Genomic DNA, 60,948 nt, shown 5'->3' with positions numbered 1-60,948 from the left:
AGTTGACCGTGAGTTAACATTTTTGTGCCCCCTGTTGAGTAAACTAAAGTTGTAACAGTGCTGCTTTGTCTAACCATGTTTGTTTTATGTTTTCAGTAATAAGTTGTATGCTGCAACCGGGTTATGAAAATAGGAATGAATGTATTTGACTGTAAAGAATAGGTCCAGACTGATCTGGTTATCACAATCACCACCTTTTGTCACTGTAAACAATAGGTAAAGACAGACCCTTCCTCACCCCTCTCTTCCTGTCTTTGGATGCATAGATTAGGTTAAAAGCAACTATTATCATATAAAGAGAAACCTTTTGCCACACAGCAGGAAATAATCGTCTGCCTGTATCAGTCTCCAACCCCTGGTACTTTAGTCTGGGTTAGGACAATAGAATGTTAATTCCTGTAAACTTGTAAAGACTTTACATCTGCATGATAGAGCCTATTGATCTGTGGGTGCAAATGACCCCTAGGGGGCAGAATTTAGAGCATGTTCTTCCTAATTGGACAGCGAAGAAACCAACGAGATGCGTCTAACCTGTCACCATGCCAACAAAGAGCCTATGAGGAAGGCTCTTACTCACGAAGGAGAAAAGTAACCGCCCCTGGGATTGGAGGAATAAAGCAGGGGGGCAACCGTGATTCGGGGCGAAATAGATGCGGGAACTTTAGGGTTAAGCAACTATTTTCCAGGCCCGCTGCAGCGTAATTCTCTGTATTTTGACTTATCATTTTTATTAATAAATCTTTGTGTTAACCTTTCAATTGGACCAAGCCTCTCCTTCTTCAGAGATTCAGAAACACGTAAAAACTCAACACCCCTTAAGTAAAGAAAGTAGCAGCTAATGAGGTTTTATTGAGGAATTCTAAATGAAGGAAACAGAGGCAGCAGGAGATATATACAGTACTGTGCAAAAGTTTTAGGCAGGTATGAAAAAATGCTGTAAACTAAGAATGCGTTCAAAAATGGAAGTGTTAATAGTTTTATTTTCATTAATTAACAAAATGCAGTGAATGAACAGAAGAGGAATCTAAATCAAATCAATATTTGGTGTGACCACCCTTTGCCTTCAAGACAGCATCAGTTTTTCGAAGGTACACTTGCACACAGTGTTTGAAGGAACTGGGCTGGTAGGTTGTTCCAAACATCTTGGAGAACTAACCACAGATCTTCTGTGGATGTAGGCTTCCTCAAGTAACGTAGTTATAGGAAAAGTCCACTTCTAAGCAGTTCTACTAACTACTCTCCCCCGAAACCGTTTTTTCAATTTGCATTCGCACTGGCCAGGTGGCCATAGGGACTATAGGAGGGGTAAGGGAGTAATGCAAGCACGGCAACGGTAGCCTATTTATAGCGTTAAAAACAGAAAACAAATACACCAAAAAAAGTATGAACTACATACTAAATCTAATGTATATGGCATATTTGTCATAATGTAAACAAGTCTCCCGAAGAGAAACGGGTATCTCTCTCCCCCGCCTCTGCCGGCTGCGTTGTGGACGTGTGTGTGTGTTTGTGTTTGTGTTTGTGACTCCGCTGCTTTGCTCCAGTTGGATATCTACAAGGATATTAAATCAAGGCTGAGTCATAAAGTCTGTGTCTTGCGCATTGTAACTAGAACGTGCGCCAGCCAATTAACTATTGAAGCCGAGATGTCAGTGGGCATGTGCTCTGTCGTCTCCTCCTTTAAGCCTCCTTGGAGACGGCCGTGTTTGGCACATGTCCATTTCCTGGTTTGCCCTGCTGGGAGCGGCCGCTGCCCTCCCGACGGATCTTCCTGCTGGACTACAGAGAAGGTTATTACCCTTCTCAAGTTGTTCTCTTATTTGAGTTTAGTTCGAGTTGGTTTTTAGGGTGTTAGTTTGCTAGTTTTTCAGTAGTTTTAGTTTGTTTGTGAGAGCCAGGTAAGTTAGGCCTCTAATGTCTACATGAACATATTAATAACATGATGTGTAATGTTCGGTCGTTAATGCGACCCCTCCTCCTTCTTCACTAGTGAAACATTGTAGCTAACTGAAGACATTCACGGTGATTTGATTTGCATTAGTTTGAACCATGCAGCAGCAGTAGCAGTAGTAGTTTGAGTTTAGTTTGACTTTAATGGATTTATTTGACACAGCTCCTAGCAGTACCAGAGTTAGCTATCAGATCCCCTTCTTCCCTAGTCCGTGGGCAGGACACCGAGGAGAAGAAGAAGATCTCTGTCCCAACAGTAAAGGACAACAGTCAGAGTTCACAGCATCAACACTGAAAACAGAATAATCCAGAAAAACAATTGTTTAGCTCATTACGTTTTGCAAGTAAACTCTTATTTTCTGAATGAAAAAAATAAAGTTTAAATAGGACAAGTATTGAGGCAAATTTCACAGTTGTATGTATTTTTTAACTGTTGATTTATGTAACTTTTGTATGTAACTAAGTTCAGTAATTACAACATCTTTCCAGAAGTCAACGAGTAATCGTGTTAAATTATTGTGATTTCAATATTGACTGAAATAATCGTGATTATATTTTTTTCCATAATCGAGCAGCCCTACCCACTACCTCTACCACTACAACATGAAGACAACACTACAGCAACTAGTTCACAACATTAAAACACAAACACAACAGTACCAACAATACAATCCCAACATTAAGATTAGCTGTTTGGTTTCATCTCCTTCCAGGGGGTGTAATCGGCCTGGGCGTCCCTGTGGCGATGAGGAGGGCGTGTCTCTGGACGCTGGTGAAATGTCTCAGCGTTTCTGGCCTGCTCGTCCTGTCTGCTCACATCTTCACCGTGAGGAGGAAAGATCCTGCGACGCCGAGCCCCCTCCCAGCCGCCGAGTACCGGCTCCTGTCCCCTGACACCTACGGGTACACCCTGACCCCGGCCGCTGTGTTCAGGGACACCCCCCCCTTCCTGCTCCTTCTGGTACCTGTGTCCCCTGGGGAGGCTGCAGCCAGGGACGCCATCAGGCAGACATGGGGGGCTCCAGGGCGGGACAGCCGAGCTCTGTTCTTCGTGGGGCTCCCTGAGGGGGGGCGGGGCTCCAGCGTCCAGGCTCAGCTGGAGGAGGAGAGCAGGACACACGCAGACATCGTCCAGATGGACTTCCAGGACAGCTACCACAACCTGACCATCAAGACCCTGATGATGATGAACTGGCTGGCCAGCCACTGCCCCCATGCCTCCTACGCCATGAAAGTGGACGCGGACATCTTCGTCAACGTCTTCCTCCTGCTCCGCAGGCTGAGGAGCTCGCCGCGGCGGGGCTTCATCAGCGGCTCGGTGATCAGTGACGGCCGGCCCCGCAGGGACAGCAACAGCAAATGGCGTGTGTCGGAGGAGCTGTACCCCGCCGACAGCTTCCCCCCATACCTGTCCGGGGCCGGCTACGTCTTCTCGGCAGACATGGCGGCCAGGATCTCCTGGGCGTCCCGGTTCGTCCGGATGCTCCCCCTGGAGGACGTGTACGTGGGCCTGTGTCTGCGCGTGCTGGCCGTGCAGCCGGTGTACTCCCGCAGCCTGCTGCCCCCCAGGAACCTGTTTGAGATCCGACACCTGGACTACGACAGGTGCACCTTCGCCAAACTGATCATTGTCAACGGGTTCACGCCGTCCCAGCTGCTGCACATGTGGCAGGACTTCTCCTCAGGCCACAGCAGCTGCTGACTGCCATTCTCGAGTTAACCCTAACCCTCTTAGCATTTAAGGTCCCATGACATGGTGCTCTTTGGATGCTTTTACATAGACCTTAGTGGTCCCCTAATACTGTATCTGAAGTCTCTTTTATATAGGCCTTAGTGGTCCCCTAATACTGTATCTGAAGTCTCTTTTATATAGACCTTAGTGGTCCCCTAATACTGTATCTGAAGTCTCTTTTATATAGACCTTAGTGGTCCCCTAATACTGTATCTGAAGTCTCTTTTATATAGGCCTTAGTGGTCCCCTAATACTGTATCTGAAGTCTCTTTTATATAGACCTTAGTGGTCCCCTAATACTGTATCTGAAGTCTCTTTAATATAGACCTTAGTGGTCCCCTAATACTGTATCTGAAGTCTCTTTATATATAGACCTTAGTGGTCCCCTAATACTGTATCTGAAGTCTCTTTTATATAGACCTTAGTGGTCCCCTAATACTGTATCTGAAGTCTCTTTTATATAGGCCTTAGTGGTCCCCTAATACTGTACTGAAGCTCTTTTATATAGGCCTTAGTGGTCCCCTAATACTGTATCTGAAGTCTCTTTTATATAGGCCTTAGTGGTCCCCTAATACTGTATCTGAAGTCTCTTTTATATAGACCTTAGTGGTCCCCTAATACTGTATCTGAAGTCTCTTTTATATAGGCCTTAGTGGTCCCCTAATACTGTATCTGAAGTCTCTTTTATATAGGCCTTAGTGGTCCCCTAATACTGTATCTGAAGTCTCTTTTATATAGGCCTTAGTGGTCCCCTAATACTGTATCTGAAGTCTCTTTCCCGAAATTCAGCCTTGGTGCAGAATTACAGCCACTAGAGCCAGTCCCACAATGAGCTTTCCTTAGGATGTGCCATTTCTGTATTTGTAGCTTTTGAGGAGGAGAGACGGGGGGGGGCAAGGTGGAGGGTGGGGGTGTGACCTTGACCAACTGCCACTTTGCTCGTTTGAAAGCCATGATGTCTTTTTCTCATGGGTTGGCCAAATTCTCTGGGCGGGCAAAGCAGAGAAAGCGGAGGTAACCTTGTTCCTTATGACCTCATAGGAGATTCCTGATTGGTCCATCTGAGCTTTCATTTTCTCAAAGGCAGAGCAGGATACCCAGGGCTCAGTTTATACCTATCACCATTTCTAGCCACTGGGGGACCATAGGCAGGTTGGGGGAACGCATATTAATGTTAAAAACCTCAAAGTGAAATATTCATGCTATGGGACCTTTTAAGGAAACAAGGAAAGGAAGCCATCAGACACAGCCATGGGGGGCGGGGTTGTATTATTACTGTTCATTATCAGGGAATTTAACTAATGGGCACTTTACTGAGAGGAGAGGAATGTAGTTCTGAAATGAGTTTGTCAATGAACTAATTAGTCAGTCAGCTGAAAATTATGGGAAACTGCTGATTATTTCATTCATTACATAACATATACAAGTTGACATCCTCAAATGTGTTGTTGTTTTGACCAACACGTTCAGTTTATTGTCCCGTAAGTCAAGAAAAGATCTTTAATCAACAGTGGTCAGTTTTTAGGTAATTTAAAGAGAAAATGTGCTATCACTTTTTTTGATTTATTTCTGTCCTGGAGCCACCCTACCACCCAGCAGAAATGTGTGTGTGTGTGTGTGTGTTCCTTGAAGTTCCTGTTTTCAATGACTTTGAAATGTACCGTTGCTGCCTCATCACTGAAGCTGTATTTCTTACTACAAATGAATATGTATGTATGTATATAATATATCACTGCTGTTGCCTTGGTATCACTCGTGCTGTTTCCATCCAAACCAAATAAAAGCCTTGATTGTTACATTGAAGATGGATTCCTCATCACATACACCATCACACGCAGTCAGAGGGCTTTGGAGGCATTAGGGACAAACTCTTAAGTAGTTGAAATGAAATAAGTTGTGATGGAAGAAGAATTCTGAACTTTTACTGAAGTAAAAAAACTGTCACACAGTTCTACTTCAGTATTGGCAAAATGTACTAAAGTATGAAAAGTGAAAGCTCTCATAATGATGCTTTCCAGAGTTTTTATTTTTGTATTTTTAAAATCTTGTTTGCACTAAATGAATACCTTTTGGGCTCTGTATGAAATGAAAAATATGAAATTAGCGTATTATTGTTACTCACTGATACATCTGAAGCTATAGCTGCTGGCTTGAAGAGTTGATGGTTCAGTCACTCCTCTGAAGGGTGGGTGGGGGTGACAGGGATGGCCAGTATAAAGGACTCTGACTATAGAAATACATTACAAGTAGAACAGAATACAACTAAAACCACTCACATGGTTTAGAGATGAAAGCTTTTGGTACAGGCAAACAAACACCGTCAATCTCTGACTATGAAAGCCAATTTCATAAGTTCACCATATGTTCTGCATGTAAATAAAGTAATTCAGATAATTGAAAGGAAGTAAAAAAAGGACAATACTGTGTGCAAGTATAAACTGGAAACAAAAGGAAATACTAAAAGTACAAGTACCTCAAGATAAAGGCTGGATATCATTTAAAACGTGACAATGCCGGTCCCCATAAGGTGATGCTGATGGAGTACTTCATATTTCCCTCCACCAGCTGCTGTGGTCGCGGGCCAATCACACGTCGCATTAAATCAAAGAAAAAGTGAAACAGTATACCACTGCAAATATGAGAATGCAGATGTAAACGAGAATATAGACATGTTCTAAATGACAAAATGATGATGGAGTGATGTAAGCTGCACTGTGCTGACTGATCATATGAAATCATCTGATTGGATGATGCTAGGAGCTTTAGGTGCTGTGTAATGACTGGCCTGCTGGCTCATGACCATACACAGAATAAAACGCTCATGACTCAGCAGCAGATGGCAGCCTCAGCTAACCCGCTACGCCTACAGCCGCCTCCCAACTCCACACCACTCTGACAGACCAGGGCATAGGAGCACTGCACGCTCATATCCCTCCACTCAAAAACTACAAGGGGACTTTGTAACCTTAATGACAGCATAATGCACACTTCCGCAAAAACACTGCATCCATTTTCCTCTTAGAAATCCTTCCAATGATGCAATCTGTCTCATATTCCGGCCATAACCCCCCACCTCAGCACCAGCATCCAGAAGAGACTGCACTGATCCGGCTCAATGCTGTTATTATAGACTGTCTGTACAGTGTCTATAGATACATAATAATAATAATAATAATAATAATAATAATAATAATAATAATAATAACAGCATGAAACAACCAAAAACTAAACACACACACACACACACACACACACACACACACACAGCCAGGACTGTTGCTCAGCTGTGTGGGCGGAGTCTCAAATTGGTTACCCAGACAACCCATAAAGCGCGCAGTAGACTCCGCGGCTGTTCAGAACACAGAGCTGGGTGCACGGAGCAGGATCAGCGGCTGCACGAGACGCGGGAGCTGTGAGGACACACCGACACACACGGAGACACACGGAGACAACGAACACGGAGACACACGAAGACACACGGAGACACACGGAGACACACGAGACACACGGAGACACACGGAGACACACTGAGACACACGGAGACACACGGAGACACACTGAGACACACGGAGACACACGAAGACACACTGAGACACACGGAGACACACGGAGACACCATGCACAGGACTTCCTAAAGATCTGCGTAAGTATGTCTGTCTCCTCTGAAGTTCCAGCTGCTCTGTGATTCTACTCAAGGTAAAGATGGAACAGGTCAGGAGCAGAGGGACTCCAGTTAATTAGAGAGTAATGTACTGGACCCTGCAGTGGTTCCCAACCTGAGGAGTGCGACCCCTATACAGGTCCCAAAATAAATGTGAAGGGTCACCCTCCTGGAGCCCAGAAGGTTGTGAATTATGAATTAGTATTGTGGTGTAGAGGGCTCCTGTGTCCAAATGTAGTTTTAAAACCTTTAAAGGGGTGATAGAATGATTATATAGGGTATTTCACACAGTTCCTTAAGGTCTCCTAATGGGGTATGTAACATTGGTTGGGCTGAAAATGGCCCAGCTGCTGTTCTATGCTCCCTAATGCAACCCTGTGAAATAGGCCTGGATTGAAACGAGAGGTGTTCTGCCTTATATGGTATGCTCATGAATATTTAGATGAGCTGTGCACTGATTGGTTGGTTGAAGCACACGCACACACACACACACACACACACACACACAGCCCCTCCCCTCCGTGCAGCTCCCTGCACGTCACACACACACTGCACAGAAATTGTATACATTGTTTGCCTGCTATTTCATTACTAAATTCACTTCTGCGACTTTTTTATGCGAGAAATCAACTATGTAGAGTTGAAATAAGTGCCGTTTTACGAAAATGTATGGCTAATTGCAAATTTGGTCAGACTGTGTCGGAGTTCAGGAGCTCCTACAGTTTGTCGTGACAGCGCCGGGTGCCTGCCTGTCCCCGCTGTGAGCTGGCTGGAGCTCCGTCACGGCCGGCAGCCTGCGGCCCTCCATACCCAGCGCAAAGTCACCGTTTCTGGGTTACTGGACTACCAAATGTCTCTGTCCTGACGGAGATCCAGGACCCGCAGCTCGCTGTTCTCCCTCCCCTCTTTCTGCTAAATGACCCGTGTGTGTGAGTGAGAGTAAGCGAGCTTGTTACGCCCGCAATCTCTTGTGGAGCATTATAACTTCGAAAAACCATATGTTCCAGTTAATCTTATAATCAATTTGTGTATTGAGTTATTTAAACAAACGATCTTGTCCGCGAGTCTCCTGAGAGAGCTCCAGTTCACAGCGGGGTCTGTGAAGGAGGACAGGCCGGGCTGCAAGCCAGCGACCCCGTCGGGCAGCAGCCGCTGTCACGTTAGACTGTGGAGCTCCTGAACTCCAACACAGTCTGACCAAATTTGCAATTAGCCATCAATTTTTGTAAAACGGCACATATTTGAGCTCTACATAGTTGATTGATTTCTCGCATAAAAAGTCTCAGAAGTGAATTTAGTAATTAAATAGCAGATGAACATTTCTGAGATCTGCGCGACCTAGATTCAGAAGACTACCTGATCTCAGATCAGTGGTTTATATGTAAATGTTGGGGCGTGACAAAGATAGAGACTAGAGCCAAATAAGGAGAAGCCACCGAGTTGACGTCAGCTATGAGCTTTGTTGAGATTTGCCCGTTTTCAGCAGCAGTTTCAAATTGTGAGATTTGCAGAGGAAAGAGGTGTCAATGGGACTCTGAGGTTCTATGTATGTCCTAGTTACCCTCCAAACTGTCGTTATTCAACTATGACAGGGTAAAATCGGTTTTGCATTCTATCACCCCTTTAATATTTCAGTTGATATTACTCTTACATGATGCATCTCCTTAAAGCTGCAGTAATCAGTATTTTAATACCAATAGTGGTTGAAATGACAAAGAGTTAGAGAGCGATCCATCTGATCTAATTTTTTATGGTATCACAATGCTTTTTTTGTTTTTCACGTGTCATTTTACATCATAAATATTACACACTCAGAGAAACTGCTCTGGAAGTGAGTTAGTTTCCACTAACTTCCCGGTAGAAAGCTCCTGCGTCTTGTACAGACAGTTTAACGTCTCTGAGGAACCGGATTTAGTCTCATCTCCTTCATCTGAAATACATGTTTGATGATTTTACTTTGACTAACGTTAACAGACTAAAGAAACTGACAGCACAGAGACGCTAGCAAAGCAACACGGGACAAAAAAAAAAAGACAGCAGAGATATCCACTATTGAATTTGTCTGCTTATAATAGGTTTTTTGGGGGGTTGCACTGGCCAGTTTAGATTTTTTTTTTTTTGGGGGGGGGGGGTTATACGCTTTCCCATGAGATGACGTTGGACAGACACAGAGAGCAGCTGTGTCCACACAGTGGAGCATTCAGCAGCTCCAGAGGCAGAGGTTTCTTATAATGGATTAATCCGTCCCTGTCTTTGGCTTTGTTTTTGACTTTGCTCTCAAGACAGTCTGAGGAGGGAAAGCTTCTTTAGTTGGGAGCCACTGTCATCAGGCCAACAATCTGAGAGTTGTTTGTGTTTTAAACAGGAAGATTCATTTATGCATTTGCATTGTGTTTTTAAAGACATTCATTAGATTGTAGAACGCTTAGAATAGAATAAACGTGGTGTTTCCAGCAGGTGACAGCTGTCTTGTCCAAAGCATTGCTCCTGTCATCTGTGACTCTTTACTTCTGCTCAGCCTTGCTGTTGATGTAACCGTTGCTTGTGTTGTTTCTGTGGCCGGTCCTGTCTGTGCTGTTGCTCATCTGCTGTTGCATGTGTGTGGTTCCTCCTCAGTGTCTACACAGAGACTTCTGCGTTTGTTCCTCCATCCACAAGATGCATATGAATAGCTTATTAAATCAATGGAGTAAGTATTGACAGATTCAAAAACTTCTTTCATGTTGTTTCCATTTCATGGATTGTGTATTAACCACCAGGAAGTGATTTTGAGGAGGTCATAGGTAGGCCCTGTGTGGCCTGTGCAGCGCTGCCTGAGGACTTCTGGGTTAAATCTTTGTGTCTCTGACGAAGTCAGCGTGCTGTACAGTCGCTGTGTTTAGCTCGGCATCGTTCTGAAATAGAAAGACTGCGCTCAGCATCCTGCCTCTCTGTTACCTGCCCTCTGGGTCCAACACACCCTGGAGCTTTCTTTCTTTCTGTCTCAGAATCTAGTTTATAACCAGTATTAGATGCATATGGAGCCCCAGAGTGCTCAATATTAAATCAAAAGAGACATGACTAAATTGTGTAAAATATATAACTGATCAAAACTCCTTTCATTATTATGAATGCAATTCCATCATTCATTTTCATAATGACACTTTTATTGGATGATATGTTTTAAATTATTGTAGATTTTTTATTTCAAAAGGCTCTTTTACAAAAGTCTGTTTTATCTGATATCGTCATTACTCCATTTAAAATAATTCCCCAAGCTAATTAGCTAGCATCAAAGTAAAGCGCTAGTGTTAGCATTGTTAGCTAGCTTGTGTTGGCTGGATGATGGATGGATGGATGGGATGATAGAGATGCACTCATTACAATTTTCTAGGCCGATTCCGATTTGACCAGCCGATTTTAGCCGATTCCATCTTTTCTATCCACTTTACAGCACACATAAATATATATTTTTGTGTGTATATTGTGTGTATATATTATTAATATTTTTTTTTATTTATTTACTTTTCTTTAACAAAACATTTTACATTTTGCATCGAACATAGACAATTTTTTGAACAGATAATCGATCACTATAAAATAGAACTATATAAATTACTCCTGGTGTGGGAAATTCACACACACCTAAAATCTAAAGTGCAATGTTATGGAAGAACCATTTCCTTCTTTTACATCCAATATCCAACTAAAGAAATGTGATATATTTAGCAAACTAAACTTCTGTATGAAAACCGGGAAAACGGGTAATGCATTTGTACAAAAGGCCGTCTATAAGTATTGTTAGAGTGCATGTCGGAGAATAGCGAGCTTCACACCGCGGGTGGGCACGCGCAACACCCGGTGGAAAAGTGAGAGAAAGAAAAAAGAGACTCGCTGTCCGAGGGATAACTAGCCAGTGGAGATGGCGTGTGTGCGTCCTTGAGAACTGTAAGTCATCTAACTTCTGTTGTCAGTTCGGTGTTAGCTGGTGATTTCGTTGTTTGTGTTCTTCACCTGCTAGTGCACGTTGCTGTTGATTCCATATAATGGCGACTGTTGAACGCCCTTGCTCACGTTTGTATTTTAGTTGCATTATTTACATGCTACAGTAGTTACACTGCATTAAGATTATGTAACTAATAGTGGGTTTATTGTTATTATTTAATAATTATACAAAAAAATGTGTCTTTGCGGGTCCAGTCAACAGTATGTTGACAAAACTTACAAAGCAGTCGTTGTCCAGACTCATAGTAGTCGTTGGGGTATTGTTCAGCCCGGTATTTTGCAGTTTATTCAGAGTTTCTTAATTTTTTTGCCACCGTTGTCTTACCGGGCTTCGAAATTTTTTTCCCTCACAACAAACTCAACGGGAACGTGATGACGTATGGTTACTAGGCAACAGGCTGTGCCATTTGGCCACGGTTTAGGTAGAGACCGGTCTCTGCTTGTTGTTGAGACCTTTCTCCGCTTGTTGTTTTAAACTGAAAAATGAGAAGGAAGTAAAAAAAATCGTTTATTAAATATGTCAACAAAATATATGCAAATTCTGTGTGATTCCACGTGTATAACAGAATTCCATTTTCATGTGTAGATTCCGCGATTCCGTCCGTGTTTTCCGCATCGCGGAAATCATAGGGCCCTAATGGTGGATGGATGGATGATAGATAATCCTATTGAATCCTCTTGTCCCCCACTGTGGTGTGGTGGTGCCCTGCATTTAACAAAGCACACTCATCGAAAGCACCTGATGACACTGTAGCTTTAAGGGAACATTTCAGCATGTTTGGAAATACCGGTTACGCTTTCTATGTGTGAGAGTGAGATGAGAGAATGAATAGGAACTCGTGTTGCAGTATAGTTGATTTACTCTGGTCTGAATCAGTGACACACAGAGAAGAAATCATCAAACCAAAATGTATCCGTAAAAGAGCACGCTGACTCAGCTCATTGGTTAGATGTGTGTGGGAGGTGAGAGAGTAAACTGTGTTCATCTCACCTTCATGTTCTCTAGCCGCAGTGTTGGTGAACTGTAGTGGGCAGGAGGCCAGGAACACCTGGCCTCAGCTGACCCTGGATGTTGACTCGGCTTCAAACGCTGCGTTCAGGAATGCTGGTTGTGTTTTGGTGCAAGTCCACCTTTTTCCTACATAGCACCTGACTGAGGCTGGCTGGAAGACTGGATGAGTTCAGTGTGGTGGGGTGGGGGGGTAAATAGACAGAGATACATTGTGCTGTCTCACATTTTGCATCAGCTCCACACTGTTTCCAGCCCACTCGCCCATCTCTACAAGTGACATGTTGTTCTTCACAGAAAACATAAAGAGCGAAGCATCTCACTCTGCCAGATTTACACAGGCAGTCAGGGTGTCAAAAAAAACAACCCCATGTGGTCTCACATGAGCCAGTGAAGGGTGTTAAATAGCTGGAGACAGACCTGAACTAATGCTTTTTAAATTATTCAATAATTGAAGAGGGAAGGACCAAGTATGTTGGCTTATGTCTGGGTTATGTATTATCTGTTTGGCTTGACACTTGTATAACGTAGTATAAGAGACATGAAGTAGAAGAGCCAGAGTGAGTGAGCTGGTGTGGCTAACTGAACAGTGTAACCTGATTTTAAGCACAGTAAATGGAGATGGTGAACGAGGGCACTGTAACACAAAGACCCAGCAGGAGGAATGTATAATGGATCCTTTCCTGAGTGGCCAGAGATTGTTTTTAGGAAAGACCTCCAGCCAGCAGGCCTTATAAAGCTTTTATCAACCACTTTAATCACTGTCAACATTTGTTCATATGATGATTTCATAAACTGCTTGGTAGAAAAGATTTCCATTATTTATGCTAAGCTAAGCTAACAGGCTGCTGGCTGTCGCTTAATGTAAATCATACAGACACAATACCTCATCTGACCCGGACTTCGCCTAACCATGAGATGAGGACCATTTGTTGAGTTGTTTCTGTCAAATGAATATCATTAGTCAGCCCGTTTTTCTATAATAATTTACCAATTCCATAGCCGAGCTGCATAAATCTGCCAGCAAACCTTGCTCCAATCCCATATAAATGAACACCATTATGGCCTCCTTATGGTTTTAGGATGACATCGGCATGAAGATATAGGACACCAAATGGCTTCACCTACGTAACGTTGTGTGTCATTTATATGTAGCTGTTGATGCTGTTGCGCCACCTCCAGCTCATGTCGTCACGGCTCACAAGGACAGACGGATGTATGGACAGAAAACGCAGCCCGCATCAGAGCATTGCTGCTGTACTGAAAGTTGGAGGTGTGTGACACTGTGTGTTACATTAGTTGATGATGTGTTAGACATTATATCACACGTGTCAGCTGGATGTGGAAACAGGCAACCGCTCCCAAGTAGCACATTTTGCTGCTTAAAATAAATATACTTTTATTATTGTGTCTTATTACCATTGTCTATGCAATTATGTTAGTACCTGTTTTATTGCATGAAGCTCTAGTGTATTATTTTTCATGCTGTTTATGTATGATCATCATTGTCATGTGTAGAGTGCGCTGTTTGCGCTCATGCCGTGCTGCAGATGCCTGATAACAGCTTAGTTGAACCATTTTAATAAAGCGTCGAGGATGAATAGCTAAATCTTTAGTTAGTTGTTGAATCAGGTGTAACTTACAGAGTATTTGAGAACCTGCACCGTGTCCTTTGTGCCCTGATGAACTCCTCACTGCAGTGTGTTAGGGTTAGCTGTGTGCGCTCCCTCTGGCCGTCTGCCATCTCTGCCTTCAAAAAGCTGCAGATCAAGGCAGGCCTGGGGCCTCTGAGATGAGCGTCACTTGGCTCTGGAAAATCCATGAAGCAACGAAAGCTCCTGTGGCTTGGCTCAGTCCAGTTAAAGTGCTCAGCTTTAATGCATGAGACTGCAGCCCAAAATGTCCTGGCTGGAGGGCTCAGCAATATATACTTTAGGCCTGCAGTCCCTGAGGCTCAGAGGATGCTTTCATCCACACCCTGACTCTGAATAAAATCTCATTTCTCTTAGTAGGTATTCATTTCCTGTTTTTGCTATGTTGTGCACCTGGACATGACCAAGGGGGTCTCAGGCAGCGTGTTTCTCCTAGATGGTAATTTGTCATCAAGTACATTAAAGGTGACATATTGTGCAAATATGCAAAATGTCCTTTTTCATGCCTTTTCAACATAAATATGTCCCAGTGTGTCTAGAGACCCCCGAAGTGTGACAAAAGACATCTCTCTCCTGTTTCATCTGTCAGAAAATGGGGGGGGGGGAAAGTAGTGCACGTAGTAGAGTGCGTAGTAGAGTACGTAGTAGTTTGCGTAGTAGTGTGCGTACTAGTGTGTGTAGTAGTGTACAGAGTAGTTTGCGTAGTAGTGTGCGTAGCAGTGTGCGTAGTAGTGTAAATAGTAGTGTGTGTAGTAGTGTGCGTAGTAGTGTGATAAGTAGTGTACATAGTAGTTTGCGTAGTAGTGTCCGTAGTAGTGTACATAGTAGTGTGTGTAGTAATGTGTGTATTAGTGTGCTGCGTAGTTTGTGGGCTGCCATTTTTTTATAGGCGGGTAGAGTGAATAAATAAAAAATTGACGGCAGCTTTGCGAATTAAAAATGGCAGTTTTGTGCAGGGTGTCCTGTGTCGTGTTAGTGACGATTCTCTCTGACCAATCAGTGCTCTGCAGTGTTTTACTTCCACCTTCTAGTATCGGCTCAGCTCGCTTGGTACTAAAAAACAGACCAGGTACCATCCACAACTTTGAATCATGGAAAACTGCAGCAAAAATGTAAAATGCAGCACACATACACACAGACAGACACAGACACACACACACACACAGAGAGAGAGACATCCTTGTGTTGAGAGAAGGAGCCCTGGGGAAAAGTCTTGCTTGGGTGCGAGCTGGTTTTCACTGTGAGACTTTGATGAGCGACATTCCTTATCAGCTGTGAGAACGTCACCGTGGTGATGGCCAGCCCTGATATTCCTGTTGATGGTGTGTGTGGTCAGACGCAGGTCAAACTCACAGCGGGTTGATAACGGCCGTCAGCGCAGACAGACGTATTTGGCTGCTTGTGTAACCTTCCCTCCGTTGTTGAAGCTTTTGAAGAATCCTGTGTATATCGGAGTCAGAGCTGACAGCACTGCAGCCAAATGAGTCACTGCTGAGTCTCCATACTGTTTGAAGTCCTTACAGTCACGTAGAGCCGTTGATATGTGTGAATAGATTCTTATTATGCTGTCTAAATGAGGATCATGAAAAGTGGCAACCCAAACTGCAGGCTAAAATGTTGCAAATGTTCCGATCGACATAGCAGATGTTTTGTGGTTATTATGGTCTGTGTAAGCTGGTTTGGATGGAGCTAACTGGATGGGAAACTGAGAGGGGAAGAGAAAAGCTGACAAAGTGGGAAAGGGAATGTGGAATAGAGAAGTGGACTGTGTACATTCTGTCAACATGGTGACGCGTGTTAAGTATTAGTGGTGTTAAAAGGAATGTGCGTTAACTCGCTACTATCGCCTTCATTTTGACAGTACCTAATTTATAATATCTACTTTGTAATGGGATAACGTGTTACAAAATAAATCCATGAATGCAGTTCTAAATCTTGGTAAAGCTTAAACTTCAAGACATCCGATGAAAAGGCCGAGCAACAATCGCTCCTCCGTTTCTCAATACTTTCCCGTGCTGCTTTGTTCTTTAAATATGGCTCACAAAGATATATAGTTTCATGTTTTAAAAAAGGCCAAGTCATTTCCTAAAAATGCTGAACACTGTGCTGTGGGACCCCGTGGAGCTTTTGACCACTAGTAGCTCCAAAGAGCCATGTTCTCAACAAGTGGCTCACTGTTTTGTAGACACACATGCAAAGATCTGATTCTTTGGGGGGGGTTATCAATGATAGGTAACAGTTTGTTCAGTGACCTCCTCTCCACCACAGCTTCAAATGTCTCCTGTTTGCAGCCAGTAACGGATCAACAGGACAAGAGAGCCACATTTATTGAGACAGCATCACAACATGGGGTTAGGGTTAGGGTTAGGGTTCACAACATGAAAAGTACCAGAGAGACAAAAACAGGCGATGGGCATCAAGAGAACACACCAGTCCAATCCAAAAAATGAGGACGCCTGTCCTGCTGCCAGCTCAACTGACAGTATAGGAGACACATTTGTTACAGCTTTCCCCGTTACTGTTACCAGCTGATGAGGGAATGCATTTGACACATTTGGGGGCGTGACAAAACTCAGTTTGGAAAGCAGAACTTTAAAATATGTAACGGCCTATTGAGAAAGAGAGATGAAGGATTGAGAGAGAGACAGCTCGATGACCGGGCTGCACTGTAAGCGTTTCTTCTCAAAGCGGACTGATTGTTAATGAACAAAGGCAGCATGAATAGGCGGGGTTGATTGACCAAACGCTGCCAGTTGTGTTAGCGTGTCAGAGTGTGCTTTCCACCGGCGTCACCGTGAAGGCCAGCCGGGCTGTTGTCTGACCTTCAGTGTTGTCCCAGCAGGCCTCTGTGGCTGATAGCAGGTCAGGACCACCCCCGGCATGAGGAAGAGAGAGCAATGCACTGTGGGAAGTCAAGTTCATGAGATGCTGCAGTGTCTCGGGGACACTCTTTGCAATGTTCCCAACATCCAGAATTCTTTTTTTTTTTATCTGGAATGATTTAGTGCATCGCTTTCCTAATTGATGAACTTTTTATGAAGCCACACACTCAGTTATTCAACTACTTTGCATATATATGGATGCAAATAGGTATACAAAGTAGGACAGTAGCTCCAGCTGCCAGGCCTCTGGTGGAGGAACTGAGCTGCAAGGAAGGTAAAGACTGCCCAGAAAACAACATTTAGAGAACAAAGGCTGGTGATTTTCCATGTATTTGTTATTGTCAGTAATTGCATTAGTCCACCTTCTCTGTACTGTCTAACTTTTTTTTTTTTTTTTTTGTTTTCCTTTTTTTGTTTTTTTTTTTTTTTTTTTTTTTTTTTACAAAGAGTTTTTTTTTTTTTTTAGTTTTTCTTTTTTTTCCTACTCCTTTTTTGGTGTTTTTTTTTTTTGGGGTGGGAGGGTAAAGTTTTTTATTATTAATATTTTATAATTTTTTTTTTTGTTTTTTTTTTTTTTTTTTTTTTTACTCCAACCCTTTTTTTTTTTTTTTTTTTTTTTTTTTTTTTTTTTTTTTTTTTTAAAATATTTTTTTTTTTTTTTTTCTTTTTTTTTTTTGTGTTGGGGTGTTGTGCTGTTTCTGCTTTGCTTTTTTTTTTTTTTTTTTTTTTTTTTCTGTTTGGTGGGTGGTCTCTTCTTGTTTAATCTCAATGAGTTGTTGATTATTGTCTTTAATCTGACTCAGACTACAGCTCAGGGTGGTATCTACTGCTCCATAACCCTCGTTAGGCCCGCACGTCGTTAGTCTTAGAGTTAGTGGGGGCCATTCGTCCTCATTTCTTGTCCCTGTCGCGTTCTGAATTGTTCCTACTTAACTTTTTGCCTGATGTTAACATGCTGCGCAGCATTCCAAAATCTTCAGACGATGTTGCGTTGCAGAATAACAATATATATTTATTATTATTTTGGTTTACCGTGCAGCATGAACATATCCCTTCTTTTAGTTTTCAGCTGTAAATCCAAAAACAATAAGATAGCATTTGAACAAAGGTTTGGAGCCAATGCGCTATAGTGTCACAGTGTACAGCGTACAGCGGTTAAAAACCCTTTGCCCTTGTGGGCCAAACACCTGCCGTCAACAGTTTGGAGCTTACCTTTCTAACCTCGCCCCAGGTAATACCAGGTAATAGGGGTGGTGATGGCGCAGTGGATATGACACGTGCCTTTGGTGGGGAGATCCGTGTTTGATTCCCACTGTGATACATCAACCAATGTGTCCCTGAGCAAGACACTTAACCTCTAGTTGCTCCGGAGGCGTGCAACCTCTGACATATATAACAATTGTAAGTCGCTTTGGATAAAAGCGTCAATTAAATGACATGTAATGTAATACTGCAGTGACACCCAAAGTCTCAACACTCAAAACAACACATGTGGATCCTACAGACTGGGACCTGACTTTTTTAGTGTGTTTGAAATCAACTGCATAGTGAGTTATCACTTACCCTGACCCAGACCCCATCAGCTGCACTGCACTTAGTTTTAATACAGAATTTTTAACTTCCTGTAGAGTGCTGTAGTTTCCTGCAAAGCTGGGTTTACACACACGCACACACACACACACACACACACACACACACACACACACACACACACACACACACACACACACACACACACACACACACACACACACACTCATATACATGAATATTAGAAATATCTTATTAAAAGACACATGTACTTGAATATAGATTGAGTGGTTGTGTTTGGTGTGAGCCCTTGTTGTCCGTCAGGCCGGCCTCTATTTTAAGCCTCACATTATCCACCGTCTTTGTTTCACTCTGGAAAGTGGAAGCACTTTCCCCCATCATGCACCTAACAAGTGGGACGGTGAAATGAGACCTTTTGTGAGCCTCTCTTTCATCATACTGTTAAGCGCATAAATTGTCCTTTTAGTTGTCACAGTCTTTTGTGTTGAGGTGATCAGGTTAGCAGCAGCGTGCAATGACATTAGTTTTAATATTGTTTGGCTGATATATTCCATTATATTGCTATAAATGTAGATCTCACATTTAATCTGCATATGGTGCAAGCTATTTTGCTTTTCCATCTTGAAGAGCCTGGCATTTGTTGTAGGATTGTGAGTTGTAGTTGTGTCTCATGTCTTCGTTGTTGTTGTTTGTGTGTTATAAACTGTTGAAAGTCAAGATCCTCAAAAACTCTAGTTCGATTGTTTTCAGAACAACTGGTCCAAACGAGCCGTGAACCCAAACCGTTTCTGGACCAGCTGTAACCGTGTAGGATCAGGGACTGACTCCCCTGCAGCTTTTGGATTTGTGTTGTCTTGATTGTTCAGCCCCGCAGGTCAAAGCTTGGAATGACTAACTGAATAATCGCAGCTCTAAAAATGTAACATTTTTTCAGCTTCAGCATAAGCTGTTTCTGTGTGTCTCTACTCTGCCAGCGGACATCTCCAGGATGTGTGATGTGGACGTGTCCCCGGAGCCCAGCAGTCCCACCCTGTACGGCGAGTCTTCAGACAAATACTACCATGTCGACCGCTGGCAGAAGCTCCGCACCGCCGTCCGCAAACTGGAGTTCTGGGAAAACTTTAGCGCTGAGCTGATCGGGAGTGGCTTCTTTTCCAAAGTCTATAAGGTATGTCCTCTGTCCTCTCCCATGGTGCCTTGCTGCCCGCCTGCGTGTGAGCTGCTGTCAAAGCTTGCTTTGTTCCAGCCACTAATTGAGACATTCTTGCCATTCCGTGATTGGCCCACCAGCTTTGGAGAGCATGGGGGCGCAGCTGAGATATTACGTAAGTCCTGTTTGACAGCAGACTAACGGACGCCTCTGTCTGTCTGTCTGTCTCTGTCTCTGTCCTCTGTTCCTCTGTCCTCTGTCTCTGTCTCTGTCCCTGTCCTCTGTCTCTGCTAACGGATGGCCCTGTCCTCTGTGTCTGTCCTCTAGGTAATGCACAGCACCAGTAGGAAGGTGATGGTGGTGAAGATCTACAAAAACGACGTGGACCAAGACAGCATCGTACGAGAGATTAGCCTGCTGCAGAAACTCTCGCACCCCAACATTGTCAGGTAGCAGTCCCCCATGTCCCCCCATGTCCCTGTTCTTCCTGAAGCCTTGGCGTGGTCCACTGGCTTCCATTCTACTAAAGCAAGAGAAACTGCTCGATGGTTCAGTCTCTCTTCTGTCTCTTCTCCCTCCCACACATCTCATCACATCACACTCTTTCCCCTCCACAATCTGTCGTTTTGCAGCAGTATTTATGGTTACCATAGTAACAGAGTATAATGGCAACACCTTTTAAACCTCTTTATACCATACTGGATAAATACTTTATGATAATGATAATGAGTGAAAACAACACATCACAACCCTCTTTATGTTATCTGCTTTATGGCAATTTATAAAATCTATGAACAGACTAACCTTTGTGTAATCCACCCCAGTGAACATTAAGATGGCTGATTGGTACTCTACAACGAGTATAACTGACAAACTCATTGTGATGGATTGTATGTATGGGTTTTCATCGTCAAAGTCATATCCCCAAATATACAGTGAACAGCAAAAACATAAAGTACACATGATTTTGAAGTTAAGGAGTTAAGGAATTGCAAAACATTGCTATGTTTTTTTAGTTTTTTTTGAATAAATCATTTTTTAAACAGCATTTATTGAGTACTTGCCTACGTAGGGCAAATACATTATCATCACCTTATAGAGTTGAAATAACAACCATGTTTTTTAAAACTTTCATTTCAATACCTTTTATTGGGATTTTATTAGTGCACCTGTTGTGAATATTGAGATGAATGCCCCCCCTGTCTGGTAGATAGTTTACAGTCCCAGAACACAGGCTGTGAAACAGGTTGTTGTAAAAAAAATGAATCTTTGATTTGCTAAACCTCTATGATGGCTAAGGAACTTTTTTGCTGACTTTTTAGGGCTTTATCTCGACCAAACTGTTAGTGAGAAAGCTATATGAGACACAAATAATACAGTCAAAGGTGTTATTCAACTTTTCGGTTGAAAAAAAGCATGTCAAACATGTCTGGCCCTTAATGTGATTCTCATTTTCCAGTGTGGCCCTCAGTGAACTTGAGTTTGACACCCCTGCCATAGAGCTTCAGAGTCTGCAGAGAGAATTCTCTGTGACTCCTTCACTACCATTCACCATTTTTAACATGTTTGGATGAAAATATTGATTAGAGCAGCTTAAAAACAAATCATTAAAATAAGTGCAAAGGGATTCCAAAACCGTTGAGGTTTGAAAGACCTTGCTGTGGCTGGCAGTGGACACACATGAGTAATGAGACCTGTTGAACAGTCATGGGCGTGAAGCAGCACACTGCGTGTTTGCTCAAGCAATCTGATTTCTGCCATCTAGCAAGGTGACACGCTGAGCTTATCAGCCTCCAGGCTCACAGCGTATGCACATTGTTCCCAGGACCCGACGCAATACTGATGATAAGCCACGTAAAAAAAATAACATAAATGGATTATGATATCTACAGTACACAAGGGCTACGTCACCCAATATATTAACATTGTGTTTTTAAACGTAAAATTTAAGCTTCATGTTTCATAGTTACCTGGTAAAAGCTCACTCACACATTTGAATGCACATTATGAATTATATCGCTACACTGTTGTGTATATGCTGAACATGTTTTTGAAGACTTAAGAGCCGTTTTAATAAAAACTAAATCCTGAGCCAGCAGATTCTACAAACATCACATACACAATGGTGAAAGTTGTTCTGATCAAATCAAATACATCTGGTGATATTCTATATTTTATGTTTTTTTATTGTTAAAATTCCATAAAAAAGCATTGTGTGTGTACCACAGCCTGACACATCATAACAACACAGACTGTATCTAAGATGGCCGCGTGTCCCCGCTTCCTCCCACGGTGGAGCCGCTGTATCCTAGCCCCGTCCTACTACTAATCACTAATAAAAACATCAGTGTGATCAGAACTACCCAAACTGACAGAAACCATCTTTGGGAAACGTGTTTGAGATGTAGTTCGCAGCCAGCCACCAGGGGGGCCATCCAGATGTTTTGGCTTCACTGATCTGAGATCTGTGACCAACAGCTGGCTACACTGTTCACTTCATCAACTGGCTAATGGCAGTTCCTGAGTGACCTGTAATAAGTAAAAGGTCTGAGAGCCTCGCGGCTCATGATCACTATTGAACATGACTTCAGGGCTAACAGTCTACTGCCATGCTAGCTACGCTGCACATAGCCGTGCTAAATGCTAACATATGCTCACATTGACAGTGCTATTGCATGCTACTATCATAGTTAATCGTGTTAGCATGCTAACATACTCGTCAGGTAATGAACGTGTCCTCTCGTTCCAGATATCTGGGAATCTGTGTAAAGGAAGACAAACTCTATCCAATCCTCGAGGTGAGTGCGACACCTTTGACCGTGCACGTTACCCACAGGCTGGCTTTGTTCTGAGTGTGGACAAACACTGATAATGAAAGGGTGGGTCGGGCCTTTCTTTGTCAGCAGACCTGAGTTGATTGCTTCACAGTGATGTCAGACTGTATATAGAGGAAAGTATATATATATTTTTTTTATTATTATTTTTTGGGGGGATTTTCCCTTTATTTGAAAGTGGATAGACAGGAAAGGGGGAGAGAGATGGGGGATGACACGCAGCAAAGGGCAGCAGGTCAGATTCAACCCTGCACCGCTGCAGGACTCAGCCAACATGGGGCGCACGCTCTTACTGGGTGAGCTAGAGGCCGCCCCTGAGAGGAAGGTATTTTGGACTGTCCACCTGTGTGATACTCATGTTAGTGTATGATGTCGTGGTGCGGTGTGTCAGCGGGTGTGTGTCGCTCTTTCAGTATGTGAGTGGCGGCTGTCTGGAGGAGCTGCTGGCCATGAAGGATGTTCCTCTGTGCTGGAGAGAGAAAGTGGAGCTGGCCTGTGACATCAGCAGAGGAATGATCTACCTACACTACAAGAACATTTACCACCGAGACCTCAACTCCAAGGTAAGACGCTCAGCCTCAGCCTCAGCCTCAGCCTCTGCCTCTGCCCAATGTCCCCACACGGATGGTAAGCTTTCCTCTAGTCTCTCTAACCTTCCTCTACAGCGCTGTGGAAAATCACTGAATCTCCTGAGAATCAATATTTGAGTGCTTTTAAGAAAGACACATGACTCATAACTTGCCACCAAATAATTCACATTTTTATTGAAGTACAGATGAAAATGGTTATGTATGGAAGCCTTTATTATATGCATATGCATGGGACAGTTTGATGCATCAAATCCTGACATGGGCTCACTTTAGTCCCCAGGAATACTGCATTACTAGCCTCGTGAGACCGTCCTCATCTCGCGAGCTCCAGTTTTCTACTCGCAGATCAGTCTGGCATCTTGAGGTAGAGAAAATTTGGAGCCGTTCGCCAAACGACCAACCAATCAGCGTTGGTTTTGAGGCGGGTTTAGGTGTGACGCAACGAGAAGCGTCTATCACCAACATAGGTGGTGATAGACAGATGGTTTATCCAATCAGCTAACCAGGATTTTAAGACAGCGGTAGCCCTAATTCTGTTAGCCACTCACTAATGCTTTTTTCTCTTGGATCCTTCTTTTGGAATATGGACCGGGAACCTGAAATGGCGCCTTTTTTATTCGTAAATTCTCGTTACACAAACGGCAAATCTCCTTTACCGACATGTTGCTTGCTTGCTGAGCTAACGAGCTATGCTTTGCCTGCAGCAGCAGGGGTAGCCTGGCTTGTATTTTCATACGCTTCATTGATCTGATTGGTTGATTTGGCCCGTCTATCACCAACATAGGTGGTGATAGACAGATGGTTTATCCAATCAGCTAACCAGTTTTTTAGCCCCTTCCCAAAATTTCTCAAAAGGAAAGTTCCCAGATATGCCGAAGCAATCCATCTGGCGGAGTCAGGTTACTGCATTACACCCACATTTAACACATTAAAGTGTGTTTAACCTAGGGGTGCTAATTTAGATTGACTTCTCTGAGCGATAGCCGATCTGTTAGCCACTCCTTAACCGCCAGGCAGGCAGCGGAGACTCCAGCACAGAGACAGCACGGACAATTAGGGATGTTTTAATCCTGATAACGATTTTGGCTCCTAACAATCACAAAAAATATGTAATCGAGAAAAACGATTATTTTGCACTGCACGTTTTGCAAATTAACTCTCATTTTGTCTTTTGTTCTGAATGACAAAATAAAAGTTAAAAAAGGAAAGTATGAGGGACATTATACAGTTTAAGGTTTTCACTGTTGATTTGTTTAACGGTTTCACTGTTTTTTTTACTTTAATTATTGCAACATCATTTCAAAAGGCAAGTATAAATCAGTTTAAAGGATACTGATTTTAATATTGACCAAAAATAATTGTGATTATGATTTTTTTTTTTTTCATAATCGAGCAGCCCTACTGACTACAGTCCAGCTGGTAGTGAGAACTAGCTGCTGGATGGGCTTCTCATCTTTCCTTAGCTTGGTCATTCATCTTGTCCCTGTGGTCAAATGGTATACATGCTTTAATTAGGGTGTCAACATTAGTTATAGTTTTTCCAAAGATATTGAGGAAATGGGTGCAGGAAATGTACTAATAAATAAATGAAGTGATATACAGCGGTGGAAGAAGTTTCCTTCAATTCAGATCCTTTACTGCAGTAAAAGTACTAATACCACACTGTTACAGTTAAAGTCCTGCAGTGAAAATGTTCCTTCAGTAAAAGTCTGTAAGTATCATCAGGAAAATGTAGTTAGTTTTTTCGATTGCTAGACGACAGTGGGCACAACTGGAGCAACATGTGCAGAACTCTAACTCCAGTGAGTCTACACAGCAGCAGTTCATGTGGACCAATCTCTAGTTCCTTTTTCATTGGTTGAACACAGTTTTCAAAACTTATCCCATAGCTTAAATCCCATAATTCATTCTTTATATTCAGTATAGTTCTCATGTTTCACGAAGTTAGTGATTGTAGATCCTTTTTGCACATTCTCATGTGTGTATATGTGTGTGAGTGTGTGAGTGTGGTTGCCAGGCTTCCCAGCAGAAACAGTCAGTGATGCAGAGAGCTGAGGCAACATGGCAGCCGCTCTATTGTCATGTTAATAGATAGTGTGTAACTGGTGCTGTTGTTTGACACATGGCTCTGTGTATCAGTGTGAGAACGGGGGGCCCTCAACACGCACGTCACCCTGAGGCTACTCATGTGGCTCTGTGCCGATTCACTTTATTGACACGGAGGGAGGCCACAGCTGATTTACATCACGCTGTGGCTACAGAAAGTGCATCGATTCATCCATCATGGGGAACTGAGATAATTGAATGAATTATCCTGATTTGGAGATACAGATGAGCCGCATTAATCAATAACTCATGGAGACCTGTGAACAAATGACATATGCATAATACCAGAACAAGACAATTCATTAAGCAGCCTGCTGAGAGCACTGAGAGCCAGAACAGAACCAGAGTGAGCTGAGAGTCCGTCTGAAGCCGAGCTGCACATTCAGCGGATGGTTCTCTGGAGGTGTCACAGTGTTTGCTTTACTCTCACTACTACTACTAACCAGCTGTGTGTCCTATCACCTGTATCTGTGTCTCTGTGTCCCCACCAAGAGTCAGGGTCTGTCTGAGGTCTGTTTAAAGGACGATTTTCCTCTCTGCTGTCGCACCAAATGTCTGCTCTTGGGGGGAATAGTTGGGTTTCTGTAAATAATAGCGTGTGGTCAACTCTATCTGTAAAGTTTTCTGAGATAATGTCTGTTATGCAGTGGTGGAAGAAGTATTCAGATCCTTTACTTAAGTAAAAGTACTAATACCACTGTAAAAATACTCTGTTACAGTAAAAGTCCTGCAGTGAAAATGTTCCTTCAGTAAAAGTGTGTAAGTATCATCAGGAAAATGTAGTTAAAGTATCCTCCCATTGTAGTGTGTGTAAAGGATCCAACCAGTTGTGTGTTTAAGGGTCTAATCATCTCAGCGTGACTTGTAGCCGTTATATTGTTGGCTAGTTTACTTTAGAATCAAACATCAGATTTTATAAACTACATGTGTTCTGTGTGCAGTCATGTTAATGTGTAAAGTAACTAGTAACTAAAGCTGTAACAGATGAATGTAGTGGAGTAAAAAGTACAATATTTCTCTCTGAAATGTAGCGGAGTAGAAGTACAAAGTGGCATGAAAAGAAAAGAAAAGGACCTCAACATTTGGACTTAAGGACAGTCCTGGAGTAAATGTACTCAGTTACATTACACCACTGGTGTTATGATACAACACTATAAATAAAAAGAGTTGAATTGAATTATGATGAACTCAGTGTACACTACCTGGCCAGCAGCAGACAGCAGACCCAGTCAGCAGCTAGCTGGTGAAGCTAGCCTCTGGAGCGTTAGAGGCGGAGCCCTGTTTATTCCTCTGATTGTTGCTCAGTGTACGTGATCATCGGCGCTGCTTCCTTACTGTGTGGCCCAGAGAGCAGGAGCACTAGAGACCTCCGCCAGGCCGAGTCGGCTACTTCCTGTTAAGCACTCAGCTAACTTGAATGGGGATTAAAAGGTTTAATCGAAATGTTATCGGAGCCAATGGATCAAACTCTAAACTCTAAATCTAATACTCTGAAGGTGAAATCGTGGGGGATTGTGACGCGGGGATTGTGACGTGTTTCAAAAAAATGTCTCCACTGACTTCCAGACGTCCCTTTCTCCATGTAGGTCTGAGGAGAAAAGTCTTTTTGGGCCAGAGGGCCGGAGCCGTAGTTCCACCGTTTGGCTGATGTTTCATCACTACCTGGGGCTGAGAAAGCCTCACAACGAGCAGTTCTAGAGCACTGGTTGCCAAACGTTATGGTTAGGGTTTCACATCAAGGACCCCTAAAGTGACACAATTAAGACCACGGAGCCCATTTGATATTGTCCCAGAATCCCCTGATAGGATGTTTGTTTTTAGACCTTTTAATACAGAAAGTGTATGAAATTCATTACCAAAACAGTCTGTCTTACAATCTGTCAGTGTGTTACTTATGGATGAAATAGAATTATTCCCCTTTTTGCAGGGGACCCTGTGGGACCCCCCTCAAGGACCCCACTTTGGGAACCACTGTTGTAGAGACTGAGTTGGTGAAGCTAAAAGCAGATGGTCAGAAACACGACTCCAGATGAATGCTGATGTTATGTTTTAAAAAAAATCTATGAATGTAGCTTTAACAATATAACGTACATGACTGCTGGCTATTCATTTCCTGCTGGGCCATTTTCCCGCCCGGAATATTAACATATATTTATTTATTTATTTTATTAGGCTCCCCATTAGCTGATGCAACAAATGCATCCGCTACTCTTCCTGGGGTCCACACATAACACATGAATAAACAAACAATCCTACACCGAAACAGGAAATTCTCATAAAATACAAATATACATATATACACACTCACATATGGACATATACATGCACACACACACATATATATTAAATATGACTGCTGTGTGAATACGATGAGTTGTAGTAGCTTACATTATGATTGGCTGGTTGCTCCCCTGATCCCTCACAGTGAGGCAGCTATTTGTCCTCAAAGCTTAGCGCTTGGAGATTACATCACAGGAACATCTTTGCCTTCACAGATATTATGTACACCATGTGTCAAGTTATCAATCATACCATGGGCACACACCCAGCTACATTAAGAGAATTATTTTTTTTGCACATCCCTTTTGGGTCATCCTCTGGCAGTGAATCCAGTGACGCCAACATTTTCCCAAAGCCCCCTGAACCAACGCAGTCTTTGTAACTCTGCAAGTTAACTTGAATCAGAGTTTGAGCTCCTTTTAATAAGCGCCTTTCTCTCTGTATCTGCTAAAGCTTTTCATTTTTGTTTCCCAAACTGTTGCCTTCCTTGGCACAGAGGGCCATGGCTCCATTTAGAGCTGAAGTGTTTTTCCCAGGAGAGCCTCATAATGACTGGCTACTGGATGGAAAAGGCTTCTGGTGCAATGGGAGCCAGATGCTAAGACGTCGCTAACACACACACACACACACACACACACACACACACACACACACACACACACACACACACACACACACAAACATAGAGATTTGCATACATGCAAAGTAAACACACAAGTTAAAACACATTTGTTTTGCGCAGTCACCAGCACACCCCTGCTAAATACCTATAGATTGATCCACATGTATCAACATCCTGCACACACATATACACACACATAATACACAAACTTTAGGCCACCCACTGTTGTTATGTAACGACATCTCCCCCACTGTCTGCCTCACATCACACCTCCAGCTCAAGCTTTGTGTTTTTCCACATTATTTTATTAAAACTGTGATCTGAGCACAGCCAGGCAGCACACACACACGCACACGCACACGCACACGCGCACACGCACACACACACACACCTCCTCACATGACACACGTGAATCATTGAGTGGAGCCTGTTCATGAGTGGAGAGACTGCAGAGCTGGATTTGAACTTCTTTAAGCTTTATACTTGACTGTTACAAAAGGAACTGTTGATGGTGCCTGCTTTTTTCAGATAGCAACCTTACACTGCCCCCTGTTGGCAACATGTAACCCTGCAGCTGCTGTGCTTTTTGTGTTTGTCCAGAACTGTCTGATCCGGGTGACGCCTCGGGGCCGGGAGGCCCTGGTGACAGACTTCGGCCTGGCCAGGGAGGTGGTGGAGCTGTCAGTCAAAGACCCCGGCAGGAAGCTGTCCCTGGTGGGCTCCGCATTTTGGATGGCCCCTGAGATGCTCAGAGGAGAGCCATATGACCGCAAGGTAACTGACAAAAGTCTGTACTACACACACTCTGCTGCAGCTGGATACACATTTATGTTGTACTGACATGACACTTAGAAACATGACGAACCCCAGGAAGAATAACTGACGTCAGGGATCCTAATAAACTAAACATGGTTGCTGTTATGTTTCATATGTTCAAAAAAGAGATGGACAGAAAGTGAGTTTGTCAACAATTTTCAAGTCTCAATGTATATATATATATATATATATATATATATATATATATATATATATATATATATTCTCCATTAATCTATTATTCGTTTGGTTTATTAGATGTCAGAAAATAGTGGAAAATCTCCAAACAGTCCCAACACCCAAATGATCAATTCACATAAGATGAATAAAAGCAGTGAATCATCACAAAAGAGAAGCTGGACCTTGGTTTTGGTTTGGTTTTTCCTTGAATTAAATGAAATTGTTAATCATTTATACAAATAGTTGTTGATTTATTTATCTGTTAATCGACTAATGTTACATGTCTTTTTGGGCATATTATTCTTTAAAAGTAGCCTATATTTTTGGGCGCCTTATTACTTTTCAAAACAAGCAATATGTTTGGGATTTGATCGGTATCAACCTCCATTATTGCGTCACATCTTCCAGGTGGATGTTTTCTCCTTCGGCATCGTGCTCTGTGAAATCCTGGCCCGGATCCCTGCCGACCCCGAGATACTACCCAGAACACAGGTACATATCACATCAAACACAATATTGAAAAAATATTTCTTATCAATGGTTGGCTGTGTATTAACCTGATATCACGCTTATGATACTGGTTATAATAAATTCATATGTTTGTATATAAAATGTATATATTCAAAAGGTCATGGTTCACTCACAGTGCTTTTGACCACATGGACTTCTTCAGCGAATGGAAGTTGCTCAGGAGTCACGCAATTTAAGCACAGAACTTTGGTCACATGATAACAAGTGGGGGATATTTAAAGATTACAGTCTCAGATATGATAGCTTGATAATACTGTGTATTTATGGTGGAGGTGATCACTGTGCATGTTGAAGCCTCAAAGGAACTCTTTGTCATTATGGGGAATACGTTTTTTGTTTTTTATCTGTCCACATGTCTTCCTAGCGGGCGCAGATACAGAGCTAAAGCTACACAAACTATTTACTGTAACTATGAATACATGACTTACTCATTGTCAGGGAAATGACTCAACTGTTTGCCTATCATGTTCTAAAGTAAGCAAGTTTTGCTTCATAATTATGGATGAGACTGTCAAGGAAAAGATGTCTGTGTGCTTCCCTGTCGTTACTCAATATAGAGGAACTTTTTCTTGGATTTTACCAGACCGCTAGCACAACCGGGGACACACTTTTTGTGCTGTTTAAGGACGAACTGCTGCGACTGTCTCTGCCTATCCAAAATTGTAGAGGTCATTTTAACTATGAATACATTACTTACTCATACACCTACACATGGTATGCCTAGCCTACACAGAAGCCAACTGTAAAAGAAAGAACCACAGGTTATTTCTGAAGGAGCAGCAGTGCCCCAGATGAACTAATTGGCCTTGGTCCAGGTTTCTGCTCCTTGCAACGTGTTTGTGACAGTTCAATACTGCGAGGTAGTTACATTTTTTTCTGGTCCCATCGTGGAGCATGGATAAGTTTTAGACGCCGCAGGCCTGAGAAAGACCGTCGTGATGTGCAGGAGGTCACCAGAACAATGAGTCTGAATGGGATTAGTTTGGTGAGTTCTAGCAGCGACTCTCCCTGCTGTCCCTCCAGGAAACCCCCAGCATGTTCAAACGTTGCTAGGCAACCCTCCCTTTTGTTTAGCTATGTCAATGAACATATCACAATAAAGTGTCGCTCTTTGCCCTGACAGAATCCTCCATATTGCGTGTTTGAAACTTCCTTGCATTTCAATGAGCTGGAAGGCTTTCTGTGAAAGCAGATGGCTGTTTTGCAGCTTGGCGTTGGCCATGCCTGTGTCAGCTTTATCTTCTGGAGACAGCGCACTGCAATTTGAACCCTGGAGAAGGAGGAGGGTGGGCTGTTTCCGGTGTTCGTCTCATTTTAAATATCAGTTCAGCTCCATACATTACTTAACGCAAAGACATGAGAGCGACAATGATATTCTCATCTCACCTCAAGAAAAGTATTGAATGTATTTCCCAAAATGTCAATCCATTGCATGAAAACCATGTATACATATTTAGTATTGAGCCATTAGCAGTTTAAAATTTTAAGTATAGACCTGAAAGTTAAGCCCTACCTTCTGTATCAGGTTCCTGTTCCAAACAGCATGTGAACAGCTGGATACGTCCTCCCAGCACAGGCATGTGTTGAACTTGACACATCTTTGATAAGTCTGGGAAATGTTAGCTTTAGTGTGCTCATGCCACACTCACTGTTGATGTTGATGTCTTTCAGGACTATGGGATGGATGTAAATGCGTTCAGGCAGCTGGTGACGGACTGTCCCCAGCGTCTCCTGGAGTTAGCAGCCAGCTGCTGTATGGTACGTACACAAGCTAATGGCATTACGCCAAATGCTAATCAAAAGCTGTAAGACTGGTGTTAATGTTGGAAGACAAGTGACGACAACTACAAGACATGAAGTGATAATGTACGAGCAGGTAGTTTAATACGGTTTTAATCAGGCTGGTCGATGGTGGGCTAAGGGTTAGTGAAAGATGAGCTTTCTGTAGCTACACTGTTAGCTGGAAATTTTATAGACCCAATTAAGAGCAGCAGAGGGTGAATGTCCTGACTCTGCCACTATGAGTCAGCCATCAGGATCAGAAATGCATCTGGCCTCCCAAATGCCCACGTCTTGCTCACTCCACTCTTACAGTCTGTAACGCAGGCTCTCTGCTCAAACTTTGAGTCTCAAGCCCAAAACAGAGACCCATAACCCTGATGACATAATAAAGGCTCTTTCTCCAAACTTTGAAAAGCTTCCCCACCGTTTCCTCAGGTGTACTGTTCAGCCGTCCTGAAGACAGCACACAGTGTTGAGACTAAAGACCGACCTTTGTAATTTGGCTTTTAATTTAGCTAATGTATTTATTTATCTATTGATGTATCTGTCTATCTATGCATTTTAGTTTTACTTCTTGGTGTATATATATATATATATATATATATATATATATATATATATATATATATATATATATATATATATATATATATATATATATGTATATATATGTGTGTGTGTGTGTGTGTGTATATGTTTCTAATCATGTAGTGTAGTCTAATTCTAATTAGTGTAACATACTGCACAGTAGTAGTCCTCACTGTAACATGATGAGAGTTATGATAGTGTGTCTTCAGCTCCTGTTTTTAGTTTTAGTGAATGCTGTTTTATTAGTTAAGAAGCCATTTATCACTTTATCAGTTACATTTTGTATGTATGAAAAGTACAATACAAAACCGTCTGGCTAATAATGTGACTACTCACCACATTAGCATTGTATGCACACATACTGAATGTATGGAAAGTCTTAATATGAAAGAAAAAAATGGAAGAAAATGTTGTTAAAGAGTGACATCATGACAGAAGGATTTAGAGCTTACACGTCGACGCCCCCTGGTGGACGCAGGGCTGTACTGTAGCCAGCCTCAGACCGGCAAATATGAATAACTATTAATAATTTCACCCTTGCAGGATTAATAAAGTATGTCTTCTTCTATATTGTTGTTGCAACTCCAAAGTTTTCAAGTTTCTTCAAGCTAAACGTTCAGAAATGTATGCATAGCATAAGAATACTTTAGGCTTAGAAGTCAAATAATTTAGGATCAGTCAAGCAGCATACTGTGCACTAACATTTATGCAAACATTAGAAATTATGTGTTGAAATGTTGCTGATGGGCCAGCTAACCGTGCATTCCACAGTACTGAGGTACTTATACTTGGATTAAATATGTTCACTAAACTTGTACTCCTTCAGAGGGAAATACTGTACCTTTTACTCCACAATGTAACAGCTACGGTTTCATCCACAGCTACTTTACAGATCAAGATTTCACATACTAAACATAAAAACTACCCTACCACTTACACATTAATGCATCTTTCTAACACCCACAGAGGCCATTCTTTCTGTAAGAACAGTTCTTTTACTTTTGATACTTTATGGTAAAGTGTTGTAATCCCTTTCAACAAGCCAAAGTCCCAGAAGTAGCCATGGCCTCTGTTCTCCTCCCATTTCAGGTGGAGTCCTTCAGACGGCCAGCGTTTACTGAGGTGCTGGATGAGTTGGGAGAAGTGGCTGAGAGTCTGGAGCCGCCGCCCAAATCGGATCTGACTACGAGCTGAGTGCTCCGTTTGGGACCCAGCAGCAGGAGCCGAGTGTCTGGGAGTACTGGTGTGGGACAGGAAGCTGGCCAGACCCCGAGCCCTCTATGGTGTAGTGGAAACTGTCCTGACTTTGTGAGACACTTTGTGTGTCCAGATGATGGTACAGCATGTCAGCTCTGTCCTGTATGTCCCCGGTTCCTTGATCAGTGTGCTGATGTGTTTCTGCCTCTTACATCTGCTCTCCTCTCTGCTGGGACATCAGCAGACATCACTTCAGATTAGACAGGACACAACGAAGACATGACCAACCTATCAGGAGCTGAAGAGAGTTGAAGTTGTATTTGAAAAGAGTTGACAGGAAGCTCAAACTTTCAGATGTTAAATTTGCTCTGTGTTCAGGTTCACAGTTTATAGTCATATTTAATGTTGGTCTCATTTTAAACTATTTATTATTTCCATGAAGTTATATTTTTCTGGAATAACACTGAAAACCTCCAACATGTCCGCTTTTCAGGAACAAAGAAAAACTCTTGTAAGCCTTTATTCAGCGTGGTGAGTGCATTTTTCAAGTTATTCTCTGGATTTTAGCAAAAGAACCATACATTTTTCACAATGAAATCACAAAAATGATTGGCCACATCTGTTTTCGCTTTGTCTATATCAAATGATAATAGGTTGTTGTTATTTTTCAGAGTTTGATCTGAACATGTGCATTTAAATATTGAAGTTTTTTTTCTTACTCTGGATCTTCTTTGGGATTACCAGTATTCACTACTTTCTGGTCTGTGTGTGTCTCAGATTTCTTTTTAGGACAAAAGCCACATTTGGTTTCTATCCTATTCCAGCTTTTTAGCTCAGAGATACAGGTTTAATAAACACACACATACACACACACACACAGACACACACACACACAGAATAATGACGTTGAGGTTGTGCGCTAGATTGAGTTGTAGTTCCGTAATGGCGGTGGAGAAAGATGAGAGCGAAGCCATTCGGTCCGATCTGGCAACGGTGCCAAATATCCAGAAGTTAAAGCCCGAGCAAGAACAATCTTTGCTGAGTTGGGTTGGTGGCCATGATGTTGTGGCCCTCCTCCACACGGGGTTCGGGAACAGTTTGATTTTCCAGCTCGCTCCGTTAGTGGTGAAGGAGTTGGCTAAGGCTAACGCTAGCGGTGCTAAGCCAACGTCACGACCAAACGTTAGCGATTGGTTATGGCAGATTCAGAGTGGTCAGATCCAATAGTTTTAAACTTCAACGGAGTACCCGCCTTAAAGAAAGTTAACACTTGTCAATGGAGAGTGGCCAGACTCTCTGTACATATGAAATGGTACAGAGTCTGGTAGGACCAGGCTAGTGTACCAGGGTCTGGTAGGACCAGGCTAATGTACCAGAGTCTGGTAGGACCAGGCTAATGTACCAGAGTCTGGTAGGACCAGGCTAATGTACCAGAGTCTGGTAGGACCAGGCTAATTGACCAGAGTCTGGTAGGACCAGGCTAACTGACCAGAGTCTGGTAGGACCAGGCTAATGTACCAGAGTCTGGTAGGACCAGGCTAATTGACCAGAGTCTGGTAGGACCAGGCTAATGGACCAGAGTCTGGTAGGACCAGGCTAGATGTGTTGTTCATTACATGTTAAATGTAGTTGTAGTTGTACTTGTATTGTGTATGCTTTTATTATGCAGCACATGCACTCACTTGTGGTCTTTATCATTCAAGTTGGATAGGCACTTTTTATTTACACTGAGTAGTAATAATGACACATAGTAATTTATACTCAGTCCCAGGTAATGGTAATGTGAATATAATAAGCTGGAATGTAAAAGGTCTCAATAATGCAGTCCAAAGAAAAAAGGGGTCTTTCTCACCACAATATCTTGGGGTAGGCATAGCATTTTTACAGGAAAATCACCTTCGATGTAAAGACCATCTTAATTTTAAGAGCAGAGGTGCAACAATACTCATTCACCAAAATGTTCCTTTCATATTTCAATATTTACGCTGCTAACTTTGATGACGAACTGAATATTTTTTAAAAGATGTTGAGCTCCATCCCTAGTCTGGATAGTCATCATGTGATTTTATCTGGGGATTACAATCTTGCCATGGACTCGGTTTTAGATCGTTCCTCTCATTGTACACCAGATCATCTAATCAGTACAAGTGACTCGCATAAACTCATACACCCATGGAGGTTTAAAATTCCCACTTCTTTTTCTCCAATGTACACAAGTCCTTTTCCGGGATAGATGTTTTGTGTAATCACAGACTGTAAAGATAATCTAATTGTGATCTCTGACCATGCCCCTGTAAGTATAAATAGAATTCTTCCAACTCAGCATATCTAAGAGGTAAAATTATTTCTCGCAATGCATATGTTAGAAAAAAATATTTCGTAGAAGTATTGATGAGCTATCTTCAAAAAATCAAGACCTTGGATGGACATATCTTTTTCTCCGACCCGATTTGATCAAGAAAAGAGTAGGTTTACAAACCGAGGTGGATCTCTTAACCACTGCCTAAGTCCCGTAGCAGTGTTTACGAAGACGGGGATAAACCTTCCAAATTATTAACAAATCAACTTCGTCAAAAAGCTGCCTCCCATATTATCCCATAGATTAGATCCTCTGATGGCTCCCCAACAGAAGATTATCCAACTATTAATGACCATTTCCAAGTGTTCTGCTCTAAACTATATTCTTCAGATTTAACACCAGTTCATATCCAATTTGATGTTTTTTTCTCTAATGTAGAATTCCTACAATCAGCTGTGAATTGGAATAGAATCTCACAGTCAATGAAATTATCACTGCAATAATGTCCCAGCAGGGTGGACAAGCCCCAGGTCTGGATGGGTTCCCCATGGAGTTTTATAAAAAATGTAAATATAGATATGTTATATATATATATATATATATGTATATATATATGTTATATATATATATATATATATATATATATATATATATATATATATATATATATATATATATATATATATAGATGGATAGATGGATAGATGGATAGATAGATAGATAGATAGATAGATAGATTCATCTAATCTAGCTTGTATACACTGGTCCAACTGCCTTAGTTTATACCAACTCTATCTCTTTTCACCAAACAAAGAGATCCACTAAGTCCATTACTTTTCATTTTAGCTATTGAGCCACTCTCCATAGCTCTTATGCAACAACAGTATACAAGGTATCTCACGTGTAGCCGAACCCATACTGTTTTGTGTTATGTGGATAATTTATTATTATATGGTACCAGCCCCCTCATAAGTGTACCTGAAGTCCTTAGAGTTCTGGAAGAACTTGGGATAATATCAGGGTATAAACTTAATTTCAATAAAAGTGATTACTTCAACATTAGTAGGAATGCTGAATATTATCACAATCTACCATTTCAACTCTCTGCTAACTCCTTCACGTACTTGGGGGTAAAGATGACTAAATCCTATTACAGTTTATTTAAAGGTAATTTCGCTCCTCTTCTGGAACAGTGCAAAATAGATATGAAATGATGGTCTGCTTTACAGTCATCTCTTATTGGAAGAACAAACTGTAAAGATAAATGTTTTTCCCAAATTATATTTGTTCCAAGAGATACCTACTTTTATACTGCAATCATTAAAAAAAAAGCATCCAATCAGATCATAACTACCTTTATTTGGAATGGTAAATCAGCTCATATAAGGAGAGAATTTCTGGAAAGACAAAAAAACTAGGGAGGCTGTCCCTTCCAAACCTGCACTCACATTACTGGGCTGCAAATTGAAATGCTAGCTCCCTGTGGCTAAAGGATTGGGATGGTACAACCCCTGCGTGGCTTCAGAATAAAACGGCCATCAGCAGGCCACACTCGCTCCCTGCTTTACTTTGCACATCTTTGACTTCACTAATAAATGATATTAATGGAAATAAAATTGTAACCCAATCACTATGCAAGTTACAGTTAAAAAACCATTGGGTATTCAAAACATTTCTATATACTCACCCATAATAAATAATCACATATTTCAGCCGTCTTTATTAGACAAAGGCTTCCAAATTTAGTATGACAGGGGTATACACACCATCTGGGACTTAATTGATAGCACTTTTGCCAACTTTGAACAAATATCCATATATCTAATTGACTACTTACAAATTAGGGACTTTGAGTTTGCTAATTATCAACTAACCCCACTCTATCATGTCTGGATTCTTTGTTAAGGGTCAATACGTTACTTAAAGGTAGAGAGTCAATGAATTATACTCAGAAATAATCTAGGGGGCCCACTCTCAGATGAGGAATGGGACATGGCTCTGTCTAGCATTCATTCCTCTTCTATATGCTCAAGACATGCCTTAATACAGTTCAAGGTGGTGCATTGGCTACACTTTTCTAAAGCTAAACTTGCCAGAATATTCCCGCACCTAAACCCTATATGTGCCGGGGGCAGACAAAGCCCAGCAACCATCTACCATTGTGGTCTTGCCCAAAACCTTACCCGTTCTGGTGATCCTTTTTTGACACTATCTCCAAGTCTTATGGCCGTAATATTATGCCTTCTCCTACAATTGCTATTTTTGGTATATTCTCAGAGGATTACAATCTTCCTGCTCATTTAAAAAAGGTCATTGCCTTTTCCTCTCTTTTAGCTGGACGCTCTATTCTATTCAATTGGAGGGATGTATTTCCTCCATCACATAACCAATGGATTAAAGATTTAATGATGAACATCAAGCTAGAAACAATCAGATGCACCCTCAATAGTTGTACTAGGAGATTTTACAAAACCTGGGACCCATTAATAAACTATGTGAATAATTTACCCGGCCTGGAACTATAAACCCATGCATTTATTGGTGATCTGTCTTTCTTGCTTAAACGGACCAGGATGCTCGTGGTTGTTGTGTTTTTCTTTGCTTAGTTTGTTTTTCGGCTTTAAATGTTGCTGTCTTTTGTTTTAGTTTTTTTGGTTATGTTCTCGACCTAGTATCTTCTTGTTTATTTGTATAATTTGGCTTGATATGTCAATGTATTGTTTGATGAATTGAAAATTTGCAAAAATAAAGTGTTAAAAAAAGAAGTTTATAATTTACAGTTAACTTTTGTTTGATATCTGGTGTATGCAGAAAAATGTCAGTGTGTTAAGCTATTTTAGGCGTATGAGTAATTAATGCTTTAGGTAATGAAACATTTCAATTAGCTGTATGTTTAGGTAGACAATACTATTATATCACATCTGTAGGATAAAATGGAGCAAGGGAGCCTAAATATAAAAATATAGATGACAGCCTAAATATAAAAATATAGATGACAGCAAATACATTTTTGTTTTCCTTTTAAATAGCTGTCTAAGGACAAGTAGTCAACTCAAGTTTTTTTCTAAACAGTCATATTTAAGATATGATATTAAGACATTGCTGTTGATAGCAGTAATGTAACACAAAGTTTTTTTTCCCCTGTGGACTTCTACCAATGTTAAAATCATTAATATGCACAGTTTCAATACTAACGGCCGAGCCCTCACCTCCTGAGCAGGGAGAAGGGCCTGCAGGTGAGCTAAGTTAGCTAACGATATAAGACTTGTATCTTTTAGTGTTCATACATTTTAAGTTTTTGTAACATCTTATCTCAATAACAAATAATTATATTACGTTTTGTTTTATAATTTTGGGTTAATTTACATCAAACAAGCTGGGACTAACGAGTAAATTACGAACCGGGAAAAACGTGTTTGCAGTAGCCGAGCAAGCAGCAAGCCCAAAAGGGTAGAAATAGAGTAGCTTATCCTAGCCTAGCTTCTTAGCCATTGCTAGCTCAGTAGCTTCGAGCAAGGTGGGCGTAGGTCCTAGCAACCCCACTTCATTCAACCCGCCTTACCTCCACCCACCCCCGCCTCCTGACATCAGCACTGTCAAGATAGCGACGGCGGGAGCCACCCACTTTGAGCTTAGAAACCAATGAGAGACATCACAGACTGGATGCATATTTTTTACAGTCTATGGTTCAGCTACAAAAATCATTCAGATATCAAAATGTTCAGCTCTTTCAGCACATGATGGGACTTATTCTACTTCTTCTGCTATTTATACTTTTTAAAGTTTTTAAAATTTTTTATTTTACATTAAAGTCAATGGAGCAATCTTCAAATCCTCTTTAGGCTTCTTCTTCTTTGAAATGCTACTCCTCCCACTTACTTTTACCTACATATGCCATTAAAACTTCAAACTATTCACATCACCTTTAGCTATTAGATGATTATTCAGCTTCATATCTTTTTGTGGTATCACTGGTTAAGTTTAATGTTTAATTCAGGCTTTTTCTGGGCTTATAATGGAGTGAGTATTGACTTAGAGGGCGTGATGACATCACTAGAGTGGGAAGCCTTGGAAAATCGTCTTAAAACCTCTATAACTTGCTCTCACACCTACAATATTTACTTACAAACCCTTTTTTAAACTGTGATGTTAGAGTAATTTTTAACTTTATCCACACAAATAACGTGTCTACAGCTTCAGCAAAGTCTTGGGATGCTCAAAGTGTAAAGATTTTAGGAATACATGTTTACGGTTCGACTGGGAAGCATGGAAACCAGCAGTGTGCTGCTAACAGTTCACTATCCAAGCAGTACACATTGTGACATGACACAAGAGACTGTATAACTACTTACTGTGCTGGAGGCTATTGACCATGCTAATTATGTGTCTTTGATGCCAACCTTTTTAGCATAACCAGTGTGGAATTATAAGAAAAACATTTCCAGTGAACGCACCAAAGCGAGGCGTCTCTTTGAAACAGGTTTTCGCCTCCTCTCAAGACTCATCGGCTGCCATGCTTGATTTTAGCGCCTACCTGACATAAAGGCAAATCAAAAGATCAAAAGCTCCTTTCATGACTTTTTACAACGCTTCACACGCTCTTTCTGCCTTGCACCCCTACCACAACATCAGAATATAAAGAATAAGCATAATGAGGATGAATTATGCAGATGCTAATTGGTTTTTGTGGCTTTGTTTGTCTGATGAGGAGGATGATAGGCTGTGTAAGGTCATATATGGCAGGAGAAGGGACTACTAAAGTGTATAAAACCACTGGGTCATCCCAACCGGTACCATCAGCTGATCGCCCACCCAGAGCCAGCTTCTGTCCCAGGTTTCTGCCTGTTCAAAGGGATTGTTGGGTCTCTGTGTGGTCTAGACCTATTCTATCTGTAAAGTCCTGACGTAACGTCTGTTATGATTTCATTTATGACACTATATTTTGTTTATGATACTATAAATAATTTCCACAAACCTTGTGTCCTTTTAATACTATAAACTATATTCTTGCTCTGCTGTTTTTAACCAGTTTGAACCAGTGTCTCTTTCTCTTTTAAAATAAATTACTGGTCATATGAATCCCTCATGATGTCCTACGGATGTTGTCCCGCTACGCCTTTTTAAACAGATTTCTAAAACTATCGGACCAAACATTCAAATGATTTTAAACAGCAGTCTTGCTTCAGGTGTTGTACCGGCATCATTCAAGCATGCAGTAGTTCAAACCTCCATTAATTAAATCAAACCTGGACACATATAATTTTCAAATTTCATACACAATTGCAGTCTTTTTTGACACATAGCACATTCTGGAGGTGTTCCAGTCAGGTTTTAAAGCCCTTCATAGCACTGAGTCTGCACTTTTAAGGGTTTTAATGGTCTCTTACTAGCCACCGACTCTGGGGATTCTGCTATTCTAATGCTTCTAGATCTTTCAGCAGCTTTCAATACAGTAGACCACAATATCCTGATCACTCGCCTGGAGCACTGTCAGTACTAAAGGTACTGCCCTGGAATGGTTCAGATCCTACTCGTCTGACATGTTTTTCTGTCAGCATTGGTCCCTCTGCATTCTTCTTCACACCTCCCTTGTGGTAGTTCCTCAGGGTTCTATTCTCGGGCCAATCCTCCATTTATATGCTCCCCCTAGGGTCCATCCTAAAAAAGCATGGCATTTTATTCCATTACATTTGGCATGGCATTACATTTCTTAAGCTTTAATGAAAGCAAAACTGAGTTCCAGATATTTGAACCAGGTGGTGAACGTAATGCCATTCATATGGACCTGTGTTCCCTGGATCCATATATGAGGTCTTCTGCCCTTTATGTTGGTGTAAACCAGGCCTCTCTCTCATGCTTGTAGTTGGTCCAGAACGCTGCAACTTGTCTTTTAACAGGAACACATAGGTGAGATTATATCACTCCTGTACTGGCCATCCTTCACTGGCTCTGTATACTTTTCAGAATTGATTTCAAGATATTATTGTTTACGTACAAAGCACTTACTGGGCTAGCTCTAACCTATCTCTCCGACCTATTGAAACCATATGTCCCCCCAAGGTCACTCAGGTCAGCTGATCAGTTGTTCCCTGTGGTCCCAAAAACAAGGTTGAAGAACAGGGGAGACCGCAACTTTGCAGTAGTAGCCCCTAAAATCTGGAATCATTTGCCTCTACATATTAGGCTGGCTCCTACACTGTCTGTTGAATCCCGCCTAAAAACATTTTTTTATTTTATTCTCAGGATTACACACATTACAATAGTTGCCATAAAATATTACTATAATTTTGCTGTTAAACTGTTGTCCTTATGTTGTTTTTGTGTTCATTGTGTTCTTTCTATGTTTTTGTGTTTCTGATTGTACAGCACTTTGGTCAACTGTTGCTGTTTTAAATGTGATCTATAAATAAATTTGGATTGGAAATAAGATTCAATTGGATTAAATCATGGGCTTTGTAATGTAGCCTGACTACTTACCACTTATTCATTTTTCACCCAGAATTCATTCCAAAAATGTTGCAAGTTGCTTTAATTCAATATAACCATGCAGTAGAAAGTGGCAAAACTACAATATTAACTTTAGATTTACTGTCCACTCATTTAGGAATGAAAAGTTGCCCTTGGCCTCAATAGCTTCAAAATCCAGGAACTAAAACCCTGTAAGGAGGAGGTGGGCGTGGTCTGGAATCAGCTGCAGTGGAGATAGGTGGGGGGATAGATTAGGAGAGCAGTGCCAGGTGAGTTGTCTCAGCTGATTGTGTTGGACTAATTACACAATCCCTTTATCTGCAGTAGCGTGCTGGAGCTTCAAATGAAGCCCCAAAAGGGTCGGTGTCGGCGGTGTATGTTTTTGGGCTCAGCGTTTAGAGAAAGTTTGTGTTGTGTTGTTTTGTTTTGTTTTGTACAAGTAAAAGTCACAATTTTTTTTTTAGGGATTGTTAGAATTAGGATAGACTAAGTGGAGAGAGTATTTTGCGAGAGTATCGGCCGACGGCCCGTATAGGTCCAGTATAAGATACATTTTCACGTATTCTCTATCATGGCAGGCAATCAGGAAGATAGTTGTTGCACTATGGATGAGTTGGATTCAGACAATGCGAACTGGCAGATAAGGAGGAAAAATAAAGCAAAGTGGATTAGAGGAGTGAAAGAGAGTGAGGAGAAATGGAATGCTGTTGTGAGGTTTGAAGAACCAGGAGTGAAGAGTTTGGATCCATTAAAATTGATGAAAATAATTAAGAGTCAGGTTGGTGAGATTAAATATGCTAGGATTCTAAATGATGGCAATTTGTTAATTGGTTGTAACTCTGAAGAGCAGAGTGAAAGAACTTTAAAACTGCAAGCTGTTGGAAAAACAGTGGTGGTTAAGGTGGTCAAAGTGGGTGAACAAGGAAGTAAAGGAGTGATTTATGGGATTTCTTTAGCAATTGAGATGAATGAGCTGGTTAAAAATGTAAAAGAAAAGTGTGATTCTGTTCAGAGTGCAAAGCGTTTAACCAAGGGGGTTGAGAAAAAGAAACCGAGTAAGTTTTGGTTCAGTTCAGCACAAAAGAGTTGCCTGCAGAGCTATACTTTGGATATATGAGATACAGGGTAAGAGAGTTCACTCATACGCCAATGAGATGCTACAAGTGTCAGAAGTTTGGTCATGTAGCCAAGTTGTGCAAAGGGACTAAAAGGTGTGCTAAATGTGGTGGGGATCATGACTATGGGGAATGTGGAGACTGGGTAAGACCTAAATGCTGTAACTGTGGAGGGGGACACAGTGCGGCCTACTGGGGGTGTGAAATAATGAGAAGGGAGATTGAGATTCAGAGTGTGAAAGAGAAGGATAGAGTTCCGTATGCAGAAGCAATTAAAAGAGTGGAGCAAACAAAGAGGGCTAATGAAAGAAAATGTTAGACGGAAAATAGCAACAGGGAATATATGGACACGACGACAAGAACATGTCAGAGAAGGAGAAGGAGAAAAAGGAGTGGGGAGAAAAGAGGGACTTTGTTATCTTTATTGCAGGGGTAATTAATGCAACAGCTGAGGTTACATCTAAAACTCAAAGGATTCAAATCATTGCAAAGGTAGCAATTCAGCATTTGAGCATGCTAGACTTAAAATTGGAAGAAACTAGGGACTGTCTTGCTGTACATTCCAGTCAGGAAGTAGGTAAAGGATGATCTTATTTATTATGATAATTTTTCGGTGGAATGCAAGGAGTCTGTTGGCAGATGGTCAAGATTTTAAACAGTTTATAGATAGTAGGAGTGTAAAACCTGATGTAATGTGTATTCAAGAAACATGGTTGTAAACTAGATTTGATTTTGTGTTATCTAATTATATTGTCATCACACGAGACAGAGAGCAAGGAAGTGGTGGTGGTTGTGCTACCTTTGTAAGGAAGGGTGTACCCTATAGGGTGTTGGGTACAGGAACTCAACATTCATAGTCGTAGTTGTGGAAGAATGACATTCACAATAGTAGTACTGTAGGGGCAGCAGTAGAATAACTAATAATACAGGAAGTAGTAGTAGCACTAGTGGTATAAGGGGATGCAGTACAATAGTTGCAGTTGAAGCAGTAGTGACACTGCAGTATCAGTACTAGCAGTAGTTCTGTGTAATATGCTCTGTAACAGAGCACAGTACTGTAGTGAAGCACTGCCGGTTGCAGTCCTCATTTTTTGCATTTTACAGCAGAATATGTGGTAGTGGAAGTATGGGCAGATAAAAAGAAAATAGCAGTAATACATTATTATAACACTTGTAAACAGTTAGAATTCAATGAACTAGAGGAAGTAGAAAGCCAGGATAGAGATGATATTGTATGGTGTGGAGATTTTAATGCCCACAATACACTGTGGGGAGGGGAAAAGACAGACAACAATGGACAGGGGATTGAGGAGGTAATGAATGATAGGAACTTAGTTTGTTTGAATGATGGTAGAAGGACTAGATTAGACCTCATATTTTGTCTAATAGAATGGCTCCAAAGGGTGAGTGGGAAGTGCATGGAGAAGGCACTGTTGGAAGTGATCACTACCCAATTATATGTAAACTGAACATTGATGTAAGGATGAGCACAGAAGATAGTCATGGTTTTCAAAAAGCAGACTGGAAGATTTATGGAAACAATTGATTTGTATATTAATTCAGTCCAAGAAACAAATGATGTTGAAAGAAATTAAATTGAGTTGCGACAGAGTATTGATATGGCTGCAATACCAAAAAGTTCAGAAAAACTAGTAAGAAAAGCGGTTCCATGGTAGTGTTGAATGTGAAGAGGTAGTTAGGGAAAGGAACAGATCTTTTAGATGATTAAAAAGAACTCTAACTTCTAACTTTCAACATTTGATTGAATATAAGCAAGCACAGGCAGTAGTGAGAAGGAGTATAAGGCAAAGGAAAAGAACATACTGGAGGGATTATTGTAGCTCAATTGGAAGTACTATTAATATAAATGATGTATGGGGAATGATCAAGAAAATGGAAGGTAATAGAAGAGAGTGGAAGTATCCAATCCTTTCAGATGGAGAACAGTTGGCTATATCAAATCTAGAGAAAGCAGAAATGATGGTGAACACACTGAGTAAGGTACATAGTTCCAGTAATCTATCAGAAGAAGAAAGAAGGGGTAGGGACGAAACAAGGAGTCTATATGCTGAAGTTATTCAAAAGAAAGGAAAATAAGAGGATAAATATAATGTTCCATTCACACTGAGAGAGTAAAGAAATGCACTGGATAAGTGTAAGAATTTTGCTCTTGGTAAAGTTGAAATCCAATAAGAAAACCGGGAAAAGATGCTATTAATCCAGTAAATTATAGGCCAATAGCTCTAACTTCTCACTTAGGTAAGATAATGGAAAGGTTGGTGAATGTAAGGCTAATGCACTTTATTGAAGAAAGGGGGTTGATGGCTAGCTGTCAGAGTGGCTTTAGAAAGGGGAGACGTACTATTGATTCAATCATATGTCTTGAGGATGAAATAAGAAAAGCACAGATAAAGAAAGAGACTGTTGTAGCAGTATTCTTAGGTGTGGATAAAGCATATGATATGCCATGGGTAGAGGGTCTTTTAAAATGCATATGCTAGGAATTGGGGGAAATATGTTTAACTGGGTAATGTACTTTTTAAATAATAGAAGTATTCAGGTGAAAATAGGGACAGAAATATCTAGAAGGTGTTTGGTAGAAAATGGGACACCACAAGGTAGTATTATTAGTCCATTGCTGTTCAACATAATGATTAATGATGTTTTTTCTAATGTTGAGCCAGGATTTGGAAAGTCACTATTTGCAGACGATGGTAGCCTATGGAAAAGGGGAAAATGTGAAGTATACCCTGAAGAAGGTGCAGGAAGCTCTAACCCTAGTGGAGGATTGGGGAAGGAAATGGGGGTTTAGATTCTCTATTGAGAAGACTAAGGCTATGTTTTTTACTTGAAAGAAAATAGATAAAAGTATAAAACTGGAGTTGTATGGTAGGAATTTGGAAAGGGGTAAAAGTTTAAAATTTCTTGCTGTGTTTTTTGACACAAGACTTGCATGGAGGGAGCATGTTTCAAAAGTAGTAGACAAATGTAAAAGGTTAATGAATTTAATGAGATGTAATGCTGGAACAGAATGGGGAGCAGATGTAGCTTCTTCGAAGCAAATTTATGTATATTTATTCAGAGCCAGAATTGAATATGGGTGCTTGGTTTATAGATCGGCAGCCAAGTCAGTTTTAGCTGGATTAGATATAGTCCAAGCTAAGGCACTGAGAATATGTCCAGGAGCTGTGCGATCTTCTCCGGTGTGTTCTGTGCAGGTAGAACCAGGAGAAATGCCACTCTGTTTGCGAAGACAGCAGCTTCAGGCTAACTATTGGGTCAACTTGATGGGTCAAAGGTGTGATCACCCAGTTAAAATAACTATTCAGGCAAACTGGGAAAGAGAGGTGGCAAGACTTCCAAGTTTTTGATGGACAGGGGAGACACTGGCACAGGAAGAACTTTTGTCCAGGAGTACTGTGGCCATCAGTTCCTTTATGTTTATGGCAATCCCAAAAACTGATTTAGAGATACTTGGGATTATGTCAGAAAATCCTGAATCAGATTTGGTGTATGAATTCCAGTGTCATATAATAGAAAGATATCAGGAACACATATTAATTTTTTACTGATGGTTCAAAGGATCAAGAAACAGGTGCTACAGGAGCAGCTTTTGTTGTTCAGAGGTGGAATGCCAAAGCTTGTAGAGAACCTCAAATTTCCTAAGTGTGTTCACATTGGAGTTATATGCAATCCTGATGGCAGTGCGATGGACTGAGCAGATTCAGAACCATAAAGTATTGATATGTAGTGACTCTATATCAGCTATCAATAGTATTGGGAAAGGGTCATCAAAGAGTCGACAAGATGTTGTTTATGATATTCTTCTGGGAATTAGAGATGTGAAAAGGAGAGGGGTAGAAATATCATTCGTATGGGTCCCAGCTTTCTAGAATGAGGATTGGTCACATGTTTTTGAACAGCACTCTATTTATTTTAGGAAAACACCAGAGTGGCTTGTGTTCATGTCAGGAACCTGAGACAGTGAAACATGTTTTGATTTCTTGTAGAAATTATGACCACCAAATACAAGATCTACTCAGAGAAATTGGCTTGGAAGAAGTATCTCTGAAAAGTATTTTAGAAGTAGGGTCAAGCGGGAGGGGAAAACTTTTTTTACGTTACATTTTTAATCTTGGGCTGTATAACAGGATATAGTGCATTAAGGTGCTAGTTCCATTGATGGCAGCAATGCAACTTTTTGGATGCCAACTGCTGAAGAAGAAGAAGAAGAAGAAGAAGAAGAAGAAGAAGAAGAAGAAGAAGAACTACTACTAAGTCAGGACTGGGCTGTGAGAGATGGTTTTTGTGGGCCTTTGTTAAAAGGTTGTGAGCAACGGGCTGCACGGCTGACTGTAGCCGGGAAGACAAGGGTGGGGGGAGCAGTCATTCACTTTTTAATTTTTAAAAGTCACCTTCTGTTCTTCTGTTTATTTTATACCTGATGACACCTGTGTGTTGTCTGTTATGTGTCATGTTTGTAGGGGCATAATATCTTTTATTTTATTTTTGGACTACCATTTGTGCACAAAACTGCTCTGGGATATTACGTCTTAAAGCCATCTGAGCAACAATCCAGAATGTATGATATCAGACAGTGTGGAATAAGATGGTTTGACAAGCATTAGGCTTCTCAAGGGGAAACAAAGGTTTCGAGGTTAAGTCTATACCTGACTCTCCTATTATCTGCTCTGTGCTCTGACAGTACGCTGACTGTCCACAGAGGGGAAGTGTTGCTCAGCAGAGACTCTACCACTCGCTCCACAGCTTGATTTGCTGTGGCTGTTTGGACCGAAATGTCCGTGCAATAACACAATCTTAATGCTGACAACATATTCCAATTAGTATAGTAGTATGTTTTGGTAAAACAATTGGAAGTTGTAAAAGAATCTGTAAAATGTGTTCTGATGCAGGAGAAATAAAAGCTACACTATACCAACTAAATGGGTCACTATAAACAGTTATGGTATCTCAATGTTGTGTTCATAACTTGTTTCTTTTTCTTAGACAATATCAATGATTCCTTACAAAAGGTGAAACATACAATACAGAACATTTTCTGTTAGGCCTATATACAATTATGTCATACAAAGCTGCTCAGTTAGTAAACTTCTGAAAATGTTGAAAACTTCAAAAATGGCTAAAGCGACAAACATTAAAAAAAGCAGCTATGCGTTAATCCGTGCGCACACTTTAGAAAACAGATCTGAAACATGACTTGTTATTTCTTTGAGCTATGTAACTTAGCACAATAATTTGAACACAGCAATAGTGACAGACTCACTCAGTTTCATGAGCCATGATAAATAGTTATTTTTCACAAGCCCAAAAAGCATAATGGTGTATGAGTAGTTACAGCCTCACGATAGCTTACACAGCCTATAAGTTGGTTTACAGAATTTACATTTTGAAAAAAAAAAAAAAAAGTAACAGTATACATGTGTAGGCATAACATAATCCTGCATAAAAGTTATTTGAACCACTTCTGTATCAGAAACTATCACAGTTAATAAATAGGATTGTGTTAAGTCCCTAAAGTAAGGTTTGTCCAGGAAGAGAGCAACATGCTGGGGGAGTCATTGGTGTTAGGCCCATCAGCAGACCAGCCATTCAAGTGATGGCTCAGAGGCCCCATGAGGGCCCGGCTATTCATTTGTCTCCGTGGAAAAGAATGACCCTCAAAGTGCTGAGAGAGCTGGAAGGCAACGTGAGTGTGCCTGTCTGCAAAGTGCAGTTAACAGATAGTTGAAAGGAGATATCTATAAAGCAGACAATAATGTAAGGGAGGGGAAGGGGAGGGCAAAGACAGAGTCTGGCCAATCCTGTAGGTTGTACACAGTGCTTAATTTGTAAAGTGGAAGGTCCCGGAGCGAAGAGGGGGGGGTGGATCCGGCGACTCAAAACGGGGGTTGGAGTAACGGAACAAAAAAAATGACAGTGCCTACGTAGCTTCTCTGACTAAAAAAACCTAAACAACGCTGTGTGTACATCAGGGCAATGTTTATTTTTATTTGAGAAGCACTGCATCGGTGCAAAATGTAAAAAAAAATAAAAAATACACTGCAACAATCGTTTTCACAAGCAGCAATTATCCATCGGACTATTAAATTAACCAAAAAACCCACCGTGGTCTCCACATTCTTGATCGGCAGAAACGGTTTTTGCTTGTTTGGGATCCGACTGGCTAGCGTATTTGAACAAGTTAAGCAAACTATGTTGTCTTTTTGAAATTTTCCCCCTGAGTGAAATGAGGCTATAACAGCAATCTCAACCAGCATGAGCACTTGTGTCACTAGAAGTGCAGCGCTGCGCTGTTGAAGTGTCTCTCCCCCCTCCGTCTTACCCTGAACATTCACCTCAAAACGCATCGAAAATGCAAACACAAGATTTTTGTGGAACTTCAATGGGGAATAAAGACTAACAAAACAGATAACAATATTGAACACTACAGAAATTTAATTTTCTTCATTTAGGCGATTAATTTTTCATGGTGACACAGGAGGTGCCGGATCCAATAAAAAAGGTTCCGGATCCAATGTCGGAGGTTCCGGAACATGTTCCGGTGTGTTCTGGCTCAAATTAAGCCCTGGTTGTACCACCGTCCCAACCTCCAGCACAGGGCTTGATCAGTATTCCGCAGCTCTCAGTAGGTGTAAACAGAGTTGTACTTTACACTTGTTTGTAATTGGAGTGCTCCTGCTGACGGAGGATTTACTGCTGTGCCGATAGCGGATGATGGAAGATAGATCAGGGCTGGCAGAGCGGCAGCAGATTGTTGTTGGGCCTGGATGACGGAGCTGTTTATTATCCACTGACCACCAGCCAAAACTGGCACCATGCCGGCGAGGAAATGTGAGCAAACAGTGATGAAGTGCACGCAAGAAGGATCAGAATCAGAATCAGAAAGGGTTTTACTGCCAAGTACGTTTTTTAACACATACAAGGAATTTGTTTTGGTGTTGTTGGTACACATCACACATTCTCTAAATGGAATATTAAACAATATAAGTATAGGTATAAACTATATAAGTATAAGTATATGTACACAGTATGTATTAAATTAAATTAAAAATAAAGATAGAAATAACAAATAAAAAATAAAAGCAGAGAGAGAACAGTGGCATGAAGAGCCAGGTGGAGAGTCAGGGTGGTTTCCGGGCCTTGTTAATAAGGCTAGTGGCGGAGGGGAAAAAGCTGCTCATGTGACGTGAGGTTTTGGTCATGATGGACCTCAGCCTCCTGCCAGAGGGGAGGGGCTCAAAGAGTTTGTGTCCGGGGTGGGAGGGATCGGCCACAATCTTTCCAGCACGCTTCAGCGTCCTGGTGGCGTATAGGTCCTGGAGCAGCGGCAGATTGCAGCCAATCACCTTCTCTGCAGACCGAATGACACGCTGCAGTCTGCCCTTGTCCTTGGCAGTGGCAGCAGCGTACCAGATGGTGATGGAGGATGTGAGGATGGACTCAATGATGGCTGTGTAGAAGTGCACCATCATTGTCTTTGGCAGGTTGAATTTCTTCAGCTACAGTACATCCTCTGTTGTGCTTTCTTGACGAGGGACCAAGGCCATCACAAAGGTACTCACTGAGTCCTTCAAGTTTTTGTTGCTGTCATCGATCTAAAAATGAAAAATACACATGTTGGCTAATAACTTCCTTCAGCAAAGAAAGGGGAGCATTACATACTTTACAGTAGTTTTAATTTTTGGTACTAAGGTAAAGCCTCAGTAAAGGAAACTCTTTTTAGTTGGTAAATTGACCTACCGTTATGTCTTCTACACTACAAGGAAGTTTTTGAACAAACCATCAGAAGCTTTTGCTTAAGGTACCTTTTTATTCTTCTGGGCCTTTTTATTTCGTAGGACTCTATCATCCATAAACAACAAGAGTCTTGGGTTACACATGAGCTAGGATTTTGCAAGGGAAGTGGCCATTGCAACTTTGCATTTGGACTATAAACTAATACTACAGCCAGTCCTAATATGAAATGCTTTAGGTTTTTCTTTCACATATATGACACCACATGAGTAGTACTGTGAGGAAGAGACCACCTGTAGATAAAAACAGCTAAAAAGGAGATTAAAAAAACTGTCTTCATTTGCCCATTAAACATTCAATAAAAGATAAACAAAGAAAAGGAGGGAGATTAAGATAGTTAAAGTCAATCGTTAGTTAAAATAACTTAAAACTCACAGGGTCAGAGGCCTTGTAGTAACTTAAGATGTTGTTGTCCTAAAAGGGGATCAACAGTCCTCGTGTTCTCCAGTGGACCTGAAAGAAAGCACAGAGACTAAAAACACGAGGTAACGCGGGTAGTAACGAGGGACAGGTGACATGAGGGCTGATCAACAGGTGAGACACATCAGGGCAGAGCAGACAATGGCTGTTTCTCAATCTCAAGAATGCAAAGAAGGACTTGTGTTCTTGGAGAGAATGTTCTCGCTGGTTGTTCTTGGAAGAATGAACTCGCAAGTTCACAAGCACACAAACCGCTGTTTGAGACGATGCATTCTTACTTACATACCTTACTTACCTGCAGTATGCAATAACAGCAGGTTCCCGTTAATATTATGATGGACGTGTTGTGATATTTAAACAAACGATCCATCACCGGGGAAATAAAAGCCTGTTAATTACGAGACCGGTCTGAGAGAGGTCCAGTTCACAGTGGGGTCTTCGAGCGTGACTGGCCGACCGACGAGCCAGCGGCCCCGGCAGGCGCTAGCTGGCTGTCGCGTCACTTTATGGAGCTTCTCAACTCTGAAAACAGCAGCGCAAATTGTCAATAAGCCATTGATTTTCGTAAGACTATATTCGAAATCTACACAGTTCATTTCTCGCCTAAAAAGTTTAGAATTCAGTTGTTGCAAGAAATGGTAAACAGTAGTGTGCAGATCGGAGCGTATTATCCCACGGGACTACAGCGTGAGACTACAGCTAGCCTTCAGTAACGCTATTACTGTGAAAGCCACAGGCATCATTCGGAGCGTCAGTGTTCATTGAACTCGTTCATATTTTTGGGCGAACGTGAACTGAACGTTCTGTATTACTGCCTGATGAACGTTACTGTAAACTCGTTCATTCTGGTGTCTGTGAACGGCACGCTCTCTCAGTTTAACTTCGTCCAATAGGGTGCCAGATTTCTATAGATCCTTCCAGGCCAAAACCCAGCTAAAACACACCGTAAACAGGCCTTCATATGTAGCGGGAAAAAACACCCAATCTGGCAACACCAGCCACCGGTGTCGCACCGCCGCATACGTCATCAAAACAAAAAGCAGCGTGGAGGCTTCGTATGATCATTTAAACGGAAAAAAGGTCGGTGAGGATGCGAAAAATCTTACATTTCTGTGCAAACTTTTCCCGCCGGCTTTCAAAAAGAAATCAGTCCCATCCACAGCAAACCTGAAACGGCACGTTGAACTGATTGGATATGAAGATGAAATCTGACGCATAGTTTCAGTGTTAAAACTGATGAAATAATTGCTGTCTGTGGTTCTATGTGGGCTGTGGCAATCATTTTGAAAAATAATAGGTTGCGGCAACATATGGAAAAAAAGAACTATGAACTAGTTCATTTTTGGAACTGTGAACTTAGTTCAAAATTTTAAAGTATGAACTATGAACTGAACTAGTTCATTTTAAAATTTGTGAACTGAACTTTGAACTAGTTCATGTAGAAAGTGAACTTTCCCAACACTGCGGAGCGTTTCCATGTAGTTACATAGTTACTGATATGGTCATAACCACTAAAGTGCTCAATTACCTATTTTTGAGGAGGAAATAAACTTCAAGTTTTCGTCGCGAAGGCATGACCTCCGTGATCGACTCTTTCGGCTCTTTCGGCTTTCGGTGAAGCGAGCGATGGAAAACGAGGTAGGGGACAGTACAAACTTTGAATTTAAATGGTTTCCTCACAATGTCTGAGTTGAAAATGCATCTTCTTGTCACGTAAGGGCCCTACATTTTAATTGCATTTTGTGACTGTTAAGAGGCACAAAGGCACTCTTTAGAACATGCCCCCACAACTGGCATGTTAGCTAACTGGGACTCCGGCCATTAGCTGCAGCAACTGCATTTTGGTAGCACCGATTTTGGTAGTTTTTTTTCCTATCGACAGTACTCAAATCAAAATTCAGGTAAAAATCTGCCAGATTTCTCCTTTAATTGAATTAATTGGTGCTATTTAAATACAGAAGGAACTGAAGAAGTTTGGTTTCTGATCTTCTGTTTCTCATCCAACCAGTAATGAGGATCATTCTGGGAATGAAGAGTCTTCCCTCAACCGATTCTGTAGACACCAGACCCAGGAGAGACGACAGAGCACCAAGAAGATGAGGCAGAGGCTAGTCATGGCCAGTGTACCGGGAACAACATACCAGCTGGTCCCTCCTTACCTATCTATGTGTGTTTTTTCTCCCCTCCCAGAATAGATAGGCAGTGTAGCCAGACCATTCTCCAGCGCTGACACTGGACTGTGGAGAATGATATGGCAATGCAAGACTACTTTCATATAAACTTAAGTCAAGACAAAAAAACTGCATTGATTAGATCCAGAGTTAATTTTGGATCCTCAGCTTTTGTGGTTTAGACAGTTCTATCCCTGGAGCCACACTGCTAAAACCTCTGAGCATGCACAGCATTCTATTCTGTGTTTTCTTTCTGTTTGCGGGAACTTAGCCCACGCTGGGTGTTCAGTGGCAGGGCTGCCACTTATCTTGATTAGACAGGACTAGACAGGGGGGTGAAGGAGGGGGCACTCATCATTGGGATTGTAATAAGACCATCATCCAGCCACATGAGGCCAGTAAAGGAGCAGAAGGCCCAGGAGGAAGACGCTGGAAAGTGAAGTGCCCTGTGTGGCTGCTGATTAATGCTGGGGAGCAATACAAACAGGGCTCTGGGCTTATTTGATTGTAGAGGTAGGGGAGAATATTGCATTCTTTAAGCCCTTTGCTGTTTATCTTTTCAGTATTTGTATGAGTGGTTAGGACTATAACTGTGTACATTGTGATGCTTACATAACCTTTGCATTACTGCAGGTTTTCTCTGAAGTCCTGTGGGCATGCATCCGCTGGTACTTTCTGCAAAGTTAGATTAATTAGTTTTTTGTTGCAGTCTGGAAATGTAAAATACACAGTTACAGCATCGGCAGTTACTGCTGTCCAGTGAAGGGCTTCAGAGCAGACTGTGGCTCCACGAGAGATGCATGAATAACTTTGTATCACTTGTAAATATAAAAGAATGTAGATTGAGTCACAATAGTTGAAGTTATGTGACTGATATGTGAATTAAAATTATTTTTCCAAGCTTAACGCTTAAATACGCAATAATTGCATATGTGAATTAAAATGATTTTTCCAAGCTTAAAGCTTAAATACCCAATAATTACGTATAGCTGGAACAGGGAGGCAAATAGTCTAGCTTAGCATAAACACTGAGTGCAGGGGGAAACAGCTAGCCTGGCTGTCTTCTGAAATCATCAGTACAGAAATACATGTATCTGTTCTCAAACACAGTTTGTGGTTTGTGGTAACACAGTCTCCTGATGTCAAGTTGTCACAATAAGATTGCCAGGTTTGGTATTAGTGTGTGTACAGATACAGGGACCTCTACTAAAAGCTCACAGACGCGTGTGGCATAGTTACACACAAGTATTGTACGGATGGATGAATAGTTTCTTCTTTTAAAGCTACTTAAGTGGAAATGTGTTAAAGTGTTATTACGGGCTAAACACAAAAAAAGACACTGGTGCATCTGATGAAACTATCCTTTGTGTTATTTTAAATGTGTACCTATACAGGATCTTTGAATCTGAATTAGATCCATTTTGTGATTGGAGCATGTGATTGGATTTCACTGTGAAAGCTTTTAAGCATTCACATATGAAATTCAAGTCAAGCTTAAACTTGCTTCAAAGAATTGACAGCACACTGCCCCAGAAGCCTGCAGCAAGTCAGTTAAATGTAATATGATCATGTTATTCTTTGTCCATCTCTCAGATCAATGCCTAGCTCCTGGACAAAATATCCATGATGGAATTAAGTCATTGTAAAGATTTTATTCTAGATTAATAACCATCATATAACTCTATTAAAGTCTAATATTGTAGATGTTATTAGTTATTGCTTATTAGAACACAAATATGATGATTTGTGTTTAACTGCATTACAATCTATGAAACACACACACTTCCATGGACAAAATGAAATGAACTTTTCCAAGACTATCCTTATGAAGCATTGATTGAATTTTTGATTGTGTGAATGTGTGATGAACCACAGTGGAAATTCCATTTGAGAAGCGCTGTGGGGCAAAGTGCAGCAGAATTTAAAGCCTGTCCTTTGACAGAATCCATCACATCTGCTCTGTGACCGGCTTGAATGAGAGCTGTCAGTGAAGAGGAGGTCCTGACAGGAGGGTTGAAGATTAGGGCTGCAGTAATTTGAGTTGTACTTTACTACAGCCTTTGACAGGGAGTCAACTCCCCCAGTCAGGAAGATACAGCGTAGCCTCCAGCTTCAATCAGAGATATGTGTGGGGAACAAAACACCTTGCAGAGGAAAGGATTTGCTTTGCACATTTCTGGTTGCATATGTCTATAGTCCAGTATATACAGTATATAGTATAATTACACCACTCACCACACTCTCAATTAGTATAGGAGTTGTGCAGTGTGCTAAATAAATAAATAAATAACTGTATTTGTCAGTGTGTAAGTATATGAGAAGGTTTCAGATATAAACATGTCAGGAATTACTGTTTAGGCTTGTTACACTAATAGCATAAAATATTATCAGCAGTGGAAAGTAGCCTTACAATACTATGGAGTATTTTTCATTTTCTCCTACTTTATACTTCTACTCCACTACAATTCAGAGTCAAGTAATTTATTATATCATAATATTATGAATAAATGATGATATGGCTATTAAAGTGGATAAAGATGAGACTTTAAGTCCCATGGTGAAATTCACAAGCCACGTCAAACTTCTGCGGTTATTTTGGTGAAAGTAACTCAAAGGAACTCAAAAATATTGTAAAGCATTACATTTCAGAGACAGTAATATTGTAATATAACTAATTACTCTGAAATCCTAGTAACTATAATCTATAATGTATTACATTTTGGAAGTACTGTGCCCAACTCTGTTCATGTGGCAGTGATTCTTAAGAACTGGAACTGGACTGGTTTAAAATGTGACTCTTTGTTTTTTTTAACTTATGAAAAGTCTGGTTATGGCTATCAAGTCATGCTGTGGAAAACATTTTCAGTCACTGTCACAGTAGGGTTATGCAGATATGGATTGGACCTGAATGCAGAAAGCAGGATAATTTCAGTGATTTATTTTTTGAAAGCTCACAGTGATCAAGATTTCAAATGGTAGTAACCATTTCCACTGTATTCATGCCATCACTCGATCAATAACACAATAGAAACATGCTGTGTAGAGCTAAGGTTTAATGTAAATAAAGTTTTAAAAACAATAGTTTTCCTCACAGGTTATTACCAACATTGTGCAATGCAACAACATTTCTTTGCTAGAAGTTCAGATACAATAGTTTGGATTAAAGTTCCATTATCTATTCTAAGGAAGAACCCAAAAGCTCAGGGAAGCTACCCATATATATTCTTAACATTTCCTAGCATCAAAGGCCCCAGACACACAGTAAAATGAATTGCTATTATACCTTCCATAATAAACTAGACTTTATTCATGAAGACACATGTTGAACCTTTGAGCCTTATTATAACATCTATCACTCCCACAGATCTCTAATGTGTGTTAGTCTAGGAAGGCTTTTTCAAAATGTAATGCTCAGTTAGATGACTTAGAAGTTGATGCAAAGTGAAACAGACGTTACATGAACACATTATTTTCCCCTATTCCCAAAATACAACCACAGCCTGACTGGAGATATCAGGGCAATCAATCCATCACCGTCATCACACTCAATCACACTCCCAACTGAGCCCTGGCAACCTTCACGGAAACCAGCGAGAGCAGCGGGGAGGCCACAGCAATGCTTATTAATAATTTCAACAGGGGGTCTCATTGATGACATTTTCATCTGGAAAATAACAGGAGAGCGGAGGCGTTCATGGGTCAATCTCTCCATTTGTGTAATTGTGCTCTCAGGAAATGGAAATGGCTGCCTCAGTGAGCCAGCATGACGAGTCCAACTCGCTCGCCTAACTCCAGTGTTCATGCTAATATGAATACAAGTCATTAAAGAGCCTCTTGACATCTGAGTTATCTCTTTGTGGCTGAGAATTTTCTGCTGTCTCAAAGTTGCCGTCACCCAATAAATTGCCAAGACTGTCCTGGTATGACTCTCTGAGGTTAACTCTGCTCAACTCCTTTAATGTTACCAAAACATGATACCAGGTAGATGACATGATGGTAGGTCTCGTGCTTTCTCCAATGCTCTTCCACCGTAGGGATCAGCACGGAGCTCCAAATGGATCAAATGACTGGATATTAGAGGGGGTGCCCGTCTTGATGAACCCACAAAGAAATATCCCCCACCTCTGTGATTCCTCTCAGCTGGAGGTTTTTAGCCTTTTTTAGCTCATTGTTTTGGTTTTCTGGCAAACAAATTCCACTCCAATTAACCTACGTTCCAGCAAAGCAAGAGCTGTAATCTATAGGTATTATTACAGACTAACACAATACCTTGCACTTTATTCCCTATCATGTACATTTTACAAATATAACCATACAGAACTATTCATACACAGTTATTGCTACAGAAGAAATGTTTGGAGAGTAGCATGAAGCAAAATCATGAATGTACAGCAATGACAAAGATTCAATCCTACCTTTAGGCAAAGATAAATTTGAGGTTCACTGTCACATGTTTTAATGTTTGAGAAATATGTCTCAGGGCTACAATGCATGAGCAAAAAGAAAAAGGAATGTTCTCTATGATTTTTACATGAATGGACATTTCCTACCTTTTGAGGTTGGTACATATGCTAAGAAACAAGCAAGATTACAACAAGAGTGGCAGCAGCTACTGGCCAAATGTAATTGTACAAATGTAATATAAAACAGCATAACATTTCAAATAAAAGCCAGTATTCCAATCAAATCTTGTCTAACATACTGTGTATTGTCTAAGCTGTTAACAGGAATGACCACAGTTAATGTGACAGTAATCTTGTGATATTTGCTACTTCGTGGCACAGCGATGAGTTGACTGCAAAACCAGCACATACCCAAATCATAATTTACAGTAATACAATAATTCACACCCAGAAAACAACAACAGCCTGCTGTTATAATGCTGAGGACAGTTTTAAAGTTGCCTGGTCCTTCCTCCTCACTTAACAGACTTCAGTCCAAAAACCAAGGCAGTCAGGATAAAACTGTGTCAGCTTTCATTTGACACAAAGCACACTGTAAAAACATTTGTACTATAAAACAGTGTTCTAAATGCAGTACTACTAGAGCCTATATAATGCTTTTTTGGATTTTCTCCGTCTTTTAGTGTGTGATATACTGTATAGTTGTTTGTGTATGGAACAGATGTATGTATGAAGTACAAAACACATTTCCCTCCAAATGGAACTTTGTCTCCCCCATACAGCACTTTTTCTCAACTGTCTGAAACATCTCACCCACATACCTGTTTGAAATTCCTCCAATAGTGATGTCACTGATGGAGAAAGCAGCCCAGTTTTACATCTGTTCTGCCCAAAGGTGCTGCCTGAGCACCGCCCGCCCACTGGCTTTTCAGGAGGGCGGGGCCAAGAGCTCAGACAGAGTGTTTTAGGTGGAGGAGCTGCAGCAATGGCAGTATGAGAAACATTAAAGCATGTATAACCTATTCTAGTAGACACCAAGAATACAAATATGATGCTGAAAAGAAGTATGACAGCGGCTCTTTGCTAGCATGTTTTACATCCTTACTTGATGTAAGGAGAGAACTCCAATGCTTTCATGTCCCAGTTTGGACCACAGCGCTCCTTTTAGAGACCCCATGTCCTCATGGATGCATTAAGATTAATAGTGTTGTCATCTGAATCCATAAAATGTTCCAATGCAAATAACCCTTCTTCCAGCTCAGCTGACTGCATGGCTCAAGAAGCAACAACAACACAAGACATGAATGTCCACGTCAGCAGTGACAGGGCTCAGTCAGCCATGTCTTCACTCATTTACAGTGTGCAGGGAAGCGTGGATATAAATGTAGGAAGCATATGTGGAGGAATGACACGTACAGTATAGTTGAAATTCCTCCCCTGAATCACTCCTTCACTTTCATATAAATTAAACATTGATGATGTGTTCATAAACCTATCTTTGCAAACACATCTGCAGAAAGATATAAATTCAACAATAATTCAACAATAATTCATCAATAGAATACATGGCCACCTCAGCACAAGCTTGAGACGGAGCAATGTAATGTCACTCCTCCTATCTGACGATACATAATCAGTACTGATCCCAGCAATTACACTGTTCCAAATGGGAAGTAAGCTTTAAAAACATGTACTGTCAGTGTAGAGTAACTTTATGCAGCAGTTACGTATTTATCATTAGTGTAAATATACTTTATAATGAGTGTACATATTGTTGCTCTTTACAGTACAATTGGGGTAGCACTTGCTTTGAAAAAATGCAAAGACTTTGGAATAAATACAGCTCAGGCCATTACTGCAGCCTGTGAGGAGACATGTGGCCAGTGTGTGTTCAGTCCACGTGAAGATCAGTTCCCTTCAACGATCTTATCAGGGTTCTCTGCCTGTGCAACATGTTGGGGTTCAGAGTTTGAAAGACATGGGCATTTACCAGGCAGGGAGGGTGATAAAAAGATGCTGTCCAGTTGCATTGTGTGGAATGTAGATGATGATCCAGTGCTTTTGGAGTTTGTGGGGATTAAAAGTCAGGTTATATATTATTTTTCTAACGATAATGGAAGTGCAGGACTAGATTGCTTTGAGTTAACATTTCCACTCTAGAGAACGTATCCTGATGTTTAAAATGGGTATGGAAAGGACTGTTTGGCGACACAGACCATCATATTGTGATATTCACTGAAATGCTAAAAGCACTATATTAAAACTGTAGACTTGGTAGAGAAGGAAAAACAAAAATGAAACCCTCTCCTTTGCTACTTTGAGTGATTCAAGTTCAGTAAATTCAGTAAAAATAAAGTATAATAATAAATTGTAATTTACTCAAAAAAAATGTGAGTAAATCTAGTGTTGAAATAAATGCAGTTTACTGTATGTATGCTATCAGCATGTATTTCTGTCTACATCATGGTGTAGAGAGTCTGCTGTCATAGTCTCCACCTGCAACAGAGGTGACAAACTGCAAGTACACTATGGACACAGGGTCAAATGTAATGCTGAAATGTTCTGAAACATGCACGGATACATCAGTCTGTTTGGCTACAGTTGACTTGAAAGACTAAGAAAATATAGAAAACCTCCGCTCTTCACACACACACATTAAAATATGACATCCCCCGACAGTCAGGACTGTCACTGAGGACGACGCTGTGTGGACTGTGAAGGCCTTGAATTCTGATCTACAGTATGTTGCCTACAGTGAGTACAATTCTTAGTATCAAACAAGATATATAACCTGAGTTAATACAACAGTCCGTACGAAATACTAATACATATATTTTAAGTTTAAAAAAGTTGTGTTTAATAGACAACTCTCAATTTGAATAGGACTAATTAAAAGTCTAGATTTTCACACGTGAGCATGGATAGAGATGCTGGAAATCTATTCTCTAAGGCTCCAGTAAGCACTTGTTTTTTTACATATAAGCTCTAATTTCCTCACCTGACAAAGAAAATACTCCCTTCCTTATCAGCCTCTATCTTAAAACAACAGATAGGTTGGCTAAAGGCAAAAAAACGAGAAAGAACGAGTTCCTTCTGTTCTCAGCTGTCCCTCTTTGATCCTCTCTGAACCAGGGTCTTCTGACACATCTAGGCTAGAATG

The 60,948-nt window shown here is 41.1% G+C and overlaps 3 protein-coding genes across 8 annotated transcripts in view; 2 read left to right on the top strand and 1 right to left on the bottom strand.

Annotated features, from left to right (window-relative positions):
- Positions 1 to 1,659: 1,659 nt before the first annotated feature.
- b3galt8 (beta-1,3-galactosyltransferase 8) lies at positions 1,660 to 3,786 on the top strand. Of its 2 annotated transcripts, none has more exons than XM_039804443.1 (2): positions 1,660 to 1,790; positions 2,664 to 3,786. In XM_039804443.1, the coding sequence occupies exon 2, from the start codon at positions 2,696 to 2,698 to the stop codon at positions 3,650 to 3,652; it is 957 nt and encodes a 318-aa protein (XP_039660377.1). In that variant the 5' UTR covers positions 1,660 to 1,790; positions 2,664 to 2,695; the 3' UTR covers positions 3,653 to 3,786. The 2 variants fall into 2 exon arrangements, with proteins under 2 accessions (XP_039660377.1, XP_039660376.1); XM_039804442.1 differs by having other exon boundaries at positions 1,709 to 1,898.
- A 3,419-nt stretch (positions 3,787 to 7,205) lies between these two features.
- Positions 7,206 to 33,853, top strand: zgc:162952 (PKc_LIMK_like_unk domain-containing protein). Of its 2 annotated transcripts, XM_039804439.1 has the most exons (10): positions 7,206 to 7,325; positions 9,960 to 10,032; positions 19,396 to 19,589; positions 19,899 to 20,020; positions 22,321 to 22,369; positions 22,819 to 22,968; positions 28,604 to 28,777; positions 29,408 to 29,491; positions 31,202 to 31,288; positions 32,990 to 33,853. In XM_039804439.1, the coding sequence occupies exons 2-10, from the start codon at positions 10,002 to 10,004 to the stop codon at positions 33,092 to 33,094; spliced, it is 996 nt and encodes a 331-aa protein (XP_039660373.1). In that variant the 5' UTR covers positions 7,206 to 7,325; positions 9,960 to 10,001; the 3' UTR covers positions 33,095 to 33,853. The 2 variants fall into 2 exon arrangements, with proteins under 2 accessions (XP_039660373.1, XP_039660374.1); XM_039804440.1 differs by lacking the exon at positions 9,960 to 10,032.
- Positions 33,854 to 56,423: 22,570 nt separating this feature from the next.
- The window catches only part of nsmfb (NMDA receptor synaptonuclear signaling and neuronal migration factor b), a 55,010-nt gene continuing 50,485 nt past the window's right edge, over positions 56,424 to 60,948 (bottom strand). For all 4 annotated transcript variants that reach the window (XM_039804432.1, XM_039804429.1, XM_039804430.1 and 1 more), the window contains one exon: positions 56,424 to 60,948. This exon is cut by the window's right edge and continues 388 nt beyond it. The gene's annotated coding sequence lies outside the window, so the exon portion shown is untranslated.

Source organism: Perca fluviatilis, chromosome 6, assembly GCF_010015445.1.
Source record: "Perca fluviatilis chromosome 6, GENO_Pfluv_1.0, whole genome shotgun sequence".
Lineage (NCBI taxonomy): Eukaryota > Metazoa > Chordata > Actinopteri > Perciformes > Percidae > Perca > Perca fluviatilis.
This window is presented reverse-complemented; position numbering and strand designations above follow the sequence as displayed.

What these genes read in the sequence shown, in the direction of transcription:
- b3galt8 (XM_039804443.1), top strand. Translation starts at nt 2,696, where the DNA reads ATGAGGAGGGCGTGTCTCTGGACGCTGGTGAAATGTCTCAGCGTTTCT.
- zgc:162952 (XM_039804439.1), top strand. Translation starts at nt 10,002, where the DNA reads ATGCATATGAATAGCTTATTAAATCAATGGA. An exon ending in TAGCTTATTAAATCAATGGA is followed by an intron (nt 10,033 to 19,395) that starts GTAAGTATTGAC and finishes CTACTCTGCCAG; the next exon opens with CGGACATCTCCAGGATGTGT. An exon ending in AGATACTACCCAGAACACAG is followed by an intron (nt 29,492 to 31,201) that starts GTACATATCACA and finishes GATGTCTTTCAG; the next exon opens with GACTATGGGATGGATGTAAA.